Source organism: Adiantum capillus-veneris, chromosome 2 (genome assembly GCF_014529385.1).
Source record: "Adiantum capillus-veneris isolate H3 chromosome 2, ASM1452938v2, whole genome shotgun sequence".
In the NCBI taxonomy this organism is placed as follows: domain Eukaryota; kingdom Viridiplantae; phylum Streptophyta; class Polypodiopsida; order Polypodiales; family Pteridaceae; genus Adiantum; species Adiantum capillus-veneris.
Genome location: NC_140932.1, coordinates 181,188,245 through 181,260,333, shown reverse-complemented (window position 1 = coordinate 181,260,333; position 72,089 = coordinate 181,188,245). Strand labels below are relative to the sequence as shown.

Here is a 72,089-nt window from a genome sequence, read left to right as displayed (position 1 = left end):
GTCCAACACACTAGACATATTGAATCCCTTTCTAACTCCCCTATGGTGTTGTCTACTATGAAACACCATAAGCTGCTAGCTATTGTGGAGTGTAGTGGTCAAATAAACCCTACGTCACACATAGATACTTTTCTTTTCTTTTCTTTTCTCTGGAAAGGGCCATAGTACCTCATGCTAAGCTTTGGAAAAAGCCACTCCTTTCCCTTTTTCTTTCTTAGGCGTGCCTTCTCAAAACGTAAGAGCACCCAATCGTGTTCCTTTGATTTCAAATCGTGACGGTGTCGATCTCCTGCCTTCTTGTGTCGTTCGTGAGATTTCGCTAAAGCCTCCCAAACCTAGCAAATGCAGAGTTCAAGTTCCTCGTGTATTGGTCGACTTCAAAAATTTTATCTTTCGTGCTAAGGAAGGGTGGAACCTTCGGAGCACCTTCAATGATCTCAAATGGCGCCTTCCCCGTTGAAGAGTGGATTGTGTCACAAACCAGTGACGTGGCATGCCCGGATACACTCACTGAGCGGGCAGACACGCGGCAGCAGTGCGGCAGGCCCAGAAAATGCACCATTTTTCACGTTGTCTTGCTGAAATGGCAGAGCGTACGGATTTCCACTTTTTGCGCTGGTGCTGTACGAAAAACAGCTTTTAGCGCTGGCTGAAATTATTGGCTGATTTGAGAAGCTTTTTGACTAATTGCTTTACTTTCACAAGCTTTTAAAAGAGAAGCTTTTGGGGCTCTGCTTTTGGGCATCCCTTGTAACATATAAATAAGTGGGCAGGGCCCTCACTTCTCAGTGCATCTTGACGCAAAGTCTGAGAGTGAGAATCCTCCCACTCTCTTATACTTTGAACACAGATTAATACAAAAAGAAATACTAAAAGGGGCGCCAGTCTTTGGGGCCAATATCTCTAGGCACAGAACTTTGTCGGGTCTTTTCGAATCAATTGTGAACTATGAACTGTTTGAAGTGAATCTCTGCTGTATTGCGGTAGAATCTTAACTTGGAGTGTCCAAGTTTGCTACAGTGGTATCAGAGCGTTGTCGATTTCTCTTCTATCGAGAAATCCGATCCTTTTCTCGCGGCACTTATGGATTCGAACAACGAAGAGTCGGCTTCCTTTGCATCTGGGGATGCGGGAAGAGATCACGAAGAAGATTCTCACGAAGAGTAATCCCGCCTCGGCCTACCTAGGTGGAGATTGAAGATACAGAGCAAGAATTGGAAGAGGTGGTTGATACACGGATTACTCAGCTTTTTGACGCGAACAACAAAGCCAAAAAGCACGACAAAAAGCAGAAGAAAGGAATTGACTTCTCAGGTTATTTGGGTCGTCAATCTACTTTCACCTCGGCAAGAAAGCAGAAGAAGTGTGTGCGATTTGAAGGAGTATCCACTTCTTCTTCTTCTTCTTCTGACAATTCTTCTAGCTCTTCTGACTCGAGCGAAGAAGACAGGAAAGGGAAAAAGCGAAGCAAAAAGCAAAGCTTTGGAAAGGGCAAGAAAAAGGCAAAGAACCCTAAGTTTCGCCCAATTTTTGACAGTTCTAGAGAGGACTCGTCTTCAAATAGTTCGGACTCTGACTGTCATAGATTTTACGCAAAGAAGAAGCATTTTTATAAAGCCAACCAGTATGACTTTCTCGAAGATAAAAGCAAGAAAGCTTGAGAATTTAAAGAAGGTGGACAGTCAATTAAGTTTGACACTTTTTCTGGATTCCGAGATGCTTTGAGGGCTTTGGCCTTCATACAACAATTTATATAGCTTTCTGTGGAGGGCATTACTCAGAGCACTCCAAGATTCGGAGGGCTACCTCTTTCTTCAAAGGAAATGCTCAAATATGGTAGTCCATCCTTCTATTGAACAAGAAAGCGTCAGTCAAATGGCTGAAATTTAAAAGGCTTTTTATTTCTTCTTGGCTGACTCGGGAGTACGAATGAGATATACGAACTGCTTGGAATCATCTTCGGTGACCAAGAGAGATTCTTTGGATGCATACTACAAGAGATTTTGAAGCTCTTTTCTACCTGCTTCTTCATTTAAGAAGATTTCGTTTAAAGAACATATTGAGCGGTTTTGCTACGGACTTCCTACAGAGATCCGAGATCACTGCTTAGAACAAAAGTCTGATTCTATTCAAGAATTGATGGGTCATGCGAAACGGGGTTTTGCCATACATTCAGGCAGTATGACTTACCCCACATATGAGATCATGACTTACATAACCGAACAGACTTCTAATAATGAAAGTAGAAAGAAGAAGAGCCCCCAATAAAAGAAAGATAAGGATGCACGACCCTGGCTCACTGCACGACCCTGGCTCACTCTTCGGGAGAGAGCCAACTACATCAAAGAGGGGAAGTGTTTTGGATGCGGGGAACATGGGCACATCTCCGTGAAGTGCCTAAAAAGGCAGAGACATAACAAGATGAAGAAAGGCTAGAGAGTTCGAAAGCAGCTGAGGAACATGGACGAAAAGGCAAGATGAAAGTAGGACTGGTTCTAGATTGCATGGGTATTGACCCAAGCACGATTGATGAAAGTACAGAACTTTGCTGAGCTTGGGGCGAAGTGAAAGATCAAGAAGCCCTGATTTTCTTTGATGGAGGAGCCAAGGCCAACTTCATTTCACCTGAATTGGCGGCGCGGCTCGAGATTACACTTGATCGGATGTCACGTGCACATCTAACCCTATGTGTACGTGGACAAGCTACGCCATGACATGGTTCAGTTCAGTCCAGTTCAGTCAACTTAGATTAGGAGTGATCTGGCACTTTTGTGAGTCTGCTCGCAGACCGTGCATGTCCAGGCACTTAGAGTAGATGCATATCCTCTGGGTGCACACGACATGATCATCAGATTACCATTAGAACCCATCAAGAGCTTTTTTACAGTGCATAGAGCTATTTTCCCTATTTTAGCCAATTTTCACTTACTATTTTTAAGTGACTTTTGTTGAGAATTGGGTAGGGCAATTTTGACAGCCAAGTACATAAGAAACCCTAGCGCTAGCACTTTCTGGCAGAAGAGGCAGCAGGAACATCTTGTTCAACAGACACCTTCTCAGCAAGATCCCCCCAACACCAAGCCTGTCGTTTTTCATCAGCAAAAGCCCAGCGTCTTCAGCCATCATCAGCCCTGGCGTTTTTTGCATTGCAGATCAGCCCCGACAGTAGCAAAACAACAAAAGCCTAGCGTTTTTGCATTGCAGAACAGCCCCGGCAGTAGCAGAACAACAGAAGCCTAGCGTTTTTGCATCAAGATCACAGATCAACCCTAGCGTTAGCAGAATAGGAGGATCAGCCTAGCGTTTTTGCAGCAGGACACACATCAGCTGTCACAAAGTGATGATGTGGCAGACAACAAAAACCCTAAAATTCTTGCAAACCCTAATTTCGGCCAAAAACCCTAATTTTCAAAAATTGCGGAGGCTTTTAAAAAAAATAAAATAAAATTATTTTTATAAAATGATGAGCGACGCGAATCTTGCTTTTTACTGTACGCAAGAGAAAGGAAGAGAATGTTTTTTTTTTTAATAAAAAAAGAGAAGACCGTGAGAGAGAAGAGCTTTTGAGATCTTATGCTTTTAACTGGAAAGCTTTTGGGGCTCTACTTTTGGGCATCCCTTGTACTTTTAAAGACATGGAGAGGGCTTCACTTCTTAGAGGATCTGGACGCAGAGTCTGAGAGTGAAACCCTAGTCACTCTCTTGTACTTTGATCTGATTAATATAAAAAGAAATACCGAAAGGGGCGCCAGTCTTTGGGGCCAATATCTCTAGGCACGGAACTCCGCCGGGCCAGTGCAAATCTATTGTGATCCGTGAATTGTTTTGAAGTGGTTATTTGGTGCTGTATGGTTGATTCTTGACTTGGAATGTCCAAGTCTGTTACAGTGGTATCAGAGCACGGTCGATTTCTCTTCTAGGGAAAATCCGATCCCCGAATTTTTTTCCGCGGCACCTATGGCTTCAGGCAATGATCAGTCGACTCCCTCTGCATCTGGAGGTGCGGGCAAGGATCACAACGAAGATTCCGGCACGGAGTATGGCCCGCCTAGGCCTACTCAGGCGGAGCAGCAAGAGATGGAGCGTCGTCAATTGATTGGCGATGCAACAAAGATGATGCTCAATTTTGCCAAGGACCCGAAGATGGCAAAATATATGAACTAGACCTCTTTGGAAGAGGTACAGACGGAGTGGTAGAGAACCACAACACCACTCCCGAAACCCGGTCTCAAGAAACCTTTTGCCTCCAAGAAATATACGGAGAAGGAAGTGGAGAACGTGGTTGATGCATGGATTGCTCAGCTTTTCGACGTGCAAAAGAAAGACAAAAAGCACGGCAAAAAGCAGAAGAAAGGCACTGACTTCCCGGGATATTTGGATCGACGGTCAACATTCGACAAGGCAAAGAAACAGAAGAAGCGTGTCAAGTTTGAAGGCTTACCCAGTTCTTCTTCTTCTTCTAACAATTCTTCTAGCTCTTTAGACTCGAGCGAAGAAGACAAAAAAAGTAAAAAAAGCGAAGCAAGAAACAAAGCTTCGGAAAGGGCAAGAAAAAGGCAAAGAAGGCTACATCTCGCCCAGAGACTGACAATTCTTCTGAGGACTCGTCTACAGACAGCTCAGATTCCGATGACGGAAACTTTTATGCGAACAAGAAGAATTTTTACAAAGCCAACCAGTATGACTTTCTCAAAGACAAAAGCAAGAAAGTCCAAGAGTTTAAGGAAGGTGGCCAAGCACTTAAGTTTGAAACTTTTTCGGGATACTCCGATGCTTTGAAGGCTTTGTCTTTTATACAGCAGTTTGACTTTCGCGGGAGGACGCTATTCAGAGCACTCCAAGATTCGGAGAGCTGCCTCTTATTTTAAGGGGAATGCTCGCACTTGGTGGTCCGTGCTTCTATTAAGCAAGACTGTGCCAGTTACATGTCTGAAATTCAAGAGGCTTTTTATTTCTTCTTGGTTGACTCAAGAGTTTGAGCGAGATATACGAGCTGCTTGGAACCATCTCCGGATGACCAAGAGCGATACAGTGAATTCTTACCGTGAAAGATTCTGGAACTCTTTTCTACCCGCCTCTTCATTCAAGAAGATCTCGTTCAGAGAACAGATTGAGCGGTTTACCTTGGGTCTACCTACAGAGATCCGAGACCACTGCTTGGAACAAAAGTCAGCTTCTATTCAGGAGTTGATGAGTCATGCGAAGCGGGGCTTTGCAATTCACTCTGGTAGTCTGACCTACCCCACAGATGAGGCCATGACACAACGAGTCGAACAGACTTCTGGGAATGAAAGTAGAAAGAAAAAAGAGAAACCCAGAGAAAAAGATGCTCGACCCAAGCTTACTCTTGAGGAGAGAGCTCGCTTCATTAGAGAGGGGAAGTGCTTTGAATGCGGGGAACATGGACATATCTCCGCGAAGTGCCTAAAAAGGCACAGAAAGAACAGAATGATAAGAACGACGACAGGCCTGAGAGTTTGAGAATAGCTGAGGAACGTGGCAGAAAAGGCAGATAGAAAAGCAGAACTGGTATCACATGGTGTGGGACTTGCACCGAATCAAATGAATGGAAGTACAAACTTTGCCGTTTTTTTGGGGCAAAGTGAAGGATCAGAAAGCTCTTTTGAAGGAGCCAAGGCAAACTTCTTTTCACTTGGAATTGGTGGCTCGATTTGGAATTACGCTCGACAGACTGACGCCACAGGCGGAGGTAGTTCGACTAGCACCCGGATGGGATGTTTCCATTACACCGAGCATTGGCAAACTTCGTTTGCAATGACAGGGGTGTTCAAGGCACGCAAGTGACGTTCTACTCGGAATCCCTTGGTACCACCAGAACTACGCCGTGGTTGACTACCGGGCCGAGAAAGCGACTTTGACAAATGAAGGGCTCAGAGATTGTACTTGATGAACTTCAGTTTCTTTACTCATTCTTTTGGCAGCGAACTGAACGATGGATAAAGGTTGAATATGTTTTGACCTGATCAAAAGAACGCCAAGATTTTTCTCTACACTCATGCCGGTTGCTTTTCAGAGGGCCTGAAGATCAAACCATTGATCTGATACCTGGAAGCACGCCACCGAATCGGCCACCTTATCGTGTGAGCCGAGTACAGAATGAAAAGATTATGAACCCAGTGAAAGACCTCTTGGAAAAGGGTCTTGTCCAGCCTAGTACTTCACCGTATTGCTCTCCAGTGTTGTTGGTTTTGAAGAAAGACGGATCTTGGAGAATGTGCATCGATTATAGCACTCTCAACGAAATCACCATCAAGAACAGATTTCCGATTCCTAGGATCGATGATATACTCAACAGGCTACATGGATCCTTGTGCTTTAGCAGGATTGACTTGAAGAGTGGATATCATCAGATCAAGATAGCACCAGGAGATGTCTACAAGACAGCTTTTCGGACGACTTTTGGGTTATTTGAGTTTTTGCTGATGCCTTTTGGCTTAACCAATGCTCCTGCGACATTTAACCGGATGATGGACATGATTTTTCGAGAGTACAGGCTATTTGTTGGCACTTTCTGTGACGACATCATTGTTTTCTCCAAGAATGAGGCAGAACACAGAGATCATCTGCTTCAGGTCTTTCATGCATTACGAGATCACAAGTTAGTGATTAATGCAAAGAAAAGTGAATTTTTCCTACCAGAGATACACTTTTTGGGACACATTGTGTCAGCAGCAGGAGTGCAAATGGATCCGGCCAAGATAGAGAATATCTGTGATTGGCCCGACTTGAGGAACTTCCATGAAGTTAGAAGCTTCTTGGGACTGTGTTCGTACTACAGGCGGTTCATACGAAAATTTGCTGAGGTTGCTTCCCCTTTGCATACCTTGACACAGAAAGGAGTACCTTTCTCGTGGGGACCCACAGAGGTGACTGCCTTTCAGACATTGAAAGAGAAATTGACTACGGGACCTATTTTGACTTTGCCGGACTTGCAGAAGTCATTTGAAGTATATTGTGATGCTTGTGGTCGTAGTCTGGGTGCGGTCTTGATGCAAGAAGGCCATGTCATAGCTTACGAGAGCCGTTTGTTCTCTAGGCCGGAGATGACAGCACAGATTTATGAGAAAGAGCTTTTGGTGGTTATCCATGCTCTTATTCAGTGGCGGCATTACCTACTCGGAGCGGATTTTACTGTCTTTACAGACCATCAGAGTTTGCGCTACTTCTTGCCACAGAAGCAGCTTTTGGAAAAGCAGATGCGGTGGGCGAACATCTTGTCACAGTTTCACTTCCACATTGTCCATGTGCAGGGACATAAGAATGTGGTGGCAAAAGCTTTGTCTCGGAAGCCGTTGGTTCTGGCTATTTCCGCGATACATCATAGGAGCTTTGAGGATATGGTCGATCAGTATGCCATAGATATAGATTTTGCAGATATTTTCACACGGATACGGGATGAGGAGACAGTAGCTGGATACTCCCTTCGGGAAGGCTACTTGATGAAAAAGACTATGTTGTGCGTTACACAGCCGTTGAGGAAAAAGGTTATGACTGAATGCCAATGTCCACCTTTTACGGGTCACCGCGGCATTGCTACCACCATGAAAGGGGTAGAGAGATACTTCTTTTGGCCGAGACTCAAAAAGGATGTGGAAGAGTTTGTGTGCAGTTGCTTGGTATGCCAGAAGGTCAAATTTGATAGGCATAAGGCACAGGGATTGTTACAGCCTTTACCCATACCCACCCGCCCCTGGGAAAGTATAGCGATGGATTTCATTTTTGATCTCCCGAGAACACTGAATGATCACGATGATTTTCCAATTACATGGCACGTTGGAGACGATTGTCTCCGATAGAGACCCCAGATTTATGAGTTTGTTTTGGAAGGCAATTTGGGAGAACATTGGCACGCAGTTGCAGTTCTCGTCATCGTTCCTCTTGCAGTCTGACGGGCAATTTGAGATTGTCAATTCAGTGATTTTAGAAGTCTTGTATCTCGAATCAGAAGACTCAATGGGAAAAGAACTTACCTTTGGTGGAATTTGCCTACAATAACACGATACACTCTTCGATGGGGAAGACGCCATGTGAGATTGTTGAAAGTGCTGCGAAGGTTCCATCCTTCCTGAGCACGAAAGAGTAGATATTTGAAGCGGATGAATATTCGCGAGATTTGGATACGGCTTTTGCCAAGGTTCGCGAGACTTTGCAGGAGTCTCAAGAACGACAGAAAAGGTAGCGGATCGCCATCGTCGCGACTTGAAACTGAAGGAGGATGATTGGGTGCTCTTACTTTTGAGAAGGCACGCCTAAGAAAGAAAAAGGGAAAGGAGAGGCTTTTTCCAAAGCTTAGTATGCGATACTACGGACCTTTCCAAATAACTGAAAAGATAAATGATGTCTCCTTCCGATTGAAACTGCAAGATACTTGGAGGATTCACAATACATTGCACGTGAGTCTCTTGAAACCTGTTAAGGGCGATGTGCCTGATGATGGGGAGCCTGATGAGCAACCCGCAATGGAAGAGAACGAGGAGATCCTTGTTCCTGAATAGATTTTGGCACATAATGATACAAAGAAAGGTAAAGTCCGAAGGCAGTTCTTGGTTAAGTTCAAGAATTTTCCTGCATTTGATGCGAAGTGGACGGAGGAGGAGGACCTAGCAAATACTCCTCGAATTGTGAAACTTTACCTCGATGTTTTGGTTAAGCATAGTCTACTCCAAACGGAACCCAGAAATTCAACTTGGCCGAAGATCTGGTGCAGTGGGATGCACAAGAGGGGAGTTACTCCGCTCCTTTGTCAACAGATGCCTTGATTTTGATACTAAAGTCACTGATGTCTCTTTGAGCTTCAGGGATACTGAGAGCTGGTGTCACGAGGACGTGGCAGTTATTAACCATGTCACAGAGATGTGGCAACTGCTAACCTTGGTTGTTGGTTTCTTTCCAATGGGGTTTATTTTATTTGTTTAAGACCCTCTTTTTGAAGTAGCAAACGGTCGGACATTGTATGGCCAATGTGAACGGTAGATTCACCTGCAGACGGGAAGTGGTCGGCACTGGAATTCGTATGGTAAGAGGATGTCTAGGCTCAGAGCAAGATCATATAGGTCCCCCCGTCGCACTTAGCAAGTTGGTGGATACTAGGAAGTGAACTCAATTAAGGCGTAAAGTCAAGGTGGGACTACCAACAAAAAGTATCCGACAGTTGGGCCACATTGCATTTTTGGATGCGGTCCCAATGAGGATAGATGGTCAGAAGACCAGTGGGAGCCCAACGGAAGCATCTCCTAAAATTTAGGGAACTGCTATTTTGGGCCGTGAAATGTGTTCGCGTCATTACCTCCGGTATGACTAGGGGAACATTTTACAACTGTGCCTCGAAGTCAACTGGGCAACCGGTCAGGATATTTTTAAGCGGCGAGCCTGAAACGGGCAAATGCTTGTAAATGCGCCAAGTGTCAACTTTTCATGCACTTTCCTCTTGCAGAAGAATTGGCGCTGAATTTAGAGAAGGGAGAGGCTTCATTTGCAACCTGTCACAGGTTAAGAGCTATGGAGTGCTTCCTTTCCCTCTCATGTACAGTGTGGTGCTAGGAGTGATGCCCTGCACACTACACACTGCTCTCTCTCCCCCCTACGTGCAGTTATGTGATGCCCCACAAGAGGGCTCCTCATTTGACTGATGTACAATTGTGTGGGTTCATGCTTTTGTGTTGAGGCAAGAGCCTCCTTGAGCAGGAACAGGGGTAGCTAGCTGCTGCTCCAAAGCAGGCACTGGTGAGGGTCATAACCTCACCATACAGGTGCAAAATCAGCGCTGTGTATGAGCTGTATATTTACTGTTTTTCAGCCATACGGACGCCAGGATCATTGGGAATCGTGCCCCACTGGCAAAGGAAAGTTAGGGGACTGTTTGGGGCTGAAAACAGGGCAAAAACCAGCGTGCTGAATTTACTGTTTTTGGACAGGAATCAGAGGGTATTCTCTCTCTTTCTCTACGCAATGAGAAAGAGAGAGAATGCTTTTGCTTTCAAGTTTTGACTGTGTGTGAGAGAGAGAGAGAGCAATTGCTTTGGATTTGAAGCTTTTGGGGCTCTGCTTTTGGCATCCCTTGTAAACATTTAAATAAGTAGTTTGGGCCTTCACTCCTCAGAGCATCTGGACGTAGAGTCTGAGAGTGAACCCCGAGCCACTCTCTTGTACTTTGAACTGCTTAATACAAAAAGAAATACCGAAAGGGGCGCCAGTCTTTGGGGCCAATATCTCTAGGCACGGAACTCTGCCGGGCCAGTGCAAATCTATTGTGATCTGTGAATTGTTTGAAGTGGTTATTTGGTGCTGTCGCGATTGATTCTTGACTCGGAGTGTCCAAGTCTGTTACAGTGGTATCAGAGCACGGCCGATTTCTCTTCTACGGGAAATCCGATCCCCAATTTTTTTTCCGCGGCACCTATGGCTTCACTCAAGGATCAATCGACTCCCTCTGCATCTGGAGATGCGGGCAGGGATCACAACGAAGATTCTGACAGAGAGTATGGCCCGCCTCGGCCTACTTAGGCGGAGCAAAGAGAGATGAAGCGTCATCAATTGATCGGCGATGCAACAAAGATGATGCTCAGTTTTACGAAGGATCCGAAATTGGTAAAATATATGAGCGAGACTTCTTTTCAGGAAGTGCATGAATAGTGGCATAAAACCACTACATCACCACTAAAACCCGCTCTCAAGAAACTTTCTGACCACAAACAGTATTCAGAGAAGGAATTACAAGAGGTGGTTGATGCACGGATTGCTCAGCTTTTTGACGCGCAAAAGAAAGCCAAAAAGCACGGCAAAAAGCAAAAGAAAAGTACTGACTTCTCGGGATATTTGGGTCATTAGTCGACATTCGACAAGGCAAAGAAACAGAGGAAGCGTGTTCGATTTGAAGGAGTACCCAGTTCTTCCTCTTCTTCTTCTTCATCTGACAGTTCTTCTAGCTCTTCAGATTCGATCGAAGAAGACAGAAAAGGTAAAAAGCGAAGCAAGAAACAAAGCTTTGGAAAGGGCAAGAAAAAGGCAAAGAAGGCTAAATCTCGCCCAGAGACTGACAATTCTACTGAGGACTCGTCTACAGACAACTCAGATTCGGATGACGGAAACTTTTATGCGAACAAGAAGAATTTTTACAAAGCCAACCAGTATGACTTTCTCGAAGATAAAAGCAAGAAAGTTCGAGAGTTTAAGGAAGGTGGCCACTCGATCAAGTTTGATACTTTTTCAGGATACTCAGATGCTTCGAAGGCTTTGTCTTTTATATAGCAGTTTGACATCGCTTTCGCGGGAGGACGCTATTCAAAGCACTCCAAGATTCGGAGAGCTGCCTCTTACTTTAAGGGGAATGCTCATACTTGGTGGTCCATGCTTCTTTTAAACAAGATTGCGCCAATTAAATGACTGAAATTTAAAAAGCTTTTTATTTCTTCTTCGTTGACGCAAGAATATGAACGAGATATACGAGCTGCTTGGAACCATCTTCGGATGACCAAGAAAGATACAATCAATGCTTATTGTGAAAGATTTTGGAGCTCTTTTCTACCCGCCTCTTCATTCAAGAAGATCTCGTTCAGAGAACAGATTGAGCGGTTCACCTTGGGTCTACCTACAGAGATCCGAGATCAATGCTTGGAATAGACGTCAGCTTCTATTCAGGAGTTGATGAGTCATGCGAAGTGGGGCTTTGCCATTCACTCTGGCAGTTTGAGCTACCCCAGAGACGAGGCCATGACACAACGAGCCGAACAGACTTCTGGGAATGAAAGTAGAAAGAAAAGAGCAACCCAGAGAAAAAGGATGCACGGCCCAAGCTTACTCCTGAGGAGACAGCTCGCTTCATCAGAGAGGGGAAGTGCTTTGGATGCGGGGAACATGGACATATCTCCGCGAAGTGCCCTAAAAAGGCACAGAAAGAACAGAATGATAAAGATGACGACAGGCCTGAGAGTTCGAGAGCAGTTGAGGAACGTGGCAGAAAAGGCAGATAGAAAAGTAGAACTGGTACCACATGGCGTGGGACCTGCACCGAATCTAATGAATGAAAGTACAAACTTTGCCGCTTTTGGGGCAAAGTGCTCTTTTGAAGGAGCCAAGGCCAACTTCTTTTCACTTGGAATTGGCGGCTCGATTTGGAATTACGCTCGACAGACTGACGCCACAGGCGGAGGTAGTTGGACTGGCACCCGGATGGTATGTTGCCATTACACCGAGCATTGGCAAACTTCGTTTGCAATGACGGGTGTTTAGGGAACGCGAGTGACGTTGTACTCGGGATCCCTTGGTACCACAAGAACTAGCCGTGGTTGACTACCCGACCGAGAAAGCGACTTTGATAAATGAAGGGCTTAGAGATTGTACTTGATGAACTTCAGTTTCTTACTCATTGTTTTGGGAGAGAACTGAACGATGGATAAAGGTTGAATATGTTTTGACCTGATCAAAAGAACGCCAAGATTTTTCTCCACACTCATGCCAATTGCTTTTCAGAGGGCCTGAAGATCAAACCATTGATCTGGTACCTGGAAGCATGCCACCGAACCGGCCACCTTACCGTGTGAGCCGAGTACAGGATAAAAAGATTATGAACCCAGTGAAAGACCTCTTGGAAAAGAGTCTTGTTCAGCATAGTACTTCATCGTATTGCTCTCCGCTATTGTTGGATTTGAAGAAAGAGGGATCTTGGAGAATGTGCATCGATTATAGCGCTCTCAACAAAATCACCATCAACAACAGATTTTCGATTCCTAGGATCGATGATATACTCGACAGGTTACAGGGATCCTCGTGCTTTAGTAGGATTGACTTGAAGAGTGGATATCATCAAATCCGAATCGCGTCGGGAGACGTCTACAAGACAGCCTTTCGGACGACTTTTGGGTTATTTGAGTTTTTGGTGATGCCTTTTGGCTTAACCAATTCTCCTGCGACGTTTAACCGGATGATGGACATGATTTTTCAAGAGTACAGGCTATTTATTGGCACTTTCTTTGATGAGATCATTGTTTTCTCCAAGAATGAAGCAGAACACAGAGATCATATGCTTCAGAGATACATTTTTTTTGGGACACTTTGTCTCAGCAACAGGAGTGCAAATGGATCCGGCCAAGATAGACACTATCCGTGATTGGCCCGATTTGAAGAATTTCCATGAAGTTGAAAACTTCTTGGGACTGTGTTCGTACTACAGACGGTTCATTCGAAAGTTTGCAGAGGTTGCTTCCCCTTTGCATATCTTGATACAGAAAGGAGTCCCTTTCTCGTGGGGATCCACAGAGGTGATTGCCTTTCAGACATCGAAAGAGAAATTGACTACATGACTAGATTTGACTTTGCCGGACTTGCAGAAGTCATTTGAAGTATTTTGTGATGCTTATGGTCGTAGTCTAGGTGCGGTCTTGATGCAAGAAGGCCATGTCATTTCTTACGAGAGCCGATTGTTCTCTAGGCCGGAGATGACAACACAGATTTATGAGAAAGAGCTTTTGGTGGTTATCCATGCTCTTACTCAGTGGCGGCATTACCTACTCGGAGCGGATTTTACTGTCTTTACAGACCATCAGAGTTTGCGCTACTTCTTGCCACAGAAGCAACTTTCGGAAAAGCAGATGCGATGGGCGAACATCTTGTCACAATTTCACTTCCAGATTGTCCATGTGCAGGGACAGAAGAATGTGGTGGCAGATGCTTTGTCTCGGAAGCCGTTGGTTCTTGCTATTTCCGCGATACATCATAGGAGCTTCAAGGATATGGTCGATCAGTATGTCACAGATACAGATTTTGCAGATATTTTCACACGGATACGGGATTGGGAGACAGTAGCTGGATACTCCCTTCGGGAAGGCTACTTGATGAGAAAGACTGTTGTGCGTTACACAGCCGTTGCGGGAAAAGGTTATGACTGAATGCCATTGTCCACCTTTTACGGGTCACCGCGGCATTGCTACCACCATGAAGGGGTAGAGAGATACTTCTTTTGGCCGAGACTCAAAAAGACAGTGGAAGAGTTTGTGCGCAGTATGCTAGAAGGTCAAGTTTGACAGGCATAAGGCACAGGAATTGTTACAACCTTTACCCATACCCACCCTCCCTGGGAAAATATTGAAATGGATTTCATTTTTGATCTCCCGAGAACACAAAATGATCACGATGATTTTCCAATTACATGGCACGTCTGAGACAATTGTCTCCGACAGAGACCCCAGATTTATGAGTTTGTTTTGGAAGGTAATTTGGGAGAAGATTGACACGCGGTTGCAGTTCTCGTCATTGTTCCACTTGCAGACTGACGGGCAATCTAAGATTGCCAATTCAGTGGTTTTAGATTTATTGAAGTCTTGTATCTCGGATCAGAAGACTCAATGGGAAAAGAACTTACCTTTGGTGGAATTTGCCTACAATAACAAGATACACTCTTCGACGGGGAAGACGCCATTTGAGATTGTTGAAAGTGTTGCGAAGGTTCCATCCTTCCTGAGCACGAAAGATTAGATATTTGAAGCGGATGAATATTCGCGAGATTTGGATACGGCTTTTGCCAAGGTTCGCGAGACTTTGCAGAAGTCTGAAGAATGACAGACAAAGGCAGCGGATCGCCATCGTCGCAAGTTGAAACTGAAGGAGGATGATTGGGTGCTCTTACTTTTGAGAAGGCACGCCTAAGAAAGAAAAAGGGAAAGGAGAGGCTTTTTCCAAAGCTTAGTATGCGATACTACGGACCTTTCCAGATCACTGAAAAGATAAATGATGTCTTCTTTCGATTGAAACTACAAATACTTGGAGGATTCACAATGCATTCCATGTGAGTTTCTTGAAACCTTTTAAAGTTGATGTGCCTGATGATGGGGAGCATGATGAGCAACCCGAAGTGGATACGAAGACTAAAGGTAAAGTCCGAAGGCTGTTCTTGGTTAAGTTCAAGAACTTTCCTGCATTTGATGCGAAGTGGATGGAGGAGGAGGACCTAGCAGATACTCCTCGGATCGTGAAACTTTACCTCGATGTTTTGGTTTAGCATAGTCTACTCCAAACGGAACGAACCCAAAAATTCAGCTTGGCCGAAGATCTGGTGCAGTGGGATGCACAAGAGGGGAGTTACTCCGCTCCTTTGTCAACAGATGCCTTGATTTTGATACTAAAGTCACTGATGTCTCTTTGAGCTTCAGGGATACTGAGAGCTGACAGTATTCTGCTGGATGACTTTATGAAATGGAATTCTTGATAATGATACTGATTTGTTCTTGACTTCTTTTGAGTGCAAGAACTGATAGACGAAATGACTGCAACATTTTGGTGCAATAGGGGTTAGTCAATCGAACATCGATGAGGTCCCGATTGGACCTAGATGTGATTGCTAGCTACATTGCCGATAAATCATGGTCTAAGATCCGAATGAATGTTGAATGTCATGTGATGTTTGGTGATGTCCTGTGATGTCGTGTGATGTGACTGTCGATTTTGTACATGCGCTAGATGTGTGTTCCTAGTATGTAGGTACTAACAGTCAGTGTCTGCTAAGACGGTTTATGGTTTTTGTCGGTTTTGCAGGCGTAATCGCGGTCGATCACAATGATTTCAAGAGGGAGGTATGTCACAAAGTGATGATGTGGCTACGGACAGCAAAAACCCTAATTTCTGGAAATCCCAGAGGTGGATTTTTTTTTTTTTGGGTGGGTTTTGAGTGACTTAAATCTTCCTTTTTCTCTACGCAATGAGAAAGAGAGAGAGAATGCTTTTGCTTTCAAGTTTTGACTCTCTGTGAGAGAGAGAGAGCAGTTGCTTTTGATTTGAAGCTTTTGGGGCTCTGCTTTTGGCTTCCCTTGTAAACATTTAAATAAGTGGTTTGGGCCTTCACTTCTCAGAGCATCTGGATGCAGAGTTTGAGAGTGAACCCCGAGCCATTCTCTTGTACTTTGAACTGATTAATACAAAAAGAAATACCGAAAGGGGCGCCAGTCTATGGGGCCAATATCTCTAAGCACGGAACTCCGCCCGACCAACGCAAATCTATTGTGATTTGTGAATTGTTTGAAGTGGTTATTTGGTGCTGTCGCGATTGATTCTTGACTTGGAGTGTCCAAGTCTGTTACAACACGGCCAAGATAGAGACTATCCGTGATTGACCCGATTTGAAGAATGTCCATGAAGCTAGAAGCTTCTTGGGCTTATGTTCGTACTACAGGCGGTTCATTAGAAAGTTTTGCAGAGGTTGCTTTCCCTTTGCATATCTTGAGACAGAAAGGAGTCTCTTTCTCGTGGGTCTCCACGAGAAAGGAGTCCCTTTCTCGTGGAGACCCACAAAGGTGACTGCCTTTTAGACATTGAAAGAGAAATTGACTACAGGACCAGTTTTGACTTTGCCGGATTTGCAGAAGTCATTTGAAGTATATTGTGGTGCTTGTGGTCATAGTCTGGGTGGGGTCTTAATGCAAGAAGGTGATGTCATTGCCTACGAGAGCCGATTGTTCTCAAGGCCGGAATTGACAGCACAGATTTATGAGAGCTTTTGGCGGTTATCCATGCTCTTACTGAGTGGCGACATTACCTACTCGGAGCAATCCCTGTAAGGTCGTGGGAAAGTATTGCAATGGATTTCATTTTTGATCTCTCGAGAACACAAAGTGGGCACAATGGTATGTGGACTGTTATTGACAGATTTAGCAAGCAAGCTAGTGAAGAAGACAGTCACGCCGGATTACTTAGCGAGACCGTTTGTGGCCCAAATCTGCAGATTACATGGCATGCCTAAGACGATTGTCTCCGACAGAGGCTTTGCAAACCCATTTTTGCCATCGACTTTGTAAACCCATTTTTGCCATCGATGAATGGGTGAGATTGACCAAATTTCTTGCAACCAAGGCAATAGATGATTGCTTTAATAATCTCTAGGCAAGGACTTCATACCATGGGCATTGCTCGTCATGAGTTTGTTTTGGAAGGCTATTTAGGAGAACATTGGCACGCGGTTGCAGTTCTCGTCATCTTTCCACCTGCAGACTGACGGGCAATCAGGAATTGCTAAGTCAGTGGTACTGGATTTATTGAAGTCTTACATTTTGGATCAGAAGACTCAATGGGAAAAGTATTTACCTTTGGTGGAATTTTCCTACAATAATACAAGACACTCTTCGACGGGAGACGCAATTTGAGATTATTGAAGGTGCTACGTAGGTGCCACCCTTCCTAAGCATGAAAGATAAGATTTTTGAAGCCGACAAATACACGCAGGATTTGGACATGGCTTTTGCCAAGGTCCTGTAAGGTGTAGCGGAATGAATGTTGTATTTTCTCAAGATGAGTGATCCATATTGCTCAAGGTTCCTTTTAGTTCTTATGGAAGGGAGAGCCTTCCGTTCTTTATGGAGAGTGTTGTGATCACGAACAAAGTGAGTGGATATTGTGCGTGCAAGTGTATGAGACTGAGAGAAAGAGAGAAGAGAGATACGACACCAGAGACGTTGTAAAACCCTCCTCCGAAGGCCCCACTCTCGTTGGCGAGAGTGGTCTACGATTGATTGCACAAAGTTGTACAATGATGATGCATGGAAACTGATGCAACTTGGGACTATGTTGGTGACGACGACGGGGGCGACCACGATGACTGAAGGGCTGAAATCTGCGACCTTCTAACTGCTGTCCACAAAAACGCTATTGCTGAAAATCTGGGGCTGATTCGGGGCTGCTGAAAACGCTGATCTGGCTGCGTTTTTGGGAGGCTGAAAATGATGTTCTTTTGCAAGTGTCTAGGGCTGAATTTGCTGTTGTCCTTGATGCTGAAAACGTTGCCTTGTCTGCTATGTTCAAAGCTGAAAAACGCTGGATTGGGCAGCCTGTGGCGATGGTAGGAAAAACGCCAGGTGTTGGGAAAAGGTGGCGATGAGAGGTTTGCTGAAAAACACCAGCTTGTAGGGGATGTTGGCGATGATCAAAATGCTAGGCTGTAGGGGATGATGGAAATCGCCAAGGGACTTGGAGGTGTCTGCTGAGAGAGGGGAGTACCTGTTGCTTGGGGCCTGTTGTGCTCCTTGCTCATCTGCAAAAGAGTGCTAGCTTTGGTTTGCTTATATATTTTCTTACCCAAATTGCCCTACCTACTTACTTAAATTAATAAGTGAAAAATGCCAAAAATAGGGAAAATAGGCTAAATGCACTGGAAAAATCTCCTAATTGATTCTAATGGATTCTGATGGGAATGCTCATGATCATGCGGTGTGCAACCAGAGGATATGCATCTATGCTAAGTGACTGGGCATGCACGGTCTACGAATAGACTCACAAAAGTGCCATATCACTACTAATCTAGACTGACTGGACTTGACGGAAACCCTGTTATGGGTAGCTTGTCCACGGATACATAGGGTTGGATGTGTCACGTGACATCCCCTCCTTTTTAAAGTGAGGTATTGGTACCGAGCTGCATGGCTTCCTTGTAGTCTGCCAACAACTCTGGATAATCCTTGAAGAACTCTTCGTCTATCCACACCGCTTCATGGGTTCCTCGATCCTTGAACTTCAAAAAATATTGTCGCACTTGCTTCTTCGAACCATGGCGAAACGATGCAACAATACTTGCTCGAGCTCCATGACTTCAGCTTCATCGATGATCTCCGTTTCTTCTTCTTCCAAAATGTCCTTTGGAGGTGTTCCCTGAAACACTTTCAACCAAGAAACATGGAATACGTTGTGCATTGACCATGAGTTAGGCAAGTGCAATTTCATTGAAACCTCATTTATCTTTTTAATGACTGGAAATAGACCATACATACGAAAAGACAACTTTGGACACTTCTTTCCAACTTGCTTAAGACGTTGCTTCATGATTCTTAAATACACCCAATCTCCTTCCTTGATCGAAACATCCTGACGATGCTTATTAGCCTGCCGTGAATAAGATTCCCGAGCCTTGCTTAGCCGAAGCTTCACACTCTCAGAAATCTCATCCAATGACTGACTTTCAGCATTGGCATCAGGCATTTGACTAACCGAGCGAGTCAAAAGTGACTGGAACGGACGGCCAAAAGCTGCGTCATACGGAGTTCGATCAATATCAAAAGAAAAAGAGTCAGTCAAAATAGCCTGTACCAATGGAAGATAGAGCTCCCACTGAGACTGCTGATCATGTACATATGACTTTAAAACATCAAAAGCCAACTGATTGTAAATTTCTGTTTGACCATATGACTGTGGATGAAAAGTCTATGAAAAATTTAACTTAGTGCCAAAATTTTCAAAGAGTGCGCGCCAAAAATTGGACGTGAACTTAACATCCCTATCTGAAACAATTGACTTTGGCAAACCACAGAGAGGGTACCAATGTTTAACGAACAACCTTGCTACATCTTGTGCAATAACTATGGCTTTACAAGGAATTAACATGCAAAATTTGTTGAAACGATCAACAATTGTTAAACATTGAGTGTTCCTTGAATGCAAACTTAGTGGTAGGGTAGTCACAAAATCCATAGAAATATCCTGAAAAGGTCCATCGGGAATAGGCAGCGGAAGCAAGAGGCCTTGCTGCTTACCTCGAGGAGCTTTTACTTTTTGACATATAGTGCACTGTGTGACATAACGAAACACATCTTTTTGCATTTTAGGCCAATAAAAAAATCGTTCAATTTTTTCCAATGTGGTGTTCATTCCCCTGTGCCCATCCGTGAGAGAATCATGTGCATCATGCAATATGGTTGGCTTGAGAGAGGGCAACACACATAAACGCTGATGAAAAAATAACAATCCATCACGAATGAGATAGTTTCTTGGCCCTTGGGAAGCAAGAGCCTGCAACCAATGCTTACCAAACTCGAAATCTGCATACTGATTCTTCGTGCTCTCAAAAGACTCACCCTGAATAGAAAATGTGGTCCTTGGCTCAAGAGCCAAAATCTGTCCTTTGCGACTCAACGCATCTGCAACAGGGTTGGCTTTTCCAGGCACATACTCAATCAAACCTCCAAATTGCTCAAAAAATTGTGACCACCGCGCTTGGTGATCACTCCAATGTGCACTAGGCATAGACTGGAGCCACTTGAGGGCTTGATAATCTGTGCGCACTGTAAACTCTCTACCATACAGAAAATGCTTCCAATGCTTAAGAGAGTGAATGACAAACAAAAGTTCTTTATCATAAACTGAATAATTCTTTTTCGCACTATTGAGCTTCCGGCTAAGGAAAGCTACAGGACGACCGTGCTGCTGAAGCACAGCGCCTATGGCGACATTGCTCGCATCCATCCATACCTCAAAGGGATCATCCCAAGAGGCAAGGATAAGACACGGTGCTTCTGTCACCGCAACCTTGAGAGCTGCAAAAGCCTCAATGGCTGCCTCGGGCAAGTCTATGGGCTGACGGCGAGTCTTTACCCCTTTCAAAACATCAGTCATAGGTGCAACAATGCGTGCAAAATTCTCTATGTGTGAATTATATGCTTGACATAAACCAAGAAAAGAACGCACATCATATGCAGTTTTGGGCAAATCCCAATTACGAACCTGTTCCACCTTCGCGGGATCTAACTTGACGCCTTCTGCATAAATGATATAACCCAAATAAGTGACTTCAGTAAGAAAAAATTCAGACTTCTTAGCTGCAATGTACAACTGACACTCATCCAAACGAGTTAGTACCCTTTCAACATCTCTTTCATGTTGTTCCTACGATGCAGAAAAAATGAGAATATCGTCTAAAAAGATGAACACACATACACTGACCATATCGTCGAAACGACCTAATATAAGACGATTGAATGTACCCACGACACCTGTCAATCCAAAAGGCATAACAATATACTCCCATTGTCCTCGCTCGGTGCGAAAGGCGGTCTTGAAAATGTCGCCTTTGAATACCTGTACCTGATGATATCCACTTTTGAGATCGACCTTGCTAAAAACCTTTGCCCCATTGAGCCTATCGAGGATATACTCAATGCGGGGCATCGGAAACTTGTTCTTGACGGTCATCTTGTTTAATACCTTGTAATCAACACACAAACGAGACGAACCATCCTTTTTGCGAACAAACAAAATAGGAGCAGCAAAAGGACTTACACTAGGGCGTATGAATACTCTAGCCACCAACTCCGTGAGTTGTCGCTCTAACTCTTCCTCCTGTGTCTTGTTCAATTGATAGGGAGCCTTACTGACAGCCTGTGCTCTCTCCATAAGCTCGATGCAACGGTCCTCCGGCCGCTCGGGTGGGAGACGAGGTGGAAGATCATCCTGCAAAAAGAGATGTTTAAACTTCGTAAACAACTCTGAATACTTAGCTGGAGCCTGAATGCTTTGGGAAATTGGAGCAGCATAGATGAATGCCGCTTGTGCTCCTCGTCGTAATTCACGCTTTACCTGCACATGAGAGATGAGAGGCAAAGAATGCAAGCCCTCCTCAGTACGAATGATGAGGAGGGAATCAGTTTTGGCATGTAAAGTGAGAGTGTTAGCCTCCCAATCAATGAGAGGGTTGAGTTCACGAAACCATCTTATGTCCAAAATCATATCACATCCTGAGAGAAGAAACACAAGGAATTTCCTACTAAAAGAAGCTTGTTGAACGGTAAACATCACATCAAGGCACTCCTTCATGATGAGAGAGTCCATACTAGGAGCGAAGCCAGAAACCTCGAGAGGAGATTTCTGACTAACCTCAAGGCGGGCTCTCTCAACAAGAGGGGGACTAATCACATCATGCATACTGCCTGGATCAAACAATATGATAAAACACTGACCTTTTACATGACCATAACACTTCATGAGAGACTCATCAATGTGTGTGTCAAAGTCAGGAGAAGATGCAGGCTTGTTTGTGATAGTGCTTGTGGTTGCTGTGGGTGCCTTTTGTTCTTTAGGTGGGACTGTCTTAGGACGGGCCTTCTTAATGTGACCCTTGACGTGACATTGACAACATCTACCTTCTTTAGCATAAATCACTTGTTCTTCAGTCGTGATGTATCCTCCTACAATTCCTTGTGAAGCTTTTTCATCAGGGGTTAGCTTAGGTTTTGCAGGTGCTTTAGCTTTACCCTTAGATTCATTGTTAGAGTTCTTTTCTGAGGAATTAGAGGAAGATAGGCTGGAAGAATCACCATTCTTTTCATTCTTACCGTTCTTACCATTCTGTGTGTTCTAAGAATTTTGAGAGGTCCCTTGAGAAGACTTGTTCTCCTTAGGCTTTCCCTTGTTGTGCTTCATCTCTTGGGAGAGAGCGATCGCTACCGCCTTGTTGAGATCCGCGGGGTCAAAGACTTCGACATCAAACTTGATGTATTCGTCTAACCCAAAGAGAAAAGCCTCTTTGTGCTCATCATCCGATTTACATAATTGAGTGTCGAGCTGCAAAACACGGTTAGAAAACGACATGATTGGCATACCATGTTGCTTGAGATTGCGCCAATCCTCTTTCAATCGTGCTAGGTACTGAGGTGCATAAACCGCGCCTTGAGCTTGTCTTGGAAATCAGCCCAACTAAAGGAGAGGGACGTAAATTCGTCGGCTTTCTCTAGGTGCGCGGCTAGCTGTGCCTCTTGCCATGCATGGTACCAATTGATGGCATCACCAACAAGGTATATAGCTGCCGTCAAAACTTTGCTATTTCCTGTTTTCTTAGTTGTCGCAAAATAAACATTAAATTGATGCAACCAAGAATGAATAACCGTAGCATCCATCTTACCATTATACTTACTGAAAGTCAACTTCTCGGTGACTGGGTTGTTGGAATCTGCATCGTGGCTTGCGTCACTTAAGGAACTCCCACGATCTTTGGCTGGTTCCGACTTCAAGGCTAGCACTTGTCGAAGCAATTCTTGAGTGCGTAGCTCTCTTTGAGCCCCTCGCTCGGCCTCCCTTTCTGCTTTTCGTTCGTTTCGTTCATCGCGCTTGTGTTCGAAAGCAAGGCGATTTGCTTCTTGTTGTGCCAACGCAACTCGATTCGCTTCTTGTTGTTGTATTGCATTTCTTTCATTTCGTTCTTCGCACTCGCGGTTCAAAGCAATCAAGTCGCTTCTTGTTGGGCCAGCGCAATGCGATTCGCTTCTTGTTGTGCCAGCGCTAGGCGAGTCGCTTCGCGATTCGCTTCTTGTTGTGCCGCCATCATGTCCAACATCGACTTGACCATCATCTCCATGGGAGTTGGTACAACTTGTGGCGTAGATGGCGAAGGGGGGGGTCGAAAAAATCTCCTGGTGGGGAATATTCTTCGTCGCCTCTCTCATGGTCATCACCTATATGCGAAGTATCCATTCCGCTTCGGGTGACGACCATGCACTATGATCTTTGGTTCTTAAGTTCACGAGGAGCTTGGGTTCTTGAGGGTCTTGAGGTTCTTGAGGGTCTTGAGGTTCTTGAGGTTCTTAAGGTGTTCTTTTGCTTGCAAATCGCGTTTGAGAAGGATCTTCTCTTCACCCGAGTTCTGCTCTTTTCCGCCAGCGCACCCCTTGGCGGCCTTGCGCTCACACCAAGGTTGCTTTTTCCCACCTCACGTCGATTGGCCGGCCGCTAAGTGCACGGTCCACTCTCAATGAGTAAAAAGAGACACAAGGGGAGGCTGGACAAGCCCTTCTTTCTTGGGATTCCTGTCACTCTTCAAAAAATACGATTAGGAATGGTCACGCCCAAGCGAACTTGGGTTCGTGCGACCACAAGCAAAAAATAAAAATAAAAAATCTTGTGGTGCTTTCCTTGAGTGATACAGAACATTGCCAAAGCTCTGATACCAATGTAAGGTGCAACGGAATGAATGCTGTATTTTCTCAAGATGAGTTATCCATATTGCTCAAGGTTCCTTTTAGTTCTGATGGAAGGGAGAGCCTTCCGTTCTTTATGGAGAGTGCTGTGATCACGAACAAAGTGAGTGGATATTGTGCGTGCATGTGTATGAGACTGAGAGAAAGAGAGAAGAGAGATACGACACCAGAGACGTTGTAAAACCCTCCTCCAAAGGCCCCACCCACTCTCGCCAACGAGAGTGGTCTACGATTGATTGCACAAAGTGGTACAATGATGATGCATGGAAACTGATGCAACTTGGGACTATGTTGGTGACGACGACAGGGGCGACGACAATGACGTAAGGGCTGAAATCTGCAACCTTCTAACTGCTGTCCACAAAAACGCTATTGCTGAAAATCTGGGGCTGATTCGGGGCTGCTGAAAACGCTGATCTGGCTGCGTTTTTGGGAGGCTGAAAATGGTGTTCTTCTGCAAGTGTCTAGGGCTGAATTTGCTGCTGTCCTTGATGCTGAAAACGCTGCCTTGTCTGCTATGTTCAAAGCTGAAAAACGCTGGATTGGGCAGCCTGTGGCGATGGTAGGAAAAATGCCAGCTGTTGGGGAAAGGTGGCGATGAGAGGTTTGCTGAAAAATGCCAGCTTGTAGGGGATGTTGGCGATGATCAAAACGCTAGGTTGTAGGGGATGATGGAAATCACCAAGGGACTTGGAGGTGTCTGCTGAGAGAGGGGAGTACCTGCTGCCTAGGGCCTGTTGTGCTCCTTGCTCATCTGCCAACGAGTGCTAGCTTTGGTTTGCTTATACATTTTCTTACCCAAATTGCCCTACCTACTTTTGTTGGAAAGTCACTTAAATTAATAAGTGAAAAACGTCAAAAAGTTGGAAAATAGGCTAAATGCACTGGAAAAATCCCCTAACTGATTCTAATGGATTTTGATGGGAATGCTTATGATCATGCGGTGTGCAACCAGAGGATATGCATCTATGCTAAGTGACTGGGCATGCACGGTCTACGAACAGACTCACAAAAGTGCCAGATCACTACTAATCTAGACTGAATGGACTTGACGGAAACCCTGTTATGGTGTAGCTTGTCCATGGACACATAGGGTTGGATGTGTCACATGACAGGTCCGGGAGGCTTTGAGAAATCTCAAGAAAGATACAAAAAGGCAGCAGATCGACGCCGTGGTGATTTGAAGTTTTGGCAACCCTTGTAAACCTTTATAAGCGTGGGCAGGGCTCCCACTCTGCAGAGCATTTGGACGCAGAGTCTGAGAGTGAGAACCCTCCCATTGCCTTGTACTTTGACCTTTTAGATTAATACAAAAAGAAATATTGAAAGGGGCGCCAGTCTTTGGCGCCAATATCTCTAGGCACGGAACTCCGTCGGGTCGTGTTGAATCAATTGTGAACTGTGGACTGTTTTGAAGTGAATCTCTACTGTGTTGTGGTAGAATCTTGATTTGGAGTGTCCAAGTTTGTTACACGTACAGATCCGTAGGCTATCATCACAAGATTTTGGGCAAGGCCTACTCGCTTCTATATTTGGGAGGGGATAGGTACCATATTGCAAAGACCTGTGCGAAAGTTCATGGATGATTCCTCCCTGCTCCTTGTATCTCTCCCTCCTTTACAATTTAAAAAATGATCCCTTGTATTGTAACCTCGTCACTGTTTGATGCCCTAGCCACACCTGCTGCATATATATCATTTTCTGAGTTTTTAGTTCATCTTTTCTTTAGCTTTGTTCCAGACAGTGGTATCACACATATGATGGTTGTAACTTTTGGTCTCATAGGTCATTTTGGCCTTTTGCAGACGATAATAGTACATTCCATTTCATTTTCTTATCCGAGTTCTGGTCTTGCTATATGTGGGTGTAAGTGAAAAAGTGTAGTTTTTTGTTCTTTTGATTGTCTTCCAAAGTTCTGGCTTGCAGATAAAGTAATTGATGGTTGGTCACAAAGACCTGGTTTTAGGGAGCATTTGTCATGCTGTGCGTGCCAACTTTCACTGCCAATCTTTTGAGATAAATGAAGATGATCTGGAGTCCCATCAATGTGGCATTCGGTCCTTATGCAGGAGCTTTGACTTCATTTTCATCCCCCTTGTCTTCCTCAATATTTTAGCGTTTTGTACATATTTTAATGATGGTGTATTGCACATCGCTCAGATTTTTGGCAATTCTGAAGCTTCAGTTTTTTCAATTGTGCATAGTAAATATCAGTATATTTTTGAGATTTGGCCACGAGTGCTTGACTCAAATCTAAGATTGCCAATGTTTTGGTCAATCGTTTGAGCCTGTCATGATGCACCAAATTCCCTTTCTCACTAAAAGACTTTTGCTGTAACTGACGTGATAGTTTCAGAGAAAACAGAGTTCTTTCTTGTAAACATGCAGAAGGTTTGTCTTGATGCATTGAACTTGTTCTATAGATGCTTTGTAGGGCTTTTTTGGTTCATTCTGTTTTTGACTTAATCAAGATTCAAGACCAGATTGTAGTTTTACTTAGTCAATTTCCAAGACAAGAATGAAGACAAATCTTTCCATCAATAGATAATAGCGTTCAAATGTGTCAGTTTTAGAATCTATCTTGCGGACCATTCATTCCTTACATTATGTGGGCAGCATTGTATCTCCTTATTCTGAAGAATGCAATTTTATATTTTCCAACATTTTTCTTTCTAATGTGCTGCAGGTGGCTGCTGCCACTAACAAGCAACATGATACTGAAGACAGCAGCAGAAGACCATCTGCCAAAGCTTTGGGCTGTTTAGGAGCAGGTGTCGCTGGTTTGATAGGACTTATAGGTGTGGCATATGCAGATGAAGCTGAGCATGGGTTACCAGCCCCACATTACCCTTGGCCTCACAATGGTGTTTTAAGTTCCTATGATCATGCATCGTATGTCCTTTTACGTATACATCTACTTTTCTTTTCCTTCAGTTTGTAAGCTGATAATCATGCTATTGACGTTAAGTGGAACTATGGCATGTTCAAGAACAGAATTCGGCGAGGGCATCAAGTATATCAGCAGGTGTGTGCTGCCTGTCATAGCATGTCATTCGTGGCATTCCGCGATCTGATTGGGGTAGCATACACAGAGGATGAGGTGAAAGCTATTGCAGCAGAAATTGAAGTTGAGGATGGTCCCAATGATGAGGGTGAGATGTACATGAGGCCGGGAAAGCCAAGTGATCACTTCCCCAGCCCTTATTCAAATGAGCAGGCAGCAAGATTTGCAAATGGAGGGGCATATCCTCCTGATTTAAGTCTGATTACAAAGGTTAGTAGTCTCTGGGTGCGGAGACATGATATGTAATTTTTGCTGGCATTTACAAATTTTTTGGTAATTGCCAGGCTCGTCATAATGGTCAAAACTACGTGTTTGCTCTTCTTACTGGATATCGTGATCCACCAGCCGGAGTCTCGGTAATGATTCTTATCCTGTGGAAGCACGGAGAGTATCCTGTTGTTTAATGAGTATGAAGCTTATTGAGGTGTGATATGAGAGATTCCTACTTGGGCAGGTGAGGGAAGGGTTACATTATAACCCATATTTCCCTGGTGGGGCTATAGCGATGCCAAAGATGCTAGTGGATGGTGCTGTTGAGTATGAAGATGAAGTACCCGCTACTGAAAGTCAGGTATTTTATTAGATTCCTTGATCTTATTAAAATGGGCACCTATCAAACCTGGGAAAGTCCATGAGCAGAGGGCCATAAAGAGAATACCTGCGGGACATTGCAAGACGACCAATTAAAGAAACACACTTCTCATCGTCCAACTTCTAGATGAATCCCATGTATTCAAAGGAACACTAACGAAGAGAAAAGCAAAAGGTAACTTCTCTAGGGATGAGGCTGCCTGAACAATCAACAGTTTCTCCTTTTTTGAAAATCTAGGTTTACAGATAGATTCGTCTCTTTGGACGGAGCAGAATGTCTGAACATTCTACCATACCAATTGAGTACACTGATTAGCTCAGGTTTTGTGCTCTAAGGGTTGATTACCAACTCTAGAGTCTACTACTATTCAGGACAGATGAATACAAGGATAAGGAAACTTTCCACAATTTAATGACCTGCTATACAAGGGTTCTACATGACTGGTCTGCAAATACTACTTGTTTAGAAGGGGAGAACAGGATACATTACCGATGCTTGAACAAGACTACGATTGAGAACCTTTTCCAAATGAATGGCTATCAGATACACAATGCCCTTGATACTGAGTATAAACAGAGCTGTTCGTACACTTATTGGGCATTATGAATTCTTGGTAATGGCTACTACTGTGGCAAAAACTTTGGCCCCTGGCCGTGGGAGATGAGAGATCGTATGATCATGAAGGGAGGCCCTCGAGGTGACATCTCTTCATGAAGTACAAGTAAGCCCTCTTCTTGCAAGGCCGAGGGGAAGACCTCATGGTGGCTACTATGAGTTTATAAGAGCCCTCCTCCCATAGACCCTTGAAAGGGCTGCAATGATGGAGAGCCCTTTCTGCTGTGCACTGAGGGTACTGGCTGAAGAAGCTGGTTACAGCCTGTTCACACTCCTGCGTAATGCAAGGGGCGGTTGAAGCACCCCCCAGTGAAAAAATTGCCCCCATCTGAGCCGGTCAGACTTGAGCTCTCTCTACGCGGGCGGCTATGTGGCACAAAAGCCTCCGCTAGATGCCCCTCCAACCTAGGGTTTGGAGGTTCTATGAGGGAGCCCTCTAACTTGCACTTCTATTAGAGGTGTATTTGGTTTGTTCCTTGGACTTGTCAAGGTAAACAAGAACAGATGCTTTTTTTTCCTCGAACTCGTCACGGTAAACAATAATGAATGCTTTTGTCAGCTAATTGATTAATACGACTCTTGCAGATGGCAAAGGATGTCGTAACTTTCTTGTCTTGGGCTGCCGAGCCTGAGATGGAGGAGCGAAAACTAGTAAGTACATCTTGACTATCCTACTTTCTTCTCATTTTCAGCAGTTTGATAGCTAAGTGACACTCATTCTTATTTCCTTTCTGTATTTTAGATGGGCTTCAAAGTGATGTTTGTACTTAGCTTAGCCCTCCTCCAAGCAGGATACTACAAGAGGTGGAAGTGGGCATCAATTAAATCAAGGAGAGTAATTGTTGATGTGGTCAACTAAAGAAGGTTTTGCTCAAAGAGTAACTGGAGAAGTGTTAGGTGGCAGTTTGCAATAAAGGTAAAATTTATGAGTTAAAAGGCTGATTTCGTTTAGCATCTGCAAGTGAGTCCAGTAATACCGCAAATTGGTAGTCAGCACTACTGGAGAATGGAAAGAAATGTGGACAAGTGCTATTACGGTCTTATTTGAGTTCACTTTATCGGAACATTTTCCAATAATGTAGTGTACATAGTGGTCAGAAAGCACACAGTGACTTTCTTGCTATTGAGAGTCAGTGTGGCTGCGGCTGCTGGTGTAGTCCTAGTAGCTAATTAATAGTGGAGAATTCATTTGAGGGCACACCATGTTTTGAATTTTTGCCACATTTTTAGACGCTATGCATGACATAAAATTTTGCCACCTTTCTAGATCATGATTTACAGAATCTGCATTTCTCAAACCTGGTTTATTCCTTTCAAAATCAGCTATTGCTGCTTTCAGAGATAGAGATCTGTACATCATGTAGGTGGCCACATGGATTTGGTCTCAGTTTCAACGAGGAAAAACGCTAGGTTCGGCCACTGTACTCGTATGTTATCATGGACAAGCAATCCCCTTGGCCTTGGCACTGATTTAGTGAACTTATGATGTTTGTAGATTTTACGAGTCATTTGATCTTGAGGTGCAGTAAATTTGTTTACAGAGCGTGTTGCAAACTTCTCATATTGAGGGAGTATATGCAGTAGTATCGGATATCGTGCGATGAGTAGATATTGAACTACCACAATTAGCCTTAGTAAAGAAAATGGTGGTTCCAGAGTGTAATATGTTCTAAACTGGTGCCTGGGCTGTGGGCGCATTGTCAGCGAGCCTGCCTGTGCAAAATGAATAAGGGATGCTTGATTCTTTTGAGCAATCTAGCACAGCGGTGTAGATGCCGCGATTTAAGTAATGTTTGTGAAAAAAGTCGGTATATTGCGTTGTCAGGGCTAGCAGGGTGAGAATTCAAACCTGCCAACTTTTAGAAGTTTTGCTTTTGTGTCATAAGCTCATCTTGGAAATTTATGTATGCTCAATTAGCTCATACATTTATTGTCATTTTAGAGGGGCATGAATGAATGCTCTGTGATTTGCTAGAACTAGTATCAACCTGATCTATTTCTTGAAATGAATGTGATGCTTGGGCTGATTGGTTTGAATAAAGAGGCTGAAAGTCGCTTCTCCTTTGCTAGGCTTGATACCATGTGGCAACAGGTAGACGCACGCCTCCTTGTTCTTGCAAATGATATCATTAAGTTCCTCATTTTGCAAGGACATATTTCTGACCCTCTGCTTTGCTTGAGTAAATACTTGTGATGTATCTCATTAAAGCAGCTGCCAACAACTTGAGGTGTTTGGCATAAGGTATCAGGACATCAAGTGGCACTTGGATGGAGATTTGAAGGGCTCTATTCATGCTCAAAAGTAATTGGCTGTAACCACTTAAGACCCATACCTCTATTGCTGTCATCCCAAAATCCTGTTGGGGTGCCACAAGAAGAGAAAAATGACTAAAATGAGGGATCTCAATGTGAAGAAAAAAAGGCTCTAACTGATGGTTTAATGCAATGCACAGCTGTCATGAAAGCATGCCTCCTAGTTGTTCCCATGAGGACTCCAACTAGTACCTGGTTCTTCTCCAGCGAGTTTTCTTCAAATGTGCAAGGAGGGCAGCAAGTGCTCGAGTGGGCTTTGTTCTGCAACCCTCGATGGTTCATGAAGTGAATGCTGGTAAATTGCCATGGCAAATATCTTCAGATGATTTAGAAGCCACTCATACTTGTCTTTTAAAAACTTAATACTTACATATATCGAATCATCCATGATATTAAAAAATCAACATGCATATAATTCACTTCTAAATTTGATGATGTAGCCTGTGCCTCTTAACAACAAAGAATAGAAGATAAATGAACCATTTACAAACATGCGGGAGATGATATGCTCAAGCAACGGTGTTTACCTTGAGCAAGTATTATACAGGAACTGACTACTTGTTTGGATTGGGATCGTAAGAAAAGAAATTCTTTAAAAGAATGGAGCTTAATGTACTCTCATGCAAAGTGAATTATATAGACCCATTTAAAAAAGGCCACAATTGTCCTTTCTTCACTTTCCAAATAATTTTCCTAAGGCCACAATTGTCTTGTTTGGCTTTCCAAATAATTTCTCTTACGTAGGTTGAAGTCAACCCTACTAGTAGAGCTTAGTCTTTCCCACTCTCTCTAGGTCGGTCGACCCACATGTTCCTCTCTTGCCTCTTGAAGCTCTACAATGACCTGTAGAATAGGTGATGCCATAGCCTCTTAATAACTTACCCTTGATAGTTGCATCTTCATGTTTCCAACTTGTTCAGTTATAAATAGTGCCTTGATTGAGTATGCCTGCTCATTAATCCTCGCAAATTGTAACCTTTGCTATTAGAAATGTCATAAATGAGGGGGGGGCCACATACTTCCATCGCACATAGTGTTTTGTGCATTAACTTGGGGGCCAAACGCAAGCTCCCATCACCTTATGCCTTATGTAGGGCATTGTAATAATCACCTTATAAACATGACATTCCTAGCACAACCAAGTATGCCCCTACCTTTTTGAGCCAACACGAGGACTTTTGGTAACGTGGTTGCATACATGTTCGATTTTTTGGCAATGGAATGTTGATCTTCCTTCTATTAGACTTTATTGTTTAGAAGATAAAGATCATGATTATTCTTATGATGAGCAACTTGTGGAATTGGCTTATGGACAATTTCAATGCCAATTGTTCTACCATTTTGGGCCTTGTACTCTTGCTTCCTTGAGTACTGCTACTTCTACATGCAACTCCTACTTCTAGTGGCGATCACCTGTTAAATTAGATAGCTCATAATCAATTGCTACACAAGCTGTGGTTGATTCATGGAACAAGACAAATCACAAGGTGTAATCCTACCTTTGTATTAATTTTGCCGAGTCTGTCATATCACTTTTTCTTTTCGGTCAACACGAGGCTTCGGAGTACCTTTGCAAGTTGTACGAGGCCCACACCCTTGCTTTGGAGAAGACTTTATCGAGCCCTAAAATTTCATTGTTCTCTATCCTTCATGTTTTGAATGGTTGCAAAAATTGTAAGAGATGATACTGAGACTTGTGATACATATCACTCCATCTCTTTGATTGCTAGAAACATAGATGGTCTTATCTTGGGAGTTGAAAGGGCTAATTATCCTCCTTTCAAAAATATAGTATACCTTAAAAGCACCAAATTTGGTGATAGTAGTGTGGATAGCTTCGGTTCCTTCATTTGCATCATTATTTATACGCAACTAGTACGGCCAACGGCCTCGGCTGGAGGCTGCCTCTCTCTCTCTCTCTCTCTCTCTCTCTCTCTCTCTCTCTCTCTCTCTCTCTCTCTCTCTTTGCGTAGGCAGTCCCTTTCTCTCTCTTTTTTTGAGCTCACAACTACAGGCTACACTACCAGATGAAGCTCATTCGGCCACGTGTTGGGGCGGCGGGGGCGGAATCCTTCCCCCTTATATAATAGTATAGATAGATGTTAATTAGTGCAACGATGGGAAAAAGACATTGTTTTGCCTAATATTTGAGAGGAATACCACAAGTGCTAACAATTTTTTATTTTTGTTTTGCAAAAGTCACAATTGTGAGTGATTGTATTAAAATGTCACTAGTAGCTATACAAATCAGCCTCAAGCTCAGGTAGAGCAATTGCGAACATCCCAAACTTTCACAAAGTAGGGCTTGACTGGATGGCGAGGGTTTCCCTAAGCCAATCAATCGAGTTATGCCTTTTACTTACCACATAAATTATCTCCTTGCTTTCTTGAACAATCTCTAAGAAGCTAGCCATAGAGAGGTCGCTATCAAAGATTTGACAGTTCTTGGGCCTTGGCCTTCCAGATATCTCTGAAGAAGCAGTATCTAACTTGAGTACAGATTAAAAGTGCAGAACTTTGAAATTGTTTGCCACCAAGGAACAAATTCATAAGTGCTAACGATTTAAAAAAATGAAACACAGAGCAGAATAAAAAACGATGCTGCATCGGCGGGGTAGCGTTATGGTTACGTGAGCGTGCAAAGGATCGAGATTGAATCCTTTTAAGGTAAGGTAAAGTCCTTCTTAGCTAAGGAATCTACCAAAACCAAAGAAATGAAGAATCTGCAAAGTAAGATGTGTGCGCACGATTCAAAAAAATCCTATTGAAGGCGAATCTTCAAAAGATGCTAGGTTCTCGCCCACTATCAAGTTTCTTCTTTAAAAACAGTACAACAACAAATTTTCCCATATACTTCTACCAATTCTAGGCTCAACACGTTTCGTTGAAGTAATTTGTATATTTTTTTTGTGACTTCCTTACGTAAATTATTCGTCCAAATTCTAGCAGTAGTGTCACGCTAATGATGAAAAGTTGGCTTGGAGTTAACAAAGGGCTTGTTGTGCAGCTTGCTCATCATTGGGAAGAGCTACAAATTTTTTGCCATGCGTGTGCAGAGTCATCTCAAAGAAAGGCTAGGAAGGATTGCACTTTTCATATGTGTCCCCAAGCATTGGGTCATGCGATTCATCTTTGTTCCCCTACCTTTCCCCTACTCAGGCATAGTTCATCTTTCGGATCTTAGTAGGTACGTTCCCACCCAAACCTTTCAGAGAAGATCATGGTTGATCGATGGTGCACCCCCAAGGGGTATCCCACCTATCACATTACTTGTGCCTCTGTGCATTTTCCACCTCTCTAATGTGCAAATGTTAAACCCAATTTTTGTTTCAAGAAAATTCAAATGGAAGGCCGAGAGTGCCAATGTTTTGAGCATAGAAGTGTCAAAGTCGACGATGCAAAAGAGTAGAGCAATGGGGAGGATGCACGAGAGAGAGAGAGAGAGAGAGAGAGAGAGAGAGAGAGAGAGAGAGAGAGAGAGAGAGAGAGAGAGAGAGAGAGAGAGAGAGAGAGACTTTGTTGAACTAATCAACTGGGTAATGAATTAATGATTTACAATGGGGGAAAGGTGGTGCTTATATACTAGCCTAGGGGCCCTTAAGTACCACCCTTAGTAAATTGCCCTACCCAAGATTTGACAATAAGTAAAATGTATACCTAAACCCAAAATAAATAATGGGATCACATTGGGGTATTCACTTGAGATTCTATAACTTTAACACCCTCTCTACGGCTCATAATGAACATATGTAGGAAGACCAACTCGATGAAGACGCTACCGTGGGCACTCCAATAGTGGTCCCTACTTTGCCACCTTAGAAGAACGTCATCTTGAGTATCGGTTGCCTCAATTGAAATGTAGACCACACTACATCCAAGAATCCCCATTTGTGAAATATGAACACATCATGTCCAAACATTCCTAAACAATGGACTTTGAAACACATCCTATCCATAATCTGTCAAAAAATAATGGATTGGCGTGCACATACATAGTGTCTTTATATGTTGCATTGGTTCCTTGCTAGATGCACGTGCCTTGAACTCCGACCCATGAGTTCAAACACCGATAATTTGAACTTCAACGTATAGGTCCAAATCATTTGTAGCAAGAGCTATTTGCCCCTCTTTGCCACTCACAAGCCCTTGACTGAAGCTAGCTACGGCAATTGCCACCTGACTAGAAATATGGCATCATATCCACTTTGGTCGCCACCACATGTGCCATGCCGATCACCACATCTCTATCAAGCTTGCCTTTGTCTTTGTCCTCTTATGAGTTCCTAATTTTGCCTTTGGCTTCACATTCTCCAGCCAAACAAAGTGTCTTCTCCCATTTATAACAACAGCTCTCGGCCCTCGTGGCTTCACATTCCTGAGCCAAACAAATTGATGGCTTCCTTGTGAACTTTATCCAAGCATAGGATACTAATTGGGTGATGGCCCTACTGTCCTTTTCAAGCTTGCCTTTGCCTTTGCCTTTCTTGAACCTCGAATCTTGCCCTTGAAGACCAGGGCAGCTTCCGCCTCCACAAGAAAAGAGCTAAGATCCTTGGAATCTGGCTTTTACATCATGATTTGAAAGCATAATGGCTTGGCCAACATTGCGTACTCCTTAGGCAACTCCAAAGCAATCAATTGAGAACCTAGAAATGCACTATCCTTAGCCAATAGTTGTGCTTGGTTCATCTTAGGGTTTAACAACTGCGAAGCCATTGTCGCGCTCTTCCTTTGCACAAAGCTATGCCTTTGAAGCCTCCCTTGTGACCTACTCTCTCCGAGGTGTCTCAAAGTGGCATGGATTTTGTCGCCCCAGTGCAGTTGGCATCTAAGACGGACCTAGCATTGGTTCAACTGACCATCCACAACAAGGTGCATTTCAAAATGTAGCTCCATCAAACACTCATTGGCTATACCTCTTGTTGGTGGTAGGCACAAATAGGTTTTGGCATAGGTGTTTCATTATGCTCGACACAACGAAAGGCACCTCTCTTCTTTGGATAGAATTTTCGAATCCACGAGGGAGAATAACCCAACCGACTCCAGCATCCGCCACCAAATTTTTGTGTCCTTGAACATGGACAATCTGGAAATGAAACTGTGACAAGATGTTAGCCCATCACATCTACTTTTTTGAAAGATGCTTCTGTGATAGGAAGTAGCGTAAACTATGATGATCCGTAAAGACTGTAAAATCAGCTACAAGTAAAAAGTGTCACCACTGAGTAAGAACATGGATCACTTCCAATTGCTCTTTTTCATAAATTGTAAAAACATCCCGCTCTCATAAGCAATTACATGGCCTTCTTGCATCAAGACTGCTCCCAAGACTACAACCCCAAGCATCACAATAAATTTTGAATGACTTTTGCAAGTCTGGTAAGGCCAACATGAGTCGAGTTTTCAGCTTTTTCTTTGAGAGTATTGCCTGAACCTTTCAAAACATAGCCGATGTTGATGGAAGCCTTCCTGATTTGCTTCTAAGTACACCATTGTCAAGCAAAAATGCCGATGGAGCCAAAAAAGCATGCCGATCAAAATGCTAGCAAAAATGCCACCATAAAAAATGCCAATGCTTCTCTTCTTCTTAGCCATGCACATTCTCCTTAAGACCAACAAGCCAAAATCTTTGATACCATGCCAAAGTCGACAATGCAGAACTGGGGAGGATACACGCGAGAGAGAGAGAGAGAGAGAGAGAGAGAGAGAGAGAGAGAGAGAGAGAGAGAGAGAGAGGCTCTGTTGAAACAAAGTGCTATGGCTGCCAAAAAGTAGGATCCATTTCTAGATTGTTGCACGAAGAATTCATGTCCTCATTGTGGACGCAAAAAGCACAGACCCTCTACATGATGTTGCAATGATAACAAGAGCAACCACAACTAAGGCAAGGGCAAAGTGATGTAGCAAAACACGAAGAAGAAGCTGAAAAGAAAAACCATGTGCATATGAGGAACACAATGAGGATTTATAAAAATAAATTTATAAAAAGGCAAACCCTTTGTCTTAGAAGTCCAACCATGGAAAAAAATCGTATCCTTTAAGTGCTCCCTATTATGATTTCTTAATTATAGATTTATGGCTATCACACCCTAATTTAGCACTAGTCTTGTAAAGTGCCACATGGCTCATGACTAGATTCTAGTATTTTATGCATAATTTTTGCATATGACATAAAAACTTCATGAAACTTCTTGAGATCTTGTTAGGATGTGTAAGACTATGAGAGTCACATAAAGTTTTTACTTTTTAAAAAGAGCCTTTTTTTGCATAAAATTTCAATTTACTACTTAACTTTGGGCGAGTAGTAAATGTGGTCAATATTTATGTTAGCAACATAGAAGTGTGATAGGCTCATTACATACTTATTGAGGGATTCTTCAAAGAAATTTGAGTCTCTTAAAAGTAAAAAGTTCCACCATTGAGTCTATTCAGTAAAATTATACGCATTTTCCAAATTAGTCTATAGAGATGGCCATGCAAAGACAACTTCAACCCTTGATTTATTTCCTCGGCATTTTTTACCAACTCATACTATGTGTTGGGCATATTTTCCCGAGAGGGTTTTTTTGTTTAGATGTCCAAGTAATTGTTGAATTAATTTTACAAAAGCCTCCTAAAGCCACAAAAGTGGCTATTTTTTTGTAGGATTAGTGCTAAGCTAGTCCGCGAAAGATATTGCATGAATATAACAACGCTTTTGCTTTTCAATACATGCACTTCCCCTTTCAAGATGATATATATGGGATTAAGGGAAACCCTTTGGTTGAACTCATGTGCTATGTGTACATAGTTGCAAGTAACATTATCAAGGCTTACCCTATTGTAGGGGCAAATAGTGGTTGCTATTTGTTTGGATAGTCATTGGTTCTTGAGTATACCAATGATCAAGAGCCGCTCCTAGAAAAATGTCAAAATTCCTTAGATTAGTATCATCTAGCAGCTAATGATGTACGCTCTTGTGCCCATGCTCTAGCTCATCTCATATATAAATTATTGAGATGGAAAGAGAAATTATTGATGTTCTTTTGGTATGAGTGGTTTTTCCTCTTTTCCCATCAACCCAACAAAAAACATCAATACAACTTTTCATACGTAAAGATTTCACACATTACAAAGTTAAAGTATACAGGTGGAAACTTTGGGTTCATATTCTATGTTTATGTCACCACTAAGGTACTAAATCATGATAGTCATTGAGATTTGTACAGTAGTTTACAGGTTAACCTCTTCGCTGTTACATTACAAAGTTAAAGTATACAGGTGGAAACTTTGGGGTTCATATTCTATGTTTATGTCACCACTAAGGTACTGAATCATGATAGTCGTTGAGATTTGTACACTAGTTTACAAGTTAACCTCTTCGACGTTATATAAAGTTACCAAAGGTCATGCCTAAATGTGGGATAGAGAGATCAACTATTTTTGCCCCTTCATAGTAGGCAACTTGATCATATCATAAATTGATAGGATTTTAGCTTAGGGGAGTATACTAATAATTGAGGTGTCTATAACCGTATCTGGTTACTTATTGGAAAGAGATTAACGATGACAATACTCTAACAAAAATCTAGAGCTTGAAAATAACTTGTGAGAGGTTTTTATAGCGAATTTTGAAAGTGTTTGAGTGAGATTCAAAAATTTAAAGAGGGGATAAATGTACCTTCTCGCTACAAGATATACAAGATAGAACTATTGTTGTTGAACAATCCTTTAGAAAAATAGTTGAGCAAGGAACATCATATGACATCCTCAAACTATTGTGGCTCAACAGATAGTTTAAAAAAATGGTTGAGCAAGGAACATCATGTGAGCATGTTTTGAGTGCTCCATGAGCCTCTAGAATTTGAATGGAACATCAATAGGCCGACTGACACAATTTCAATTCCGCATGTGTTGTGTTGCGTATAAACTTCGTACTAGTGCGCCTTGTTTGAGATTAGCCATCCAATGGGAGTGGATGGACACTGAGCACAATCTAGAAAATCCCTAATTCATAAAGGGCTTAGTTCTTGGAGGTGCTCTAAATAGAGATAAGCATAAGATCAAGGCTATAGGATTCAAGTCTTTTGTGATCAACAACATATTATATTTGCTGTATTAAATACAATGCCAAGGATAGAAGAAGAATATGTATTCCATGTATTCCAATCAAATGATGTGCCCATCCTATTATTGCTAGTCAAGTGTGGATCCAAAAACACAAATAAAAAATTTACTGGAGATCAATGAAATGCTTAGAGTTCATTCAACACTACATTTTGTGCCCCCAATGACCAACTTTTTCTCCACAAACACAACCATTGAAGCAAGAGGCATCTCAAGCCTTAACACTACTTAGTCATGTAATTGAACACTAAAGTGTCCTATTTTCCTACCAAGCTTTGGCAATTTATTTATCAAGCTAGAAAGAAGTTTTTTACACATGGCTTCTATCATATGTGGTTTATGAGAGAAAAAAAACATTGGAATTTTCTCCATGTCAAAATATAAGCCCTATGAAGAGAATTGTAGTAAGTTGTAAATCATAAAATTCCAAGCTGTTTTGCAAAAAAAAAAAATCATCTTTTTCAGAGATGAACTTTTTTATGCTTGTAAAAGCCAAGTGTTTGTACTCAACGTTACAAAACAATGGATGACCTTCAAGGAATAGTTCCAAAGTCACAAGCAAGTTATAAACATAATGTCATGCTTGAGCACTTGCTACCCAAGAGCATAATTTTGGTCTTTCAAAGGTCCTCTCATCATGGAATTGGGACTATTCTAGTGCAATATGACGATCGCAATTGAGAAGCTAACATTCCCCATCGTCCACGACACAACTACTTAGAGTAGTGGTCGGGCTTGGGAGCTTTGGTTTGCTTTAGTTGTTGCTGCTCCAATCCTTATTGGTATTTGGTCCTTAGTTCTTTATCACTAGTATACATGAACTGCATTGTAATTCTATTCTTGTGTTCAATGGTTGAGTAGCCAACAAATCTGGCTATGAGGTTAGCGATGCTTGGGCCAAAGATCTTGCTTATGTATGTGAAAAAGCCTGTGTAGAATGCCTCCTTGAATGTCTGCATGTAGTAGAACGGAAAGAGCATTACCTTGGCATAAAAATCACAGAACACCTCTTTAGATGATTGCTCTGAGAGGTCATAGCATAAGCTTTGATTGCCTTCAAGAAATGACATCTATGTTGCATCTTTTTGTTGAGATGTCTATAAGAATCTGAAAAGCATCTTGGATGTTTTTACCAACATGATGCAAGCCAAATCCGGGATACAACATAAGAGATTTATTGTCAAGGAGAGATTCTCCACCATATATTCTTCAATAGGCTTGCCATTTGGTGGTGGTGGGAAGCGTGGGTAATTCAGCTAAGCTGGTTGCATTTTCTTGATAATGATGTGATTTTACCAGCTGTGGACCCTTGGGACTTGGCACTACACCGTATATTGCCTAATGCCCATTGGGGCATTGGTGTACAAGATAAGATATCTGGATGTCTTGTCAGCCAAATGTTACACCATGGAGGGTGTACCACTGATGGATTGGTGGCAAGCTCCTTAAGTAGACTCTCTTTGATTTGCAACACTTCAAACATGATCAAAGGGTAGGGGAGAGCTTGCTTATGCCACTCTTCATTAATATTATCCTTTGTAAGAATATTGACATTGATTGAGTGAAGAAATCTCTTCTCCCATTGCATGGAATGCTTCCACACTTGCTCAGTTTCATATTCTAATTTCTTTTTAAGCAAGGTCTCTTCTACTGCAATCAAAATTGTTGGAGGTGCAGAGGGGTTGACTTCATCTTGTGTAACCACAATCTCTGGGAGATTTGCTTTCGTGGTTGGTGTTTTTTCAAAACTCATGAATTGTAAAGTGTTGGCATCTCCCATTGTAAGTTCTGGTTGGTCCTCCTTGCAAGTAGATGCTTGAGCTTTTATTGCCTCTTGAGCTTTTCTAAGATCATCCTTGAGGTTTTCTATCTCCTTCTGGTATTTTTCTTCTCTCTATATAAACACTTTGGAGAGCTCTTGACGTTGCATCTGCTCTATCTTGGTTTTTGTTTCAAGGTCTTTATGCTTTTTCTCAAGAGCCTTGTAAGCTTCATTAGTGTTTTGTAATGTAGCCACAGTGCGGTTTGTCCTCAACTGATTGAGTAGCTAAGTCTGCCCTTGGCATCTAGACTCTGCCTGTGCTAACACAGCATTGGCTACATCAAGTTGGACTTGTACTTTCTGAGCGAAAGAGCTTGTATTTTTCAAGGCTATGATTACCTCTTTTAAATGCTTCTCTTGTTGTTGTGTTGCTAACTTTAGGACTTATATTTCTTCTTTAGCTTTGGCCTCATCATTGTGATCTTTAACTGTTACTAGAGGTTATGGATCTTTGGATGGCAAGCATAAAATTTGTATTTCATATGATCCATGGCCTCATGCACATATTTGGAATATTCATCTATCACTTCAAGGTTCTCATCCTATTGAGAAGCTTCCACTTTGTCTTGGTGAGATGGTCCCGCTCTCTCTTCCCTCGGTAGCTGCAGTTGCGGTTGCTCAACTGGTCTCTATTCTATCTATATGGGATCGTTCGGCACTTCCAAAGTAGTGATTTGATCCTCAAGAACTTTTGCAAGGTGAGATGTTGGTACCTCTTGTGGGGGACTGATCTTCATGCACTATAGAGGTGGTGGTGGTTGGAGCTTCATCTCTTCAATGACCTCTCTATTTCCCTTTGTTGAAGAACGACAAAAGATGTCGATTTGTGTGTGAAGATAGCTATGGTTGCTAGTTGGCGGTCTCTCATAGGCTTTCCACCTTGGGCAACTTTAGTGCATCAGCTATCTGCTCCTTTGTGATGTTTACTTCCATTGGGGTGTTGTTAAGATATGATATTGTGGCTCGACCGTCTTCATTGATAATGTGTATCAGCTCATATGCTATTTGATAGTCAATCCCACATGGTTCCAGCTAGATATAGTCTCCAAGGTCTAGCTTCTCCCACAAGGGTCTGTCTGTATCTTCTTTGGCTAAATCTATGGCTTCCTTTGGTAGCATTTGTACCTCCACTTTTGACCCTTGAGCACTTTTGAAGGTACCATGGTAAGTAGTGAAATGATGTTGGTCTTTAGCCATCCAGGTAACATTAGCCTCTTAAAGAGTTTGCTCCTCTCATCAATATGGTGGCAATTTTGCCAACTTGGCCTTCATAATTTTCTTCTTTTGAGTCCTCGAGGATGATGAGAGATGTCCTATCATGAGAGCATAAAAAAGTGTCTGTCGGACTCGTTCCAACCTTTACTAACACGTAGAAATGCTATAACAACAATTGAAATGCAAAAAACACAAAATCTAGCAAAGTCTACCTTTTGCATGCCAACGATGCAAATGTGCGCATATGATTGCACATTTGTGCCAAAGTGAATGTACAAGTTGTGTTGATGCTTTAGGTCATACGTATGCAGTTGGATGCTTTTTGGGCTCTGTGGTGAGAGTTACAGGAAAATTTGTGTCCGCTTTTTTTGCAATTAGAGCTTGTGCTTGTTTCTAGGAGTTAAGCTGTGTCAAACTTGATGAAACTCAATATGGATCTTCATAAAGACCATATAACACGTTAATGAAGAAAATTGACGAGAAAAAGTTTAATATGACATGTGTCTATCTTCAACATGTCAAAGATAATCTTGTAATGAATTTGAACTTTTTTGGCTTGATGTCTCATGTAACTCAAATTGGTGCTAACTAGGCTCTGTGGAAAGTTTGAGCTTAAGATGTGGTCCAAAAGTCCTCTTTGTGCACCATTTTGTGTAATTTTTGACAAAAAAGTGCAACATAGTGAAGTGAATGCATGATGTGTGACTCATGTGCGAGTTCCAAGTTTATACAAGGTATGTGGAGGTGGAGGCTTTGGAGATCATACTTATGCAATCAAATGTGCAAAAAGCGCTTTATTGAGAAATGATATTTTAGGCATGCTGAGATAACTTTTGCTTGATTTAGCATCTTTTGCCCTAGTTTTCTATATATAGCTTCTACTAGTGTAGTGAAGATCAAATGTGTCCCTAGTCTTGTGTTTTACAGTTCGTGTTAATTCCCTTGAAGTTGATGGCCCCTGCCTGAGTAGATTTGGAATTTAGGCTACCAGCTTGTGATTGTTGACCCCCAGGAGGTTAGTTTTTTAGGTTAGAGATAGCTGTTAGAGTGTCCCGTTAAAGTTTGAAGACAATTGGATTAGTATTTTTCACGAAAGTGCAAAATGTCACTTTGCAGCAAGGATATGGTAGTTTTTGCATATCCTGATGAGGAGACCTCTAATAGACCCCCGATTCTCTACAAACCCTTTACATTATGCTAGCTTTAAGTGGGTAAATATCCTGATGAGGAGACCTCTACTAGACCCCTAATTATCTACAAACCCTTTACATTATGCTAGCTTTAAGTGGATAAAACATGGTCCCAATTGGAGCCTTCTATCTTCGGTGCACCAAAGACTAGGTCAAGAAATATGTGTGCAATTTCACTTTTGACCCCACCCATGTGTTCATCTACTTTGGACGAGTCCTTGGTTCAAGTCTTGTGTGATTTGGAAGCCTGGTGGGTAGTACAAGTGTTGTTCTAAGTTTCCAAAAACTCCCAGATTGCTTTGTGTTGTTGTGCCCCCTAGACCTTGGTGGTGGACAAAGTGGTATTCAAAATGCTTCATGTTATAGTTAAGAACTTACCTCTCATGGCTGGATTGAGTAAGGCCTGGTAGGATGTGCATAGAAGCTTGCAAAAGATCGCCAAAATCTACTAATTAAAGTTCTCTCACAAAGGGCTACAATTCAAATGAGGGTAGAAATGGCCTAGTGGACTATACATACGTGGGCTTCTCAACTAATTTTCCCTCAAACCCCCTGTTAGTCATACTACATCATGAAGTATACTTTCCTATCAAAAATTTCTTCATTTGAACTCCGATTGCTCCATTTTTGAAGGTTTTGCAAAATCAGGTATTGTGGCCTAAATTTAGGCTTTCCATCACTGTTATTGGAAACATGCAAGATTTGACATGCTCATCCATCTTTGTTTCTTGATCATCATGGCTTTTTCCATGTTTCCATCTAGATGTGTTTGGCATTTTTTAAATTAAAAAAATTAAAGAAAACTACAAACTCACTCTAAAAGTAGAATTCCAAACCCAAAAATACAAAAACAAACCTAATTTTAGCGCTTAGCCATTTTTTTGTGGATTGCTCCATTTGGATCACTTTTTTGGCCAAAAAACACATAGAAAGATAAAAACTACGTTGTTTTGGCTTTTTTGGCGATATTTACAACACACACACACACACACACACACACACCTCTAGGGATTATCATATTACATATTCCCCTTTTTGCTTACTCATGAGGGCATTTTATTTTTAAGTTACAAAAATCTACATGTTAACATTCAAGCACTTCAAAACATTTCCCTTTTCCTAATCTGCCTCAGATATCTAGGTTTACATTAAGAATGCCTCCCCCTCTCCTTGCCCGAGTCCCACGGGTTGCATAGTGTAGCCTGGTTTGTGCAGTGCATGGGTGATGGTCATGTCTATACACAGTTGCGGTTGGCTCTACCATGCTATTGAAGGCAATGCAATTTGAAACACTATGTTGTGCAAGAGGTGGGTCTTGAGTAGTATACTCAAGGGTTGTCAATGGCAAAGTATCATGTTGAGTAACTCTCTTAAAGAGTAGATCTTGAAGTAGTTGCAGTTGTTCCTTGACAGTGGCATGTGCACATCCACAGTCGTGGTTCTGGTAGTGGTTGGCACTCTAGTGGATGGTGTTGTTGGTACTGGTTGAATCTTTGGTACCCATATATACATAACTTCCTGTGGCTTTTCCTTGAATTTTCCGTTGCAAATAGTCTTTGGTTTGATCTTGGCTTCAGGTTGCCACTTGGGTTTCCACATCCATTGATATGGTTGTGACCTTGGTTTTTGTGGTTGCGGTTGGTAGGGTGGTGTAATTGATGACTTCTTCTGAGTGTTCAATAGTTGTTTAGGCACCCAAATTTCCTTAGAGTTTTTGGTGAGTTGGGGTTTTCGGTACCCAAAATTACCTGGTTCCTTGCATGCTGATACTATGTGGATGGATTCGGTGTCAAATAGTGGGCATCGAATTTGAGTTGTTCTTGTTGTCTGGTAGTGTCAGAGTTTTGAGAGGACCTTTCCACTCTTCATGGATATGAGCAAATGGTACTCTGAATTGTCCACCCTTGAGTGTTAATGCTAAAACATTATCATCCCGATCTTGGATAAGTTATAGGTTTGCATCCATGGGAATCCTAGCACCATATTTTTGTTCATATGCTCATCTGAAATGCAAACAAAGGTGTGTGGGCACAGAAATCCATGCACAAAGATGTTGAGATTAATCAACCCCAATGTTGGTGTAAATTCTTTATGACACTCCTTGACTTTAGCTTTGCAATACTTTGGCTACATGCATTCTCTGCAAAAGGTCATTAGTTAATGGTAGATGGCATTTCCAAATACGACATCCACTAATGGAGTTTACCATAACCTCTCCATCTAAGGTAGCTAGTTTAATAGTCCCACTTGGAGAAACATTCTCAATGGCAAAAGGACCATGTCCCTTCTTCTTAAATTTGGGGATGTGTTGTTTCAGGGAGTAAACTAGTACCATATCTCCCTGCTTGAAGACCTTAGTTAACAAATGTGAGTCAAAGAGCTTTTTTTATTTTTGTTTTTATGCATACATATGTGCTATGGCCAGCCACGTTCATCTAACCAGTGTAAGTTCTCTAGTCATTCTAACAACTCATGGCCTTTCCATTCCAATTTGTACGTAACTCTAAGAGTGGGTAACAAGAATTCCATGGGAAATATTGCGTCTAGATCATAGACCAAGTTAAAGGGAGTAGTGTTCAAAGGTATTTTGAATGACACTCAAGAAGCCCACAAGGCTGAATGAAGATGCATTTCCCAATTAGTCCTTCTCGAGCTAACAATCTTAGTAAGTGCTTAGCTCAAGATCTTGCTTGTATGTTTGGCTTGACCATTTGCTTGAGGATGATAGGGTTCATATTTGTTATGGATCACCATAAACTCGTTCAATAATTGTTCTATCACCTCGGGGAGAAAATGTGTTCCTCAATCACTTACAAGCTCAATAGGAAGTCCATGCTGTGTGAAGATGCACTCATATAGGAATACTACACTGGTTTGAGCATCGTTCTTCCTAGTGGCTCTTGCCAAGTAATTTGTGGCCACCATAATATATTGCACCCGAGTCTTATATATTGATGGTTGTATTGGACCAACAAAATCTATACCCCACTTAGAAAATGCATGTGCTCCCATCATAGGTCGCAATGGAATACTGTCAATTCTTGTTGGCATCTTTGCTCATTTTGACATGAGTCACATTGTCAAACATACACTTTTGCATCAAAAAAAAGAGTTGGCCACCAAATTCCAACTATCAATACATCTCTAGCTGTAGTTTCATGAGAGAAATGACCTCTTGCAAGACCAGAATGCGCTTGTTCCAAGATAGGAAAGTATTCATCACGTAGTTGTTTGATTTTGTCTTGATTTCTCTCTATCTTTGTTTACTCATATCTTTAGGGAACGTCCTATTGATCACATACTCTACCAACTATTTACTCCATTGTGGTGTCACAAAAATGTGGAATAATGTGGCATGGGATATGACGGCTTTTTCCTTAAAGTGAGAACAATTGTTCACATAAACATGAACGTCTTTCCTCATAATAGGCCAATAGACCCCTAACTAGTTTAATCATTGTAAGGTTTGGTATTCTGCAAACTAGAGTCCTACAACCTTTGTATGAACTTGACTCAAATAGTTTGCATGTTCCTCAAGGCCAATACATAGAAGTAGAATCCCACCTTGTCTTTTCAATACAACCTTCCAACTAGCAATTTATATAGGGCATATTGCTCTACCAATTGTGGTGTGATGGGAAGTGGTATGTGAAAATCTACTTGAGCTATGGTCAATAGAGATACAAGGTCCTAACCATCTAGGAACCATTTTGTTGGAGAACAAATAAGCATCTGGATAATCATCATCTACCATTTTTGGTGCTTCCCTCAAAGTGATCCTTGATAGGTTATTTGATCTTTGGTGTGTGGTGCCCTTCTTGACTACCTTAATTTGTAACATAGCATGTTCCACAAGAGTTCCCAAGTTACTCATATCAGCTTTATGATCATTGACATCTTGGGTTCGAGCATGCTTTGGAGCCATTTTTTTGGTACTACACTTATACGCTTAGAACTTTAAATTGATCAATTTTCATAGTCATTTCCTTGACAACTAAGGTCATTTTTACGTTATTTCTATTATCATATACAATGTTACTTTTATCTTTTTATTTATTTCTTATTTATTATTTTTAATTTAAATAAGAGTATTCTATCTTATAATAATCATCAGTTAAATTAATCTAAGACTAATTTTTTTATCATAGGTCTATTTTACATATAGGTAATCTTGCTATTTCTCTTGAATATTTTAAAATTACTTTACTAATTTTTTTCTCGCTTTTAAAGTAAAAATTAGCATATTTTAGTCAAAATAACAATCAAAACAAATTATTATGTGTTTTCCTCATTACCTTAGATTTTTCTCATAGAGAATTATATTTTGTTATTTTCAGAGGTTGTGAGAGACTTGGGATAATCATGATAAGTTCTAATGCTTCAAATTAAATAACTAATTAATAATTTAGTTTCAAATTGGCTAAAAGTTAAGCATAAAAATTATAATTTAGCAAAATATTTATCCCACAACTATATCAATATGAGATTAATCTTAGAAAATTATGAATTAAATCTAATTACTATATATATAAATTTTTTTAATCTTAATTAATAAAAGAATAAGTGTGTAAATTATGAAATTGAAAATTTAAAAATGCGTTACTTATATGTATGCTATTTGTAATACAATTCTATTATCAATTTTAATTAATCTATACTTCAATTAAATCAATTTCTTAGTATTATTCAAAATACCAATTAATGTAATTAATGATAAAATTGATGAATGAAGATCTGATTATGCATAATAAGAGTGTGATGAGTACTCTTATGCATTAAATTCCAATTAAGTATGCACAAATTGATAGCTAGGCTATTTCTAATAATTTTGATAATAAAAAGAGTAGGTATAATTAGAGAGATTAGAGTAAGAGAGAACACACATGCATCCTTTCTAATGTTAATTAAATATTTAATTACTACTTACCTTACTAATCCACTAAAGTTTTTGCTCTCTTAGTGGTTTGTGAAAGCCTTTTCTCTAAGAGAAGTGGTAGCACTTTGTGAGCACTATAGAGGCAATCTCTATATCCAAAGTGTGAGTATGGCTGGTCTATTTATACCTGAAAAAATGTCCAGCTTGTTTTAAAAAAAAAAATTAATTTTTAGTTTTGGCCTCTTAAAATCATAATTGCGTTTTTTGTCTCCTTGTGGTACCCATCAGCTTGACCAATTTGTCCTCATCATAAATAGATAAGGCCACACAATCCCCCTCATTAAGATTAGTCAAGACTAAGCTCTCCTTTCCATGTGATTGCATGTCCCACTGTCCCCTCTTATGTGACTCCAAGTGATTCCATGTGCCACCCATGTGTACCTTTTGACTTTTTAATTATTTTAATGATAAATTTATTTACATACTTAAGTTAAGCTTTAGAGTCTTAGAATAGACTTTATAATCTTTTAACAACTTCATAGTAGTAAAAAAATTATACAATCACTAGGCTGCCATAGCCATAACGCTGTAGAGAACTAGTCGTAACCCAAAGAGCATAACTCCAATTGGGGCACTTTAAAGCTTGGAAGAAATCTTGAAATTTGACTGGCAAGAATTCTAAGGATGATCACATTTGATTCTACATGCTACTACATGCAAAATCGACACAAACAGAGAGCTGTCCCCGTACGACTACACGTAGAGAAGGCTAGTCGAGGACAAAAACTGCATCAAAACCGTCAAGGAGGTACAACAAGCTAAAACCTAAAAATTTATGGACTTTGGCTGAAATTTTTTAAGTTTGTACTTATGTTTTAGTTATATACAAGTCTCACTTCAAAAAACTCTCGCTAATGGGCACATACATTAACTTGACATTTGGCTCTATGCTAGTGACTTGCCTTGCACGTACATGTGCTTTACTAAAGAAAGCTAAAAAACCCACAAAAAAAAATCCCACACCTTTTGACATCAGGCATCATGTCCATATGTACAAATTTACAAAACATGGGTTGTTCAAAATGCGCAAAATGGCGTATGATGTCTCAAGTGCCAAATTAGAAGCCAAAACCTGCATCTGAGCTCACAGAAGTGTTTGTCATCACAAAATAGGCCTAGAGACCAAGTTTCATTCAATTTGGATCACTTTTGGCTTAGCTAACTTCCTCGAGAAGTTGCAAGCAATGAAACAAAAAAAGGAGTGATAGACCTATCTAAAAGTGTCAGAATCACAAACTGAGACTTGGACTGGTTAGAGTACATCAAGGAGAGTCCACAGTTCAAGTTTAAAGCAATTTTGAGTCAGTAGACATCATACACATATGAAGACTCCAGGAACAGGTTGAGGCGAGACGAGAATTTTGATTAATCAAAGGACTTCTTTGACTAGAATCCCAATTATCATTCCAAAACAAAATTTGGACACATGTAAGTGGACCAAAGCATGTATCTACTACTAGATCCCAATATCGGATTCAATTTTTTTTTTAAATCAAAACCAAGCTTTAGAGTAGCTCTACGGGATTCAGTGTAACGCTTGAACAATAATCAAAGACCCTTTGGGTCATTCATTGTTGGTCAATGTTCAAAAAACGTTGTTTAAGGTCTCAAAATGCATATGGAAGTTAGGGCTGACTAAAAGAGAAAATTTGAGAGGATTGTGAGGAAACGGCTGTGGTTTTGGACATAGTTTTGACTTTTTCCTAACCAAAGTACTTGAACACATTGGAATAAGTCAACTAGAGTTGTTAAGCCCAGGAATCATGTCTACTTTAGATTCAAACTCAGCTTATACAAGCTCCATTATCCCAATGATAGAGAAGCATCCACCCATAATGGATCTTCCAAACTTGTAGTTCATAAAGATCAATCGTGTTGAGAGTGTTTGGATGACTCATCATGAGAGTTAAGGACTATATGGATACATTGATGGTAGTGAGGTCAACCTTTATAGGTGCTTAGAGCCATACCCAGAAGAGCTGACCAATTACAAGCTCCTATATGTCTATACATACGGAGTCGAATGTCAATGGAAGTCTACAGTTGTTGACAAGTATGGACAAGAATATAGAGATGTGGAAAGCACAAATCCACGGACTGCACTTGAAATAGGTGGATATTTGGTCAATGAAGGACCACAAATATCTCCAACAGACACAAGAATTCCTACGAGAATTCCAAAAAGGGAGCCACCTGGATTCCCTCCTAGAGTAATAATGAGAGATGAAATATTCACAAAGATGGCAGACGTGCCTCCTCAAGTGAATCTCCCTAATGGATCAATCTCCAACAAAATGACCAATCCCTTTGAAGAAGACCAATATACAATCGGGTATCAATCGGACCAGACAAGGAGAGTGTAAATGTCGATCTATCCACCAATGAGAAACGTGGGACCAAATACACCACATTCATTGCAGTTTGGGCTACATCAAAATGCCATACCAAGACCAAATATCAATAGAGGTGGTTATTTGATCATCCCGAGACCAAGTGCACCACCATTATTCCCATCATATCCATATTTGAGTGAAAATTGAGGACCAACGATTAGATCGACTGTAACAGGGTTACCTTATGCAAAAAGAATAAGAATCCAGAGAGAGTTCCGAGAAGACCCACCTGTTGTGAGACACTCACAAGGATATGAACTAGAAGATGAAATCAAAGAAGAACCTAGGCATAATAGAAGGCCTGAAGCAAGAGAAGGGGAGAGTCTATGGTTAGTAGACAATCAGCGAGTTAGACCGTCCCAAGTCCAAAAAAGGGTACACAGGAAATACTCCAGAGATAAAAATCCGAGAGATCACGTAGTGGCTTTCAAAAGTGTTATTAGAGCAGAGAAAGTTTCAAATTTTACGACACAATTTGTGGGATTTCGGCTGACTCTGGAAGATGCCACAGCTACATGGTTTGACTCAGTGGAAATACGAGATTTTGAGACTCTAGATAAGCTATTTGAAGAATTCATCAAAGAATTCTCTCAAAACGACATAGCTCACAATACGGTCTTGCAACTTCACAGATTCAAATAGAAAGAGGGTGAATGAGTATGCAAAGTAGCATTACGACTCAAGAGATATGTCATGTTCTGTCCAAGAATGGAATTATCTACGCAAGCACAATTGATGTTGATCTTTATCCAAGGAATGAGACAAGCGGGTCTTTAGAAGGATTTACATATGATAAGCAGCCTCACACTAAATGAACTGATAAAAGAAGCTCTTTATTTGGTGGATAACTGTGAGGAATACAAACAAAAGGATTGTAAGAGTCAAGAGGACGACACATCCTCTCATCACAATGATTGATAGGTGCTTGTCATGTCGTTGATAAACTTTTCTTGATCACCTATCGATAAAGAAAAGTTTATCGACGACATGGTCAAGAGGTTAACTCCTCTTGTAAGGTCTAATTCAAGGGAGCTTAAGTGGTGAAAAATTGAGAGGAAATGGACAAACCATACGAGGGAAGAGTGCTACTATAGCATGGACTATACTAGGGGGATGTATGTAAAACCTATTCTAGTAGCACCTACTCCACCTAGATATGTTACAAAGAATGTGCCAAGTCCAGTAGGAGTTTCAAGGCCACTGTCTATCTTAGGACACCAACATCCGCTTCCAAGTGCTAGAATGCCTGTAGACATGAGGTATACACCAATGATAGAAGCATCTAATAAACAAATGCTAGTACCAACTACAATGTTTTATAACAACCAAAGTGATTACTACCCTTCAAAGCGACAAAAGATGAGAGAAACACATGGAGTGGTGAGGCCAGTACCACCTCCACCTCACGCGTTTTGACCTAAAAAAGAAGGTATGAGATACACGAAAGGACATTTAGCTCATTGTGAATAGCGGCTTAGCTAGGTTAGAGCTTGTTTATAGCCAAGAGGAAATGCAATAAGAAGCTCTTCAACCAGAGAGAGATTGTCACAAAATTTCTGGCAGCCACTTGGTCAAACAATGTTCCCATGACGGAGGTCACTCAAGTAAATGCCTACTGTCTTGATTGTAGCATCGTTCACTTGATCCTCGACCATCCAAAAAAACCAAATCAATTCATAAAGATCACAATGAATGTATCAGGTATCATTCAGCTACCCAGTAGCTCACAAAACCAAAATGCCATACAAGTTCCTTCTGTTATGCAAATGTCTCAACCTCCAAAAGAATCATCCATAGAGGAGAAACTGAGAAGTGCTAGTTCAAGAGGATTAGTCTTGGTAGAAAAAGTCAATGAACCTTTAGACTCCCTCTTAAAAGCCTATGACGGACGGCTTAAAAACAACCAAACCCAAGAACAAAGGTGGATGACATATCCATATGAGGAACTAGAAAAGAAAAGGCTTGAAATGTTCCAAAAAATGATTCAAACAACCCAAGCTTTACTAGAACCATCAGTTGAAAAACCTGACGATGTGACCCTTGTCCCACCTACACCAATAATCACACCAAGCCAAGAACAAATAGAGCCAGCAACAAGTCACGCCTAGCTATATCTGAGGGTTGTAAAGAAATAGACGATCTTGAAAAATTATGGAAACAAGTCAGAGAAGCCAATGAAGCCAGTGACCTAAGCAAATGAGTAAAGTAGTTTGGTTATAGAAGAGGAGTGTTTCTTCCACCAATACAGGAAATTGAGATTGGATCTCAAATGAATCTAGAAGTGCAATCGTATTAGGGAGACAAAGGATCTGTATAGTCTATGGACAATCAACCCCATTTGCTAAGAACATTACCGTCCTATACATGAGAGCATGAGGCTAAGTCACATGTTATTGCAGTCCCATCACACAGACTGTCTTCCAACAAGGTCATCAACTCAAAAGGGTTAATAAATATTCTATCTACCCCAGTCACCTGTACGATAATGTTAGTCGAGTTGCTCAGAATAAGACCAAACATGTGGACTACTGTGGGAAAATGCTTAGAGAAATTTGGCGTAAAAAACCCAAGGACTCAAATCGAGGAAGGGATTAAAGAGCTTGAAATGCCTCAGCTAAACACTAGGCCAGTGCTATTAAACAAGGTAGGCAAGTACTATGAGGGAGAGGATGGGAACACCACTTTTCTTGTAATTTCAAGGTGTAAAACCCATGGAAATCCTTGACAGCGGAGCTGGCATTGCCATCGCAACAAAAGAGATCTGGAAACAATGGGGAAAACCAACAATGAGAGCTACCAGGACGAAACTCCAGCATGCAGACGGGCACATGGAAAGGCCCCTACGACTGCTAGAAAAAGTAGTTGTCACTTCTTGCGGCGGCATTGAGTATGAGTATACCTTTGTTATTGTTGATTTTGACCAGAAGAAAAATTACAACATAATATTGAGAAGATCATTCATGTAGCAACAACTGAAAATGGTCCAAGGTTGGGGTTATGACAATATCTACTTGAGACATATGGAAACCATGATGAGAATAAAATTGAAGGACCATAGTTATAAGGATGTGAACCGAACCCCTTTGGAGGAGTTTGATTTTGCTATGATAGAAGGATCAGAACTTCCAGCATGGTTGGGTAAGCCTAAAGAACTGTATATGTGTGTGTTTGAATTAGGGTTGCAGAGAAACGCACACAGCTTGGAGAAGACGAAGGAAGCTTAAGGCACACAATAGAGAGTGTGTTACTTAGTGTGCAATGGAAAGATAGATAGCCCTAGAGTGATGGGCGTATATACAATGCACGGGGGAACAAACCTCCTAAAGAGGGAAAAAATGCCCCGGCGGTCCTAGTGTGTTCACACACATCACTACCACGTGTATATGGTAACAAATCCCCTCTGGAGTAATGCGGTGAACGAGAGCTGGCACATGAGTAAAGGGAAGTGCCATGCCGTGAGGACATGATTAGTCCACAAAGGGAAGTAAGCCCAAAGCTTTGCGGAAAGCTTCAAGCTTCTCACGAGACAATGATTTTGTGAAAAGATCTGCAAGGTTGTCCTGCATTGGCACATAAGCCAAGCTGATTCTCCTGCTAAGAGCCTCTCCCTGACATAGTGGTGATGCACCTCAATGTTTGTGCGAGCATGAAAAATTGGGTTCCTTGCAACTGCCAATGCACTCTGGCTGTCAGTGTAGATAGTGTTGGTAGTATCCTGTCCAACACCCAAATCAGCCATAAGGCATCTGAGCCATACACACTCAACCGTAGCTGCGAAGACTACCCTGTACTCAGCCTCACAACTCAAAGTGGCCACAATAGGTTGCTTCTTGCTCAACCATGATATACATGAACTGCCAAGCATGAAACAAAAACCACTTGTGGACACTTGAATGTCAAAACAACCAGCCCAATCTGAGTCCGAAAAGGCATGTAAGTCTGGCGGCAATGATCCCCCCTTGGGATAAAACAAGCCAAGATGTAAAGTGCCACTAAGGTAGCGGAAAATCCTCTTGACAGCCTGCCAATGCTTAGACCCTGGGCTATGCATGAATCTCCTGATTTGTGAGACTGCAAACTGAATATCTGGCCTCGTGTTGTATACATAAATGAGGCAGCCAACAACAGTTTGGTAAAGAGTGACATCAGCACGATCGCCAGCATCATGTACACTTAGCTTCAAACCTGTTTCCATGGGAGTGGCAATAGGTTTGCAATCCTCAGGTCCAAACTTATATAGCAATGTCTTTATGTAGCTTTTTTGACACAAGGCAATACCACCATCACACTGCTTAAACTGTATACCCAAGTAATGATGCAACAGCCCCAAATCTTTCATCTTGAAATTAGCATTCAAATCAGCCTTAAATTCAGCAATATGTCTCTCACTTGGTCCAGTGATCAACAATTCATCTATATAAAGAACCACAATGAGAAGTACATCACCCTCACGCTTTACATACAATGTGCTTTCTGTTGGACTGTTACGAAAGCCTTGTTTGACCAAATGAGTGTCATCTTTCTCATACCAAGCACGAGGAGATTGCTTCAACCCATACAAAGCCTTCTTACATCTGCACACTTTGTCCTCTTGTCCTTTTATGACAAAACCACGAGGCTGCGTTACATAAACTTCCTGAAATATGTCACCATTCAAGAAAGCACTAACAATGTCTGATTGATGTACATCCCAACCAAAATGAGCCAATGCACATAGAAAACGCACAGTAGTCATAATCTATGCTTTTTGCTGTGCATAACCCTTTGCAACAAAGCGAGCCTTATGGCGATCGATCTCACCATCCGGCTTGCGTTTCAACTTGTAAACCCACTTTGTACTAATGGCCTTTTTGCCAGGAGGCAAATCACATAAAGTCCATGTGTCATTTTCTATAAGTGCATCATATTTTGATTGCATGGTAGCCATCCAATTTTCTGAATTCTCTTCTTCATCAAAAGACAGAGGCTCCTCAAAATCATGTAAGCTAGACACAGCCAAACGATAACAATCTGATGCATAAGATGCATGGTGAGATCCCGAACGAGTACGACTAGACAAAGGTGCATCCAATTTACTGTCACGCAAAGTGTGCACCAACCATTTTGGCATACCTCTAGCCGGCTCATTTTTAGCCCTTTCCTCATCAAGTACATCATATACATCTACATCAGTAATAGGCTGATCTATAACATTTTAAGAAACCCCCATATGTTGTACATTTGCCTCATTGGAACTTACATTCGTATTTCCACCACTGAAAAGAGGCAACAAAGTGTCATAAATGTCATATGAGCTTACATTACTATCTCTAGTACATAATAGAAAGGGCTGAACAGAATATTCCACAAACACTATATCCCGTGAAACGAGAATACGTTTTGTTTGCGGATGATACAACCTGTAACCTTTTCTTTCAGCACTATAAACAACAAAAATACATTTGACAGCCTTATAATCCAATTTTCTGCGCTGTGTTTGTGGCACCAAAGCATATGCCAAACAACCAAAAACACGCATGTGCTCAATAGAAGGTTTCTATCATGCCATGCTTCATATGGAGTAATAGATTGCAAAGCTTTTGTAGGACACATGTTTAGTACATAAGTGGCACACATGATGGCATCAAGCCAAAAAGAATGCCGCAAAGCTTGACTTTTGACCATACATCGTGCCATTTCCGTAAGTGACCTATTTTTCCTCTCAGCAACACCATTTTGTTGAGGTGTATAAGGCACTGTACATTGGTGTTTTAATCCCACGACTAGCGAGAAATATGTTAAATTCATGAGACATATACTCCCTCCCTCGATCGGAACGGAGGTTGCCCATAGTACATTTTGATACATTTTCAACCATAGCCAAAAATTGTTTGAAGTACACAAAAACTTCGGACTTGGCTTTAAGCGGAAATACCCATGCATGCCTGGAGTAATCATCAATGAAAGTCACAAAATAAAGGTAATTGCCCAAGGATGGAGTTTGCATGGGCCCACAAACATCACAAATTCAGAACTGCCGAGGATGGAGTTTGCATGGGCCCACAAACATCACTATGCACAAGCTGCAACCTGCATGTGGCCCGAACTGAACCATCCTTTGGAAACTTAGAACGCTGCATCTTACCCAAAATACAGCCTTCACAAACATGTTTGACAGGTGCTTCAAGAGACGGTAAAGAAGTAATCATATCAGATTTCTGCAAATGCAGCAAACTGGCAAAATTTAGATGACCAAAGTTTTGCATCTGAAATAGCCCTTGAATCTGCAACTGCATTTGCAAAATTTTGTCCACACTTGTCATACAAAGTGAGCTTATATAGCCCATGGAGCCCAGATCCAATGATCTCATCACCAAAACTGAGATCATGAACTGTACATCTGTCACCCACAAATTTCACTACAAGTCCAAGTCTAGCAAGTGCGGATACAGACAATAGATTCTTCTTGATCCGAGGTACATAAAATGCATCAACAAGTGTGAAGGAACTGCCATTTGTAGCAGTAAGCACAATCTTTCCAACTCCTTGAGCCGGATAAGAGGCATTGTTGACACAAATGACTGAATTCCCATGAGGGACAAACGAGAGAGAGGTGACAATTCACGATGTGAGGTAATGTGCTTTGTAGCACCACTGTCAAAATACCACACATGTGAATCTGCAGCAACTGACAAGCATGCATCATGGACAATAGGATTGTAAGTACACTCTGCAGTAAAATCCCATTCTGCATCAACATCACCAACACAGTCTCCTTTCACAAAACTCAACAATGGCTGCATTTGTAGTGGAACCAGCATTTGCAGTGGAACCACCCTCTTTCTTCTTAGCCTCTTTGGCCTTCAACTTAGTTCACTGCTTGATCAAGTGATCATTAGCTTTACAATAATGGAAACGTATCTTCTTTTTGTCCTTATCACCAGAGTTGCCAGACGAAGTGCTGCCAGCAGAAGAATTGGGAATAGAAGTTTTGCCACTCGCAACAAAACCATAAGAAGTGGCTGCATTGCTGTTACCACCCTTTCTTTGAGAAGCAATAAAAGGTGTTCAACTGCACGCCGTCTAGTCCTGTTTTTTTGGAAAGTGACTCTTGCAACAGCAATGTGCATAATGCATCAAACTTGACAACTTCTAGACTTCCTTGGGTCATAAGTCCCCAAGTACTAGCAAAAGTCTGGTAAGAATCTGGTAAGGCATCAAGAACCATCTGCACAAGGGAACTGTCTAGAATGACTTCACTTGCAGAAATAAGTTGCTCATTGATATCCTTGACACTAGCAAGGAAAAGTGTCCAAATCATCTTCCTCATGCATAATCTTCGACTCCAGCTCTTTACGCAGCAAAGCAATTTTAGCCTCATTGCGACTTGCATAAAGACCAGCCAAAATGTCCCAAGCCTATTTTGCATATTTTGCTGAACGGATGTGAGGAACAATGGTGCGCTTCACAGACAACGCAATCAATGCATGAGCCTGTGCATCCTTAACATCCCAATGAGATTATTCTGCCGTAGGCAAAAACAACTTTAATAGAAGAAATCCTTGCAGCAAGACCTTCAACATCCTCAACATCGCATGCATCCTCACAACCAGGACGTACATCAATGCCCTGCACAATATTCCATACGCCCTTTGACACAAGAACATGTTGCATCATGTAAGCCCACATAGGACAATTTTCCCCATCCAACCTGTCCTCAACAGCAAACATCTTGAACACATCTGTGCTGTTGTCAGCCATGGTAAATGCTGCACCTGATGTGAAAACTACCCGAAAATAGGAGAAACGGAGCAGGAACAACACGTGCTATATAGCACAAACCGTAGGAGACTGTAAGGCACTTGTTATGCAAAAAACAACAGTGACAGAAGTTCTGAACAAATTGACGAAATAGCCTCTGCAGTACTGCCTGTAGTGGAAACGGAGGCCGAAATGAGCCCGAATTAAAAATCTGAGCAGACTGAGCTCTGTGAGAAATCCCGAAATATTTGTCGACCTGCAAATGCTTGCCAAACCTCACTAAAATCAGAGAAAGTGAGCAGGCGTATGCTGGAGCAGCTGGCGACTAAGCCCGAGAGGACGCAACCTGCTCTGATACCAATTGTTGGAATTAGGATTGCAGAGAAACGCACACAGCTTGGAGAAGACGAAGGAAGCTCAAGGCACAAAATAGAGAGTGTGTTACTTAGTGTGCAATGGAAAGATAGATAGCCCTAGAGTGTTGGGAATATATACAATGCACGGGGAAAAAACCTCCCAAAGAGGGAAAAAATGCCCCGGCGGTCCTAGTGTGTTTACACACATCACTACCACATGTCTATGGTAACAGTGTGGAGCTTCGCAGTGCGGAAGCTGAAAGCAAGAGGAACGTGTTTTAGAAAGGGTAATAAAAAATAAAGATTATATCGCAGAACCATTTCTTAAAGAAGCATTAGAGACACTAGAATGGGAACACATCTTGGCTACTTTGGATGTGTGCACTATTCAAGATGGTCCAACAACGATTTTTTTTGATAAAGATGGCTTTGATATCGTTCCTTACTTTGCAGTGAGTGTGATTCAGAAATGAAGAGAACCAAGCATCAACAAGTTCCCAAGATGAAAAGAAAACAAAGGAATGTGGCAAATCAAAAGACAAAGAAGAACAAGTTCTATGACTTGGTAGAACACTTGGAGCTTCAAGAAGATGCCAACAAAGGAAATATGGAAAACTAAGCAAGTGACATGGATGACACTTTAACTAATGCACGGTTTTATGATTGTCCAGATCAAAGACCCATGAACCAATGTCACCATTACAAGAATAAAGTACATCAAAAGTGGATTCCAAAATCCTCAATGTGGTAACACAACTGCAACAAGCATCCTCATACATGGCTCCTATACAGGAAGAACAGACACAAAAATGGTAGTTCAGCCATCTATCACAGTAGACATCTGCAAGAGCAACCAAGAGTGAAGCCAAATTTTGGTCATTAGTATTGGTTCTTCATGTTAGAGAATCCTCAGGGTATAATTCATTTCAAGTTTGGCAGGCTAAAGGTGCCAGAGATGCCCATCAATTGGTGTTGAGATGGAAATCCAAAAAAATTAGCTTAGAAAGAAATATAAAAGTCCAAATCAAGCCAAACTTTGCCAATAAAGGTAAAAGAAAAATTGAAAAAAGGATAGACGTCTTAGCCCTAGCCAGAGATGCAATTTTTCAAATCTGAAGCCATGATAGCCATTTACATACCCTGTGCATCATGTACATGAATTTTGGGAACAAATGGAAAATGATAGCTCATAGATGGTCATCTACCATGGATGATGTCGGATAAGGCCTCTTTGAAGCAAGTTACTAACCTGGGGAATTAACTGGGGTTTGTGAGGCTTTAATTAGGTCATGTATCAAGTAGAAGCAATATAATGATTTACACAACACACAAAAGCTAACAGTGGAAAGTACGACTTTGATCACCTTGATATAGAAACAAAGAAGTCCCCAATGAAGAAGAGCAGACACAAAAGGTAGACAATTGAAGACACAAAGCCTTAAGTCAAACCTGAAGTTATCGTAAGGCTGACAAGCAGTGGATGTCAAAATAGATTCTAACAATGACGATGCAATGTACAATATTAAGCTAGAAGATACGAAATCTTTCTTTTCAAACAGTGATAATGACACCTATTAATGACTAATCTGTACTTTTTCTAATGTCTACTTTTCACTTACCTTCTACTTCTAAGCACTGCATCAAGATCTTGTACTCATCACATGCGTACATAATATCTACATCAACATGGGACCACACCTGAAGACATCCTTTCTCACATTGTTTTGGATCAATGACCACAATGTGCGATTGTATCTTGATTGATCTAGTCACTCTACCCCCACTCACCCTGTTTCGACAGTGTATCCACATCGTGCGCAAAAGGACTCAATGAAATTTTCACTTCTCCCCCTATCACACCGGTCCAGGTCTTGCCCACACTATGCTTGTCATGTGTGAGCTTGTCACCCTCCTATCGCATTGTTCTAACTCTACGGCCACACCACATAAGAACCTTGAATCACATTGTTCATTGGATTCCTAAGGTTTTTCTAAATCATGTGCAAAAGTGCTCAAAGACTTTGACACTCTCCATGTTGCGTCATTTTAGCTCCTACCCACACCGTGCGAAGAGGGCGTCATAGAGCTTGTCCCCCCCCCCCCCCCCCCCCCCCCCCCCTCCCTCATCGCGTCATTCTGGCTCCATGCACACACCATGCAAAAAATATTGAGTGACCTTATTATTTGGGTTCCTATGGTTTTCCTCATACGTACAAGATATTAGCAAAAGGCCTATTTGGTGTCACACTATCCCTTGCTTGCACAACGGGATAGGGGGTAGTTTTAGAATCTCACTACCCCAACCCTCATGTTGTGTGGGCCATTTTTGGAACACGAATTTGGTGCCACATTATGCCTTGCTTGCACAATAGGATAGGGGTTAGTTTTAGAATCTCATTACCCCAATCGTGATGAGTGGGTTATTTGCATTCATGGATTCACCTTTCTTGCCTACTATAGATCTCTTTTTATACACAGATCTATTAGCATATTGGACCCAAGCATAGTCACAGAATTACTCAATTCTATTTTACAATATATATATATTAAATACTTGTAACTTTTAAAAGCTATATTATTTGAAGCTTTTGAAATCATAGATGATTTTGAAATGCCTTAAAACCCCGAAAACGACTAGCTATATGCCTCCTTCTGACACCCGGAGAGGTCGGTATGGCCAAAAGAGGCCTACGGAGGCACTATCCCGTACGGTGCGAGGAGAGGGTAGGCAGAAGTCTACATAGAAGAGTGAAAAAATTTCAAGCTCAAGTTTGATCTCACACAAATGTTAGAATAGTTAAAAGGAAACTTGTCTTAGGAGTTATAGATGAGTAAAACGATTGTGTGGCAAAGGGGAAATAAAGTGTTAATCCTGATGTTGCAATGTTTAGAGGAACATATGTTGTAACTTTACAAGGTATTATATTGTGAAAATGAATGTTTGGCAAGGAGATTTAAAGTAAATTTAAATTTACAAGGATTTATATTTTAAAATGATATAGTGTTTTGCAAGGAATGATATTGGCCTATTTCTAAATAGTCTCCTCCTTGGAATGATTGTGATGTTCACATCAAGGTGGTTGTTGTTGGTTCTTTGATCTCATCCTCTACAACTTCCTCCCTTGGTACCGATTGAGTAGTTATTTTAGTGCATTGCTTCTTCTTTGTCATCCTCCCTTTCTTGTTGATATAAAAAATGAAGCTTGTGCTTGATAATGTGACTTCTATGTGTTGCAATGGGCCCTTGTTTTGCAAAATATGGTCCATGTAGATAGAGCATATGCTGCAGGATATCATGAGATCCAATTTCCAACTTAGAGAAAACTAAGTGAATCTTTTCGCTTTTAAACCTCCTGTTGAAGCATTCTTCAAAACATTCCTGTCCTTTTAGAATGTAAGGTTTCCAGTTTCTGAAACCTTAAAGGTTGTATAAGCTTAATCAAACTGATATGATTATTGAAAAAGCAATGTAGAATTGTCCGACCATGGCAAATATTGGTATTTTTGGAATCTTAAGCACAGCAAACCCCGGGCTAGAAATTTTCAGAATTGAATTCCGATAAAAACTGGCGTAGTTATGACCCCTGGAAGTTTACACTGTGAATTGAGTAAAATAGAAAAATTGAAGGGTTACACTAATCATTTAAGTATAGACTTTATTAAAGGTCTCCCAGATATTTACAAGATATTTACCAATTAAGCAAAAATAGGTCAAATTATAGCAAAATTGACATTTTAAAAGCTGGCAGGTAATGGGAGGGTCATCACTGACCTGCCAGGGACTCATTTAGCAGCAGGGGTCGTTTTTTGACTTGCTTGGGGCTGCTTGAACTCCAAGCAACTGCCTTTTTCAGCCGGTGAGAGCTTATGAGTGCCAGAAACCTATAAATAGGACCCCTAGCTTCACATTTTACACAGACTCGGAGCCTTGCTACTCTCTCTCTCATCTAGAGAGAACACTACGCAGAAATCATTAGAGTTTAATCTCTAATTGATTAACCCTAACGGTAATTAACCTAATCCTTCTTAATTAGCAAGGTTAGATTAAGATAAATTGTTAATAAATCAAAGATTAGGCCTATGCATGCTCCTTAAACCTCTTTAAATTAATTAATCTCTACTGATTTTTGTAATTAAGCTTAGTAATATTAAGCTAATTAATTATCCTATCATATTATGGCTGAAATTAGCCAAATTAACCATGAATTAATGGTAAATATATTAATTAAGCTTAGATTAAGATGAGGTAATTATCAGAGTTGTATTAGACAGTCATTAAGCTAGGAAAATTATCCTATAATTTTTTGAGTAATTTTCCTAATTAATTAGGCAGAATTACTCTGTTTTTTGAGCTATTTAAATAGGGGAAATTAGTAAATTGATTTCAATTAATATAATATATTTATCAGTGGTTAATTGGGTGTTCAAGAACCCTTGATAATTAGAAAAAGCTCAGATAATGAATCTAGATAATTAATTAGGTAGAATTACTCTGTTTTTTGACCAATTTAAATAAAGGAAATTAGTAAATTGATTTCAATCGTTGAGATACATTTATCAATGGTTAATTAGGTGTTGAGAAACCTGTGATAATTAGGAGAAGCTCAGATAATTAATCTAGCTAATTAATTAGGCATAATTAATATGTTTTTTGAAAAATTTTAATAGGGTAAATTAGTAAATGGAATTAGAATGCTTCAATATAATTATTAGTAGTTAATTAGGTGGTCGATAACCCGTGATAATTAGGAGAAGTTCAGAAAATTAATTTAAATAATTATTTTAGCTAAAATACCATATTTTTTGAGCAATTTTAATAGGGGAAATTAGTAAATGGAATTTAAATGCTTCCATATAATTATCAGTGGTTAATTAGGTGTTCAATAACCCTTGATAATTAGGAGAAGTTCAAAAGGTTAATTTAGATAATTATTTTAGCTAAAATACTCTTTTTTTGAGTAATTTAAATAGGAAAAACTAGTAAATGGAATTCAAATGATATGATATATTTATCAGTGGTTAATAATGTGTGTTTAAACCTGTGATAATTAGGAAAAGCTCAGAAAATTAGTTTAACTGATTATCTTAATGGAATTACGCTGTTTTTAGGGGTAAATTAAAGGGGGAAATTAGTAAATCATGTGCTATAATTACATGCTATTTTTAAGAGCTGTATTATAGGATCAAGAGGCCGTGATAATTATGATAAGGTTAGAAAAGTAGTATAGATATTTATTTAAGTCAAATTATAGTATTTCTAGCTAAAAAGTAAAGGGAGAAATTAGTAAATCATGTGCTATGATTACATCCTATTTATCAGAGCTATATTATAGGGTAAAAAGGCCGTGATAATTATGCCAAGACTAGAAAAGTAGTATAGATATTTATCTAAGTCAAATTACTATATTTTAAGCTAAAAACTATAGAGGGAAATTAGTAAATCATGCTATATGATTACATTCTATTTATCAGAGCTATATTATAGGGTAAAGAGGCCGTAATAATTATTTCAAGGTTAGAAAAGTAGTATAGATATTTATCTAAGTCAAATTACACTATTTTTAGCTAAAAACTAAAGAGGGAAATTAGTAAATCATGTTATATGATTATATGCTATTTGTCAGAGCTATATTATAGAGTAAAGAGGCCGTGATAATTATGCCAAGGTTAGAAAAGTAGTATAGATATTTATCTAAGTCAAATTACACTATTTTTAGCTAAAAATTAAAGAGGAAAATTAGTAATCATGCTATATGATTACATGCTATTTATCAAAGCTATATTATAGGGTAAAGAGGCCGTGATAATTATGTTAAGATTAGAAAAGTAGTATAGATATTTATCTAAGTCAAAATACACTATTTTTAGCTGTAAATTGAAGATAGAAATTATATAATTAAGTTATAAAATAATAAGATAATTACCAGAGGTTAAAAACTACCTTATCTACGTGTGGTAATTATACCATAGATAATTGGTGAATTTAGAAAATTATAATTGACCAAAAGTCCTATTTTTAGCGAATGATTAATTAAAAATAAATAGACTTTGTGGTCAAAAGTTTTTAAGAAAATTATAGTAAGTGTAAACCTATGATATCAAGTTAAGAAAATGAAATCTTTGAGAGAAATTAAATACAATAAATATTAAGCCCAAAATAAGAAAATTATTAGCTTAAAAGTTGATAGAAAAATTAGAAAAAAGATATAGAAAATTATAAGAAAGTTAAGAGAGCTTAGAAAACCCTTAGAGAAGCGGTGGAAGAAGTTATCATGCTTATATAGACAAATAAGAAATTACTAGGTCAAGAATTTACCAATTAAGACTATATATTTAACCTTGGATGGGTTACGGTTGAATACAAAGGTTAAGTTTAGATTTTGAACTATTTACCTGATGATTAGACGTCCTTTTATAAGGATAATAAGTTATGATACTAAAAAGGACCCGAGCAAATCCTACATTTGATGATGAGGACGTAGCTCCAAAACAAACTAGAGCATCGCATGACGACGAAGCCGGACCTAGTAGTAGGCCTACGAAGGAGAGTCTTCAGGCGCCAGCACAACAACAGATGGCCAATCAATCCCAGGTGGGTTTTCCATTATTCAATTAAGTCTTTAATTAGTTTAAGTTCTTTTATAAGTTAGCATTGCATACGTAAGAAGGATAAATTGGCTGAAAACGCAAGGTAACTTCCAGCGTGCATTTGTTTATAATGTAGGAAAGAATTGTTTGGGTTAAAACTGGTTGAATTAGGAAAGATATGTTTGATCATCCTTAAGACAGCTTGTCTCAAGACACCTCCGACTCCTTGATATAAATTGATGATAATGTTTGGCTTTCTAGCCACGGTTAAGTCGGTTACCCCCATGAACGACGAGTTTCTACTCCGTGTCATGTTTTGATGTTTCTACATAAGTTAGGATATCGTTTTTTTATCCTAGGGGAGCCGCCCGGTTGTATATGCAACTGGTTTGGTGTATGGGCACCCGGAACCTTGGGTGGGGGTTTATCCACTCCGGATTTGAATAAGGAATGGGTGCCGTTTTTCACCCTTAGGTGGTCTTGAGACAAGACGAGTACTGGTCATGGTTATTATGGATAATGTTTTGATTGACAGTACCCTGTCTTAAGTTTAAAGATGTCTGTTTGCTAAAAGAATGCTTTCAATGCTGTCTTCAAGGAATTGCCGTGATGGAACGTTAAAAGAAACCATTATTTTAAATGTTAAAACAATGTGATAATAAGATAAACAAATCTTGTGTGAGTGCGGGGTGGTAAGTGGGAATTGACTAAGGTTGTCAATCATGGACGGGTGGACCTGATTAGTCAGGTAACTATCCATTCCCGTGCAATAAAACGTTTTAGAAACTTCTCACTTAGAGAGGAATCCACCAACGGCTGTGCCCTCACATATGTTAGGGGGAAAAAAGCGTTGGCTAAGGAAACCATAATCTGAATGATGAAGTTATAGGGCCTCAATAAGAAATTTTTTTGTAGGTTGTTTGAATACATTGTCCCGTTTCCGCTGCGAGACAGGACTAGGTCTTCTTCTAGGGCTATAGACCCAAGCCATTGTCAATGGCAAAGGTTTATTCCTTGGATTTTTCTTGTCTAGAGACTTCGATTTTTATAAGGCCTAGAGACCTGTCAAGGATCCCATCCCAATCACGGTATAGGCGGGTTGGGGACATTACATAGAAATAGTTGGATCCTTTTGCAAATGCAAATGGCCACCATCAAAATCTATTTAAGAGAGTAAGGCTTCAAATTTTTCTATTTACCTTTTAGTTTGTGGATCAACAGGATACAAGCTGACTTTTGTCCATATCCATTTGCTTACTCCCTTGGCTTTGTAATGCTTGAGCTCAGATGCCTGGAGCCTTTGATACACAACTCTCGCGGTTTCTTACACTTGGTTGAGCTTGATTTCCATATGTAACAACTTAATGAGTTTCTAGGCAGAGTGGAAATGGTGGGAAAGCTTGTGAGGCTGAAGGGAGCTTCTAGCCAGACCAAAACTAGTGAGAAAGTTTGGAAAGCTTGTGAGGCTGAAGTGAGCTTCTAGGAAGTGCAAAGCTAGTGAGAAAATATGGAAATCTTGTGAGGGTGAGGAGAGAAAAATGGTTTTCATGCAGAGTAGAGATGATGAGAAAACTTGTGAGGTTGAAGTGAACTTCTAGCCAAGTAAAACTAGTGAGAAAGATTGGAAAGCTTGTGAGGTTGAAGAGAACAAAATGATGGTTCTCTTGCAATGGTGAAGAGAGAAAAATTATGGTGGTCCTTCTAGCTAGACCAGAAATGGCGGTCCTCTTGCAAAGGTAAAGACAGCTTGGAAATCTTGTGAGGGTGAAGAGAGCCTAATGAAATGGCTTGCGAGAAAGAGTAGTGAGGAAAACCGTCATACAAAAGTGAAAATTTTGTTTTTGCCGCCAAGACAATAAAATAGGTCCAATAGGGGAGAATAGTGTGAAAATGACATCTTTTTTTCATATTGAAAGATTTGTACCACCGAGATACTCTTTAAATGCTCTAGATATTCTTTGAATACCCAAAACGTCAAATTTGGAGCCGTTTTGATTGTCAAATGCTCCACTAATTAGCAAGCTAACCAATTCCTTACTACACAACCCTTTTTGAGGCTCTTTTGGTCCTAATGTGAACGATCATTGGATGGAACTGTGTGTCAACAATGTCGTCAAGATATATGCCACTATAATTTCATGTCTCGTCTTTATCCTCTGGACTCGTAGAGTACCTCTATGGAATCTATGAGATGATCGTGCAGCGTAGGATGTGCACTGGCTCTAAGTGTCTGGAAAGCAGGAGTAGAATGGTGATGAGACAGAAGCCTCACATAATATAGAGCAATATCATGATAGAGATGTACAGATTGGTCACAATAGCATAAAGGTTCGTCGTACTCTCATACCAACCGTAACAATACTAAATTGAAGCCGCTAGAGGTCATGGTCACCAAAATCTATTGATCTATGTCAAATTTGGCAATCAAAGACTAGTGTTGAAAGGACGCCCTTTCAACAACGTTTCCATAAAGATTTTGTAAAGATTCCACATGAAGATGGTGATGAAGTAATGAAGATGAAGATGGATGGTGCAACATGAAGATACGAGTTCATGGACGTCATCGAATATCCCGTTATTATTATTTTGAGCCATTACGGCCACTTTTGTAATGTTTACAGGAACCTCATATTTTAAGTCGGCACTTGTATTTTGGCCGCAGATGCTTGTATAATGAGTAAAGCCAACTCAGTTTCTTGTAATTAAGCTCTGTAGAAGCCTAGGGACAATTCAGGTCATTTGGTTGGACATTAGGTTTGAAGGCTTGGTATATAAGCTGAAACCTAAGGCTTTGTAAAGGACACATTACGTTATCTCAATTAATATACAGTCGTGGGTTCTGCAGCACATGGTAGTGAGCTTCACGCACACACACCGTCGCGCACACTAATCACATTGTAGATATGAGAGTAGGTGCGTGTTAGCATCGAGGAGCTCTTCGCGTCGACGCAAGCAATGCAAGCTGAGGACCACATCGTGAGCCCGCCTGCTACGAGCTATATTTGGTCGTAAGTACCTCAAACAACATCCGATCTGAATGATCAAGTAGTCGTTAGAATCAGGGCGAGAAGCTCTTTGTGTTGATGTCTTTGTAGATCAGTTTCGGACACTTTGGAAATTGCTGTTTTGAGTCTATCGCGACAGTGATTAGAGGTCTTATAGTTATGGTTTTCAGGGTTTAGGTGTTTGGCCATATAGGATATGTCCTTGTGAGTCTTGTCCTCCGATTTCGAGTCATTCCGATACGATTTGAGACTGTTTCGAGCTTGTAGTGTTTCGTAGGATGCGTTGTCTATTTCTTTGCTTTATGGTAGTGTTGTAGTAGGATTAGTGACTGTAGAGTGTTGTTAGTGTCTAGCTCAGGGTTGACAACCCAGAGATTGCCTCCATGCCCTAGTCGGGTCAGCTACGTCCTCGGATTGACAGTTTGTTGGTCTGTGTTCTCACTGTGCTCCATCGTCTGTCGCGGCGTACCCGCTAACATTGGCGCCGTTGCCGGGGTCGAAGCGCCTAAACTAGAGTAGACCGCATCACTCGTGTTTGATAGTATAGCGTTTCTCTAGAGTTTTCTAGAGTGTTGTCACCATTTGCCTTCTTAGTGGGAAGTCAGAGAGCAGATCTCTTGACTAAGGGATAGCCAGGGAGCCTGCGTCTCGCCGAGGTGGTCCACTATGAGGTTGAGGTATGGTTATATTATTTTGTTGTGTGTTTAGATTAGGTTTTATGGTTTGTGTGTTTGGTTGTGACTTATGGTTGTGAAGAACTTGAAAGAGAAAAAAACGCAAAGAAAAACGCAAAAGGTAAGCAGGAGGCTGTTTGTTTGCCAAAAATAAAAAACAACCATTCAACCATCCAAAGTAGGACTTTAGGTAGTGTAGGACATCTGATGTTGATCTAAAGCAATTTTGACATGAAAATGTGCTTGAAAACACAAAAGGCGGAATTGTGCTGATTATGGTAAAAGTGCTCTAAAATGGTCGTTTGAAAGCCGATTTGAGTGCTTGTTTTTGCACTGGAGACCTTAAGGTAGGGGGAAAACACAGATTTGGTCCAATTCAAAAAAAAAAAAACTCTAAAAAACCCAAAAAACAAAAATCTGAAACCAAATCTGCAATTTAAAAAAAAAAAAAAAGAAGTTTGACCTCAAGACCTTGTTTTACATATGCTCTACCAAATCTGCAATTTTCAACAAAAAAAAAAAAAGAAGTTTGACCTCAAGACCTTGTTTTGCATATGCTCTAGAGCTTGTATGTGAAATTTCAAAGCTTTTGCATCAGTGCTTGTGCATCTAAGTGGGAATTTGCTTTGTCCGAGTGTAAGGAAGTGAACTGTGAAATGCTTGAATCCAAAGGAAAAGAAGTCCAAATTAATTGAAACTTTGGGGATAGGCTTCTAAGGGCATTGGGAACCAAACTGTCCAAAAACAGAGAAAAAAAATCACTTACCAGTGGCTCTCTGCTCAGTCTATCGCGATAGACTGGTGAATTGGAGATAGACTCACAATCAGGCAAAACCCCTCATACCACAGGTAAAACATATCAATAAAAGGCTGCTCCGAAAAATTGAGTGTACTTGGACACCTGCTTGACCACTAAACCTCAAGTCTGGTGTTTTGAGTCAGACTTCAGAGACAAATTGGGTAAAGGGACTTGACCAAATTTCCAAACCTTGTGAAACTTGGTATACATGATCTACAGAGGGTAGGGAACACATCCGTGAAGAGAAAATTTGAAAAAAGTGTCATTTTAGCATACTTGGTGAGTCTATCGCGATAGACTAAGAACACAGTGATAGAAACTAAATTTTTCAAAAACCTTTGTGGGATAGCTGGGAAAGGTGCTATCAAGGACACATAAAAATTTTGAAGTCATTTAGACATTAGAAAGTGGGTCTAAGACCATTTAAGAGGATTCAACTTGTAAAAAACACTAGATCTGGTCTAACTGACAAAGTAAAAGTCCAAACCACTTGAAAATTGGTAGGAGGACTAAGGAGAGGTGTTGGAACACAGTGGTATAGTCAAAGTTCAAGTTTGACCTATAAAAGGGGTACTTGCTCAGTCTATCGTGATAGACTCAAAGCAGGGCCAAAGAAACTGAATTTTTCAAAACCCTATGGAGCATAGCTTGTTTAGCCTCTCAGGAGGTTACACACAAAATTTGGTGGATTTTGGACATTGGGAAGTCATCCTAAGTGTATTTTCTAGTGATCAGATAGACTTAGAATTCTAGAGTTGGAGTTAGAGACCCAAGAAAAAGTCCAAAACAAGTGAAAATTGGTGAGCAAGGTGTACAGAGCATAGGGAACACAGTGGTGAAGAGAGATCTAGAAAATTTTCAAAACTGAAGAATCTGCCGAGTCTATCGCGATAGACTAGGGTTTTTTCACAAAAATTGAAATTTTTGAAAATTGACCATAGGGCCTTGTTCTACATGTTGTTGTGAGCCTATGGTTAAAATTTGAGTAAATTTGGAGCATTGGAAGTGCATCTAAGTGGATTACTTCACAAGATCAGAAAAGAGACTGTTGTTTGATGCAAGTTACAAAGGAAAAGTATTCCAAATTGGTTGAAACTTGATGAGTAGTATCTCAAGAGAAGGGGGAACTCAAATATGTGAAAACAGTTGAAAAACTGTATCCCAGTAACACTCTGGTGAGTCTATCGCGATAGACTCAGAAATTCACTGTAGAAAAATCAAAATTCAAATCTGACTTCATATTTGGGTTCAGAAGGTCCATTATACCCTGTACACAAAGTTTGAGTGCATTTGGACATCTGCAAGGGGTACTTGGTGAGTCTATCGCGATAGACAACTGAGGAAAAAATTTTGAGAAATTTTTTGAAACCAAGTATACCACTGGGTTTATCATTGCCTAAGGAGTGCACACACCAATTTTGGGCTCAAACTGACCACTTGGAAAAACATCAGATAGAGCAACTTTCCAAATTACATCTCACTGTTTGGGTCATAACTTTCACATACGGACTCCGATTCCAAAACTTTTTTTTATCAAAACGTAGCTTGAGAGCAGCACTACAGATCTTAAAGTAAATTGACCATAATGATTGCCAACGGCATACATTTTGGTCAGTTTTGAAAAAAACGTTGTTTAAGGCCTCAAAATGCATCCGGAAGTCAGGGGTGTCTAAAACCGACAATTTGAGAGAATTGTGAGAAAACGCTCACGATTTTGGACATAGTTTTGGATTTTCCCTGACCAAAACACTTGAACACACTGAGGGAGGTATCACTACAGCAAGCTAGAGGTGTTAATCCTAGAAGTCATGTCTACATCAGACTCAGACTCAGCTTATACAAGCACAAGGATTGCAGGGATAGATGAGCACCCGCCCAGAATAGATCTTCCAAACCTACAATACATAAAGACCAATTTTGTGAGAGAGTTTGACGTATAACCAGAAAGTGAAGGACTATATAGTATAGGTAATCAATTCAACCTACAGTTGTTTAGAGCCTACAGATGATTGATAGAATACAGCTCTTATATGTCTATACATACGAGGTCACCGACAATGGACTCTTTAGTTGACAAGTATGGACGAGAATATAGAGCAATAGAAAGCACAAATCCACGAACCAGAGATGAGTGGATATTTGTCAATGAGGACCTCAGATACATCCACCAAACACAGAACCTCTAAAGAATTCCAAGAGGGACCACCGCCTCGATCCCTAGAGCGATGAGATGAAACATAGAGGATATGGTTCCATACTTTGCACCCCAAAGTATAAGACCATCTCAGCTAAGAAAATGGGTAAATAGAAAGTACAATGGCATAGGAGACCCATACGCCCATGTCTCGGCTTTCAAGCAAGTCCTACAAGCAGAATGAGTAGAGGACTTCCACACGCAGTATGAGGGTTTTGGACTTACATTGGAGGAAAATGCACAAGCATGGTTTGAACTATTGAACCGAAGAGAGTTCACAACCATTGAGAAAATGTTGGATGAATTTGTTCAAGAATTCACCAAGAGGGGCATAAAACATAACACCCTTCCTAAGATTCAGGAATTTAAACAAGGCGAAATAGAAACATTGCGACATGCAATACTGCGTTTCAAGCAATATGTTGCTAGATGTCCTACCCAAGAGTTACCCACGCCAGAACGTCAAATCCTATGCTTCATCAGAGGGCTTAGATATGAGAATGTCCAAAAGGACCTATACGTGAAAAGATACCAAACCTTGGAAGAGGTGACCAAAGTGGCGGTTGACCTAGTTGACAATTTCTAATTCTATGAAGATGGTCAGAAGAAGATGAATAATGCGAGTGAGAAAAAGAAAACCGCTGATCTTGAGGATCAAAGAGGGAATCTAGGACAAAACCAAGTAGATGTTGAGGAGCAAATCATAGAGAATGTGATGCAACGCTTCAGCCACTCTGACAGAGTACCAGCCT

General features: G+C 40.9%; 1 protein-coding gene across 2 annotated transcripts; it reads left to right on the top strand.

Moving 5' to 3' along the window:
* Positions 1-25,656: 25,656 nt before the first annotated feature.
* LOC147464191 (cytochrome c1-2, heme protein, mitochondrial-like) lies at positions 25,657-29,266 on the top strand. Of its 2 annotated transcripts, none has more exons than XM_086493254.1 (7): positions 25,657-25,718; positions 26,422-26,627; positions 26,730-27,009; positions 27,084-27,155; positions 27,254-27,370; positions 28,592-28,657; positions 28,749-29,266. In XM_086493254.1, the coding sequence occupies exons 1-7, from the start codon at positions 25,674-25,676 to the stop codon at positions 28,863-28,865; spliced, it is 903 nt and encodes a 300-aa protein (XP_086349380.1). In that variant the 5' UTR covers positions 25,657-25,673; the 3' UTR covers positions 28,866-29,266. The 2 variants fall into 2 exon arrangements, with proteins under 2 accessions (XP_086349380.1, XP_086349388.1); XM_086493262.1 differs by lacking the exon at positions 25,657-25,718 and adding an exon at positions 26,103-26,126.
* The last annotated feature ends 42,823 nt before the right edge of the window (positions 29,267-72,089 follow it).

What these genes read in the sequence shown, in the direction of transcription:
- LOC147464191 (XM_086493254.1), top strand. Translation starts at nt 25,674, where the DNA reads ATGGTTGGTCACAAAGACCTGGTTTTAGGGAGCATTTGTCATGCT. An exon ending in TAGGGAGCATTTGTCATGCT is followed by an intron (nt 25,719 to 26,421) that starts GTGCGTGCCAAC and finishes AATGTGCTGCAG; the next exon opens with GTGGCTGCTGCCACTAACAA. An exon ending in TACCCGCTACTGAAAGTCAG is followed by an intron (nt 27,371 to 28,591) that starts GTATTTTATTAG and finishes CGACTCTTGCAG; the next exon opens with ATGGCAAAGGATGTCGTAAC.